The 72,065-nt window shown below is 43.2% G+C and overlaps 2 protein-coding genes across 2 annotated transcripts in view; one reads left to right on the top strand and one right to left on the bottom strand.

The window, feature by feature from the left end:
- Positions 1-11,802: 11,802 nt before the first annotated feature.
- Positions 11,803-53,986, top strand: LOC139199929 (leucine-rich repeat and fibronectin type III domain-containing protein 1-like protein). Its single transcript, XM_070829132.1, has 9 exons — positions 11,803-12,066; positions 14,216-14,416; positions 17,374-17,540; positions 21,978-22,218; positions 28,254-28,466; positions 30,063-30,373; positions 51,902-52,085; positions 53,539-53,767; positions 53,862-53,986. The coding sequence occupies exons 1-9, from the start codon at positions 11,803-11,805 to the stop codon at positions 53,984-53,986; spliced, it is 1,935 nt and encodes a 644-aa protein (XP_070685233.1).
- Positions 53,987-68,384: 14,398 nt separating this feature from the next.
- The window catches only part of LOC139200080 (scavenger receptor cysteine-rich type 1 protein M130-like), a 6,419-nt gene continuing 2,738 nt past the window's right edge, over positions 68,385-72,065 (bottom strand). The window contains exons 6-10 of the mRNA XM_070829311.1: positions 71,258-71,563; positions 70,877-71,179; positions 70,412-70,741; positions 69,212-69,303; positions 68,385-68,744 (exon numbers count right to left, since the gene is read on the bottom strand). Coding sequence (XP_070685412.1) covers positions 68,661-68,744; positions 69,212-69,303; positions 70,412-70,741; positions 70,877-71,179; positions 71,258-71,563 — 1,115 coding nt within the window. The 3' untranslated portion in view covers positions 68,385-68,660. The remainder of the gene's footprint in view (positions 68,745-69,211; positions 69,304-70,411; positions 70,742-70,876; positions 71,180-71,257; positions 71,564-72,065) is intronic.

The raw sequence follows: 72,065 nt of genomic DNA, 5'->3' as shown, positions 1-72,065 counted from the left end.
TTTTGAAAAGTTGACGTCAAAACATTAAAGAATTTGTAACACTAAAAGGGAAAATGGTGAAGTTGCCTCCAGTATCATCTAAAACTGTTGATGCTCTTGCTGCTGCAAGATTGTTAGACTGTTAGGTGCAGTTCAGATGTTTAATATGAGAGAGAGAGAGACACTAGAAAGCAGAGTGGACCACAAAGCTCTTAAAGAAAGGGAACAAATATGATGGATGATCATCATTACATTTCATATGTTCTAATGGTTTTGAATGTCATTCACAGTTTAGAGCCACGGCTGTTTGCACACTCGGCCTTTGCCGTGTTACTAAATACCATTTGGCTACCTCTGATTATTAGCACAATAAATCTCCTCTGGTTCCAGCGGGGCTCTGAGAATTTGCCCGAATACGTGTGATTGTGAGGGCGTTAGTCAGGTGGTGCTACAGATCTATATGGAGCAGGAGCAGAGCTGCGGAGGCTTTTTACAGCCAAGCCCAACAGTAAACTGCCATCACATTATTTGCTGCTTGCTCCCAACAAGGCACACACCAAATCACTGATTGCCTACAATCCCGTGATCAAACAGGAGCAAACACATTGAGTTTTCCTGACAAAAAAAAACAAACATCACCAGTTTGGAGAAGAGCGCCGTTGTGCGATCAAAGACTTATTAAATTGAATTTTTATGAAAAGTGAACCAGATTTTTGTTTGGCTTTGATCTCTGGAGCCTTTGAGGCCGATTCCACGGTGCTGGTGGGGCGAGCGGAGCTGCTGGACAGCGATTGATGCTGGATGCAGTGGCATTAATATGAATGGCGATGTTCAAGACATCCATCAGCGCTGAGAGCAGAGAGGCAGCGACGACGGGTACAGTGAGGTCTTTGTGCATGTGTATCTTCGGTGCATGCTGAAGGGTGTCCTCACTCAGAGGGATGTCCACACGTGTTGATAATGATGTTTCAAATGGTTGGAAGAACAAACAGGCCTTCGTCAGGCCTCTCTCATGTGGTAATGCTAGATTAATATACCGTACTGCAGTCAGGGAAGGGTAGCAATAAGAGTAGCCCCTTTTCCACCGCAGGAACTTTTACATTTTGAAAAACCTCTGTGTGTTTCCACCAAAATTAAAAAACGTTCCCTCAACACCCGCACTGCCGTGTTTAAGCCGGCATGGCTGCAAACTTGTTTATCTCACTTCAACAAGCTTCACTTTGTTTGTGTTTTGATCGTTTGGAAAATGGAGCAAAAGAAGAGAAGCTGACGGACGACGAGGTCCAGGCTCTTTTCAGCGGGACGACCGAGTCTGTGGAAGAACAGCCGACAATGTAGGACACACAGAGAAACAGACTCAGGAAAAGCTGAAGAAACTTAAGTAAGATAATAAGAAGCTGAAGGACCCCCACTCCCCTTTGGAAACACAAACCACACAGATTAGCAGGAAGTCTTTTACCAGGTAAATAAATTCCTGGTAATAAAAGTTCCTGGAAAAGGGGCTGCTGGTTAACGTCCTGCCTGTATGAACGGTGTGTGAATGGATGAATGTGGATGTTAAGTTAAAGCCTTTTGAGTGATCAAATAGACACAAGTACAAGTGTACAAGCACAGTCTATCTACCGTTTACATGTAACCGGGATTACATGACCAGATTATAAAGCAATAGGTAACTTTAATCTGCCCAGAGTACATTTGAAAAGACATGCAATTGATTTAAAAACGCTGAAACTTGCATCTGACACACAGATAGAAACAGAAAAGTTTAGTGTTTAGTCAACTTGCTCACTTGATCCACATGAACTGATCTTAATCAGGCTTCTGCAGAGCTCGACGATGAGCCGGTCACTGGAATCAGGTGTGCTGGAGCAGGACGCTGAAGCGGTCTGACGCTGTAGAGGACACTCAGTGCACCTGTAGCTTGTGCCAGCACTGTTTTCATGAGGGTCGTTTGATTTGACCGGCTGGAGATTCTTGATTTGACAGAAAAGCATTTTATTTGTGCTTAAAATGTGTTGAGATGTTGAAGAGAAAGAAGAATATTTGTTGGACTTATTTTGTGGCTGCATGCAATTTTTTAGTATAAGTGATGATACTTTCAGTGTTTAATTTGGAAGTAACCCAAGAACAATCCAAAAGAATTCATACTACATCAATTTAATTGTAATTCAATGGATTTCATTACTCATGACACATTTTTTAAACATTTTTCCTCAGAAAGTGACAAAATACGCCTAATCCCACCAATTTGCTGACTTTGAAATGCTGTTATACACAAATATAGTTGTTTTTTTTTCCTTTTTTCATTTAGCAGAATTACTTTGCAGTTCGCTGAGAGTGATTAGCACCATATCTAACTATCTAACTTGTCCTTAGGGATGAAATCTTGTTGATTCATGGTCACAGGTTAAAATACCAAAGCTTATTTAAAAGATGAGTAAGTGAATATAAAGTTTAAAGTTTTTAATTGTATAATATGTAATTGTAATATGTAATGTAATTGTGTATTTGCTCCATGTATTTAGTACCTTACCTTTAACATTATGTGCAGTGCAGCCGTCAGAGTCGGTACCAAATGAATTGATGCTTTACATTTCACTGGATGACTCAGTTCTGCTTTATTCCCACCGTTTCAGTTGTTGAGAGATGATTGAGGGAGATTTCACAGTAGTCTGACTCCATTAAACCACCGGAGGGATTTCTGAAGGTTGAACCTGCTGATGTACGATATCTGAGCACGTCTATGGCAAAACAAGGCCTGAGTGAAAACACCAGAATTTAGACTTCTGTCCGAACTGTCAGACAACCTGAAGAAATTCAGGCCTTGTGGGCAAAAACTGCTGATGATGATGACGAGACAACTTTTGTTTTGTTTCATTTAGTTTTTTTAGGTTTTTTTATTTTGTTTTTATTGAAGGATGAGACATTAACAGAAAAAATTTTCTTTTACAAACTGTACAAATCTGAAAAATCAAAATTTTTCATGCATATTGCTTATAATTTTGCAAGATGGTGAATTTTTCAGAGTTCTCAATTTTTTTCATGTATTTTTTGTGTATTTTAGACCATAAAATGATGCGCATCATGACAAAAACATGGCAATTTAAGGGTTAATTTTTTTAAAAACTAATTAAAATTTGATATGTATGATTAGGGCTGATGCTGGTTTAAAAAACTATTTAAAAAAAATTTTAAAAAAAGAAAGATTTTTAACATTTTTATGGCTTGTTTTTATGCATACACATTTATGTGTGTAAGGATCTTTAACGTGATTATTTCTGAGGACCTTCAAGGGGTTAAGTTCAGTCTGGAAAGTGTTGTATGTGGGGCGTTCTCTTATGGGAAGGGGTCTGCTGTTCCAAATATTACCGCCCCTGACTGAAAGAACAGATTGTCCACAGGTGGTCCGTCTGTAGGGCACGTCACAGTCTCCTCTGACCATCGACCGAGTGGCTCTGCCAGCAGCACGTTTTGGTTTAATAAAATCCATTAATGTTGGTGGGGCAAGTCCGTATAGTATTTTGTATACAGCACAAGCAGGTTGCTTGTGACGCCACTCTGGACTGACTGATCTGATCAGAAACGACTGGTGGCTTTTGGGTCTTGATAGCGTTTCTAATCACATATTGTCCTGCCGCTTCATTAAATATTACAATAATTGCAGCAGCAACAATAATAAGCATGACCAGCAGTGATGGCTGAGAATGTGACAGACTAGCAGGATGTGTTTTTAAACGTGTGAGCTCCTCCCTTCGGCTTCAGTGGCACTGAGTGATATTGATTACAGCTCACAGTTAAAGCATGAAGCTGTCAGCTCGCCCCAGTGCGGCTTGTAATGAGCACAACAGTGATGACTGTAGAACTGACATTTTACATTCAAATGACAATTTCCATGACACACAATCCACCAGTGTGTTGTGTGTGTGCAGAAATCCATTAACATGTCAATGGTATAAATGACATTGATTGATGTTAATTGAAACAGCAGTTTTTTTTTCCCTTCTGCTGCGTTCACACACACACACAAAGATACAAAAATCAAATGAAGCTGAGCAGCAGTAATGTGTTTCTCCTCCTGTCAGGTGTGTAGTTTGTAGTTTTATCGTTGATGTGGTGCCACCTGTCAAACTGCAGCAGTGCTTCGGCTGCTGAGGTCTCAATCACGGCGTCGCCAGTTTACGTTCTTGCAGCATGAAGTTTTGTTGATGACCCAGATCTAAGAAACAGGACGTCATCTAAAACTACGCCCTTCTGTGTTTCTGCTCTCAGCTTTACTTCATCAGAAAAATCAAATCATGATGCTTTTTTAACGGCTGCAGCTGGAAACCGTTGGAGAAGCGTTGGAGCTTTACCGAGTGCTTTCTAGTCACCGGTGGAAGTGATTGCTTTGCTGGACTATAGCTCCACATGTATCACTGGTTCTCGGCCTATTATTAAACCCAGAGTATTCCTGAGGAGCTGCCCGGTGGTTGACGGTGGATGATGGTGGATGGTGTGGCGGCTCTGTGCGATACGAGCAGGGTGCTGTTGAATAAGGACACGTACTCGGTCAACAGCCCTCAGATTCGAGGGCTTTGCTGTTTAAAGAGCATGTGAAGCAGATGTGTGGTCACCAAGTATCTCATGTGCTGTTATTGCTGTCCAGTTTGCTGATACTTGCACCACCTGACTGTTATTATCCCACTGATAACAGCACTTTTTTCTACTCCTGGAAACTCTAAAAAAGGTTTTTGAACAAGTTGATTTGAATTCTGCTCCAGAGATGACCGTCTAATGAGTAAACACAGTGGAGATGAAGCTCTTTAACACACATTTGGTGTCATGTTGTCAGCTCAGCCCTCCCAGGAAACCAAAAGTTGCATTGCGACCATCACCTGAAAGGTCTCTCTGGAAGCTTTACTGTGTTATTTATCATTATTAGCTTGGCTGCAGACTGGAAACTGTACTTTTGATGCTTAGGCCTAACCACGTACAACAAAATCGTAGATATGACGTGCAAAATGTCCTCACAAGCCATGTTATTTCGACGCCGTCTCATGAGATCAGTTTGATAAATAACAGCAGATTATACACATCATTACATACATTCAGCGTAGAGTTACTGCAGGGTCTGTATTAATATGAATGAATCCCACCCAGACAGTCTCCACCAGGCAGCAGCAGCATCAGTACTTGGTCCTGTGGATGTCTCTTATTATTGATTTTAATCCCATTTGAAAAGCATCACTCAAAGCGGCAACAACAGCAAGCTGGCTGTGGCAGAGCGGCACTGTGAGCCAGACAGGCAGACAGACAGACAGACAGACAGACAGACAGGCAGGCAGACAGACAGACAGGCACGACGTGGCAGAGCTGTTTAGCTCTGTTTCATAGCTCCTGCTGTGAGAGGCATCACCATCGGTGTGTATAAGGGAGGCTGATGTATGGGGGATTCAGCACTTTGGGAAACCGCATCCTTTGTTTTAGTCAAGTCACACCGAGTTCAGACAATTCTGTTAAAAACAAAAGACCAGCGGACGTGACATTACAGAGCTTCAGGTGGTGACAGGACGGGACGGGACATGAGTAAAGCAGCCACCGCTCTTTCACTTCATGTCGCATGCATCATCACATGTGTCGTGACTCCTCAGGTACCGATGATGATGTGCAGATGATGGAAGGAAAACGTCCGCTGACAACGACTTGTTGCATAAAAATAGGTTTATTCCAAACAGACCAGTTGTCTAACAGGCGCCATGGTTTCCTGGGAAGACGTGAAGCCACTTCTATGTCTGGTACAGACAGAGTGACCCCCGGACGAATGTGTGTCTTCATCTTCGTCTTCCCCGAGCTGTTCTTCTGACCACCTTTTTATACCTTTAAGGAAGCTTATCTCACCCTATGGTTTCCATCAGTTCAAGACCCCCTGTTTGTCCAAATACAGAGGAAATGCAGAGGTAATGTCTCTCTTGGGAGTTCATCCTACACCTCCATGTCCATGTCGTACATAAACATCCACACAGAGGACACACACACACACACATATATATACCATATAAGACAGCCGTCCCCAACCTTTTTTGTGCCACGGACCAGTTTCATGTAAGACAATATTTTCACGGAGCGGCCTTCAAGGTGTGGGGGGATAAATACGACGAAGTGCCTAAAAAGACAGCTCACCATCAGGCTGAATTAGTGGGAGCCCTGAGCTTGTTTCTCCCCAACGAGCCGGTCCCACCTGGGGGGTGAAGGGAGACAATGACCCCCGCAGTGTTCCTCATGTCCAGTCTATTCTGTAGTTTAGTTTTGGTCGCTGTCACTGCAGAAAACCCTGCTTCTCAAAGACAGGATGTTGGAAAGGGAAGCAGGTTTTCAGTGTTTTGTGGTGATCTCAGGATTTTCTGCCTTGATTTAGATTTTTGATCTTGACTTTTAGCGGGAGAATCACCTGTGGAGATAAATCTGTATTTTAATCAGGACTCCTGATGTTGTCTTTTAAGGACAGCTTTCTTTTTCTTGGAAGTCGTAGGCTCTTCTTCTTCTTCTGTCTCCTCATTGGGCCTTTTTCCAAAGAAGCTTCCTAAAGACGTTTGTTTTTACTCATTCTTGCTTGAGGAGGACTTCATCTATGCGAGATAAGATCTGCTCGGCTGACTGTCGGTCGCTTTAATCGTGCAAAGTTAACGCTTATTGCTTTTAATTCACGTCCATGTGATTTGAATTTGACTAGAATGAGATGAATTCAGCTGATTCGGCGCAGCGACACAACACCAAGTGATGTTTCGGCATAAACTGCTTCGAGTGGTAATCTGGGAGATCTCCATTTCACTCTCCTGAGCAGCACCTGTGGTGATAGTGAATTATAAAGCGTAATTGCTGAAATTACAGTTTATAATTCCCTCTAACAGCGTCCACTCTGTTTGGACTGTTTGTTTTCAACTGAGCTTAGTTTCTTTTCTTTGGTTTTAAAAGTTTCATCGTCTGCATCATCAGTCTTTTCTTTTGTTTGTTTGTTCGGTCACAGCAGCCGCTTACTCACAACTCCTCTGAGAAAACAAAAGGCTGCCCCCCCCCCCCCCCCCCCTCCCCCGCTCCCCTCTCTTCTCTAGCAGATCAACCACTGCCTGTTATTTTGTTTTCCTGAGGATGTCGACTCGACGCCGAGCTCATGACACCACGGCAGCTTCCCTCAGTGGCTCACAGGCCGAGTCATGAAGGCGATAGATAGTGACTATTATTTAGCTTATGTGACTGACTGGTGACCAGGTCATGGTCGACCCGCCTCTCGCCCAATGTCAGCTGGGATTGGCTCCAGCCCCCCCGCCCCTCCTGCGACCCTGGAGGATAAGCGCTAGCTTTGCCATTTTGCACATAATGGTGCATTTGCACTACCTGTGGACACTTTGTACATTTCTTTCACATTGAATATTGCACTATATTGTTTTTTGCACATTTGCATTGTATTTTGTTTATTTGTATTTTCATCTCATCTCATCTCATCTCATCTCATCTCATCTCATCTCATCTCATCTCATCTCATCTCATCTCATCTCATCTCATCTCATCTCATCTCATCTCATCTCATCTCATCTCATCTCATCTCATCTCATCTCATCTCATCTCATCTCATCTCATCTCATCTCATCTTATCTTAGACAATGGAAGGATGGCATTAAATCTCTGACTTTAATCTGAGAAGGGAAAGATGGTTCATCACACATTCATGTGGCAGATAAAACAAATGAAAAGTATTTTCAGGGAACACAATACATTTTGTGACCCGGCTTTATATCCCCCCCCCCCAGAATATATTTGCACGTTAGTCGTAAATGAATGAAACATCACAGTTGGTGTAAGAACACAGAAAGGTGTGTTGTTCCTCGCTGAATATTGTGACACAGCAGCATCTGATGCAGAAGGTAACACGGGGGGAGAACAGTTCGGCTTCCTGTAGCGAGAGCACGATACACAACGATAAAGACAACCAAGTGATTTCAGAACATTTCCAGAGTGATTAATTTGAAGTGGTCCTTCGTGCTTTGTCTTCCTCAGCCCTGATAGGTCGCTCCTTCTACCCCCGCCTCTGTCGTTCTCTGTTTCTGTTGCAGCAGCACAGTGGCCTCCCTGTTCCCTCAGCCTTGATAGTGTGTGTGTGTGTGTGTGTCTCTGAAGATGTAGCACAACATCCCCACCAACTGGATGGAAAATGCAACATTTATTTCATCGATTATCCGTCTTTTCTTCTTTCTACGTTTGTTTCCTCTTCCTCCCCTTCTCACCCCTCCACCCTGCTCAGCCTCCTCTTCCTCCTCCTGTCATCTGCAAAAACCCTTTCTATCTCCCCTTTCCTCCATTTCCTCCTCTCCTCTCCTCTCCTCTCCTCTCCTCTCCTCTCTCCTTGCTCTTGTTGTTGCTGCTCATTACACTGAGTCATTTGGTTCTTCCTTGTGTCCGACTGAAGTTATGTGTGTGTGTTAAAAGGGTGTGTTGTCTCCGTCTGTAAGCAGTAAACATCCTCTTGCTGGATGACCGACTCTAACCCTGAATATGTAGCTGAACTTGTTGCACTGTCGGCTTCATGTGAATGTTTAAAGTCTGCTTGGTCAGCTCATGACTGGAGCTGCAGTTGCTAGAAACTCTTTTCATGTCGGCCCAAACAAGCTGTCAGTGTAGGAATAGTCATTAATGTAGGTGGACTTACACGAGCAGTGTGCAATTTCCACACATGCATGGTTTCACCCCACTGACTCTAGCGATGTATGAATTTTCATTGTGCGCCATCTTTAATTTGAAATATTATGCTTCAGAGTGAAAAGCCTCAAACCTTCAGATGGGTTGACATTTGGTTCACATCCCCGTTAACCATAATTATTTGTCATATTGTGCCATCAGGTCAAATTTAGCTAATGACAATTACATCAGCCTCAGCTGTAGGCCGACTTTGTGTTTAATTTAATTAGCAAATGTTAGCATGTCGGCATGTTAGATCAAGATGGTGAACCTTTTAAGCATTACCTGATGTTGGTGCTGTCATCAGGGGCATGTTAGCATGCAGGCGTTAGCGTTTAGCTAACACAGAGCTGCTAGCACAGCTGTAGTGCTACTTTATTTAGTTTTATGGCACAGAGTAAAGATAATATCTGAGAGGAACACACTGTGAGGGACATATCGTTTGGCTCAACCCCCTGCAACCCTGCAAGAGATCCCAGGGTGACGTGATCATCTGTGTGGCCATGTTCACGGCACAAACGTGGATGAAGGATGACGCTGTCAGGCAGAACAGTGGAGTAAAATGCTCTGTGTTATTCTAATAGGCAGTGAAACTCAATCAGCATGTAAATTAACATGTCAACATTCAATCATACATTTCATTATTATCTCATACATGAAATGAGGACATTCGGTTCGTGTCGTTCAACACGTCCCACGTGGATGTGGCTGTGTGTACATACATGCATTATTAAACATGTGGTTTTTAAATGTGAATGAATTTATAAATGAAGAACTTAACTTGGGGCGAGGCAAAGATAGATGAGACGGGGAGATGAGATGGGAGAGAGAGAAGAATGGGAGAGGTGGAGGACCAGATACAGAGGGATGGATGGATGGATCCAGTGGTTCAGACGGAGGACAAGAATGATTAGAGGATGGTTGGAAAGAGAAATGAGAGATGTCTTGTGAGTCGGAAGAGGGAGATATGACAGGAAACAGCTGAAAAGAATTTGAGAGAAGATGGGCCGATAGCGAGAGAGGAATGATGGGAGGATTCGGGCGGAAAGATAAGTTGAGAGAGAGAAGTGCTTTTAGACAAGAAAGGAGTGATAAAAGGATGGAGGAGAGGACGACGGAGATGAAGAAGTGTGTGGAGTCTGAAAAAGAGCTGCTTTGCATTTTTCTCACGCTGAGCTGGCCTGACTAAACAAATTAGATCTGTTCTCAGATCAGCAGTTCTCCTCAGAGACCCGGCGTCACATTGCACCTACATCCTACTGCGAAATGATGTAAAGATATTATAGTAATAAACGTTTTTAGAGAATCAGTTTTAGATCATTTTATGATTATAGAGATGATTGATCAGCCAGCAGACACTCATCACACTTCTTGTGAATGCCAAGACACACACACACACACACACACACACACTAAATCAGACGTCAAAGTGGATAATAGAAAATGAATAATAGTACATTTGTGTGCATTTCCTGACCTTTACTTTGAGGCTGCAGAGACGTGCTGGTCCAAGGCAAAGGTCAACCCCAAAAAACTAGAAAAATGGTAACAAAAAAAAAGACCTCATCATGTAAACAGTGAAAAATTAGCATGTTATCATGTAGTGGTGGAGAAAAGAGAGCTCTTACCAAGTCTTAGTTTTGTGTCACTGGCTGCTTATGATAATTCAATTACTGAATTATCTTTCAACAGTTTGTTTGTAGTGACAAAAGACTTACTGCAAAACATGAAATCGTCATGTCCTGCATGTCGTCCACGGTGAAAGTGAACTTCTCATGACTCGTGGATGTCCACCTCACAACTTTTTAATCCGTCTTGAGCCTGACTGAACGTCTGAGAGGTTCAAAATATTCTCATCCAGGTGACAAATGTGTGGATTCCTTATTGCCTGCAAGTCTTCTGCACTCACATTCCCATCATGGGCAGACTCTTCAATTACCCATTGACATTTGAGTGTAGTCTCAGTGGGGTTTTGAATTCTCCTGATCATTTCCACTAAATTTATCCCGTTCCATTACATCTCTCCCATTACTTCCTCACATTTAGCTCGTATCCTGCACTCCACCCCGTGACGAGGACATGTGCACACTTCCTCTTCTGTATTCTGCGCTGCAGTCGAGGCACAGTTTGAATATTTCAGCACCGTAAATAAAAGAGCGCGTCTATTTCCGCTGTTATTTGCAATCGACCTTCCTCCAGTCGCTCAGCATCTAACTCAGAGGAACTTTGTAGAGACTGTGCACATGAAGACTGTGCACGCATGCATGAAAGACTGTACGTGTTGGCATGCCTTCGTCTCGCATATGTCGCTCCTGCTTGCTTGTACTTAATTTTTCTCCCTGTTTGAATTTATTCAGGGCTCCACGGAGCTGAGCGTACAAAGAGAATGAAGAGAAATCAATATCAATGTAAATGTATTCCTTTACTGCCTTGGCTGGAAAACTTGGTTTGGTCTCATTTTTATGCACAAGAACATCTATGAAATTTATGAAGTGAGACAGACAACCAGGCTGCGGATAATCTGTGTTCTTTAATGTTCTCTGTAGTTTGTAATCATGAGAGTGCAGTGAGCATAATGGATGATATAAGTACTGTTTACTCTCACAGAAAAAACACTGGCTGCACCCTGGGAACCCTCCATCCACTCGTTATCCATCCACCTCTTTGTCATAAAACATTGATAATTTATAATATTTTCTTGAGTAATCTCCACAGTCCAAGAAATCGTTCATAAAGGGAGGGTTTCTATGTTGGTACAAGCTGCAAAACTGTTTGTGAAAGCCCAGAAAATGTCCAAATGTATCTCACATCTGTGATGGAACTTCACATTTGCAGCAGCGCTCTCACACGCTGTGTCACAGTGAGGAATAATCGTCACATATAGAGGCATGCAGCAGCGTTAGTGGGGGAAAGATGACTATCTTTGTCCCAATAACAAAGTCTTTAAATCAAATCTGGGAGTGATGATTCTGGGAAAACATGACATTTTAAGATCTAAGCACAGCAGGAACCCTGGGGGTCGTTTTCAGCCCCCTGCAGGATCATCAGCACCCAGTTTAAGAGGCTTGTGTATGAGCTGACGTCCGCTGTGGTTTCTCTGTCTGTGTTGCAGCCATGGACGTCGCCTCCTCGCTGGTCTGCCCTCTCTTCCTTCTCCTCTTCATCCTCCAGTCTTCCCTCCCGCCCTGCTCCTCCTCCATGCTGTGTCCGAAGCGGTGCACCTGCCAGAACCTGCTGCCGTCCTACACGGTGCTGTGTGCCAAGACGGGCCTCCTCTTCGTCCCGCCCAACATCGACCGCCAGACGGCCGAGCTCAGGCTGATGGACAACTTCATCACAACGCTGAGGCACCGCGACTTCGCCAACATGTCCAGCCTGGTTAGAGCTCAGCTCTCAGTCAACGATTTCTGTCATTCCATTTGGAACAAAGTATTGTTAAGTTATATAAAAGCTCGATGGGGTTATTGAGGACAAGTGAAATAAGATTTGGCTCTCCAGAAGAAAGCATTTGTTTTTTCTTTTTAATTTAGCTTCAATTCAAAGGCCTTTACTGGCCTTAAAGCTTCAAGTGCAGCGTCGCCAAAGCATCGAAATCCATTTTTCCAAATATTTGGAAAGAACATCGTAACAGTGCTATGAACTTAAACTCAAGATTGATGGATCAATGCATAGATGATGACCTGATAGTAGTGGTAGTGATAGTGGTAGTGCCTACACCCAACCAAGCACTGACACAACATTCACAGTGATTCACACCGTCGATCACATGTTTCTGTGCCATGGCGACATGCTGTAGGTCCGTTAACGCCTGGTAGGTGCCGGTCCCATCTGAAGCTTTCTTACGGTAGTGATAGCATCTGATAACGGGCCGATTGATTAATGGGCTGAAAAACAGTCGCAACCATTTATTTGTGTGACTTTTGGACAGAAACATCTACAGCATCAGTGGCTCTGCTGTCAGTCTGATATAATACCAGCTGTGTCTCTAAGAAGTCATCGAACGCTCTACATATATTTATTTCTATAGTTTTCTTGCAGTCAATCAGCTGTTATTTAGCAGCAAATTCTAACCCGCATTTGTAAGCCGGAGGCGGCATTCTCAGGAATGTAGGACATCACTATTTGAAGACTGTGAACACCAACAGAGTAAATTGCATCACTTCAGTTCAGAGGAACTTCTGGGTGATGATTGATGGTGTAATAATATCCAATGGAGATTTTTCATGCGTTCAGCTCTCTGATTAAAGAGAAGAGCTCAGCTCTGGGTGCTGGGTGCACTTTCCAGTGAAAATAAGAAAGAAAATAAGAAACTGAAGCCAACACGTGGAGGAGAGTTTGGTGTTTTTTCCACGCTGAACGCAGAAAACATTGGGAACATCTGCTCCTTCCACTACAACATATTGATGGAGGTGAAATCTTTGATATTTTTACGGATTCCACCAATTAATTCCACTAATAATCATGTAGCAGTGGCAGCGAGGCTTCACTGCGCACAGCGCGAAAAGAAAAATGCCAACAACGTGATATTTAAACGGCAAATAGAGGCGCTCATCACAGCTGGAGACTTCCTTAGTGTTTGAAAAATAAGTTTCCTCTCCAGTGTGATCACAACAGCACAGATGATGTTTGCTCACACACAAGGCAGCGTGGGAAATGAGGTTTTAATCATTTGGCGGTGAGCGTGACAGAGCGCCACAGATGTCTCCGGTGATCACGGCGCTTCTCCAAAACAGGATTATAAACGTGTGGGTAATGACCGACCTTTTCTCAGGTGTTAATAGAGTGTGTTTCCTCCTCTTCACACCTACGGTATCCCATATTACTGACCTCAGTAGTAGTACGGCTGCCTGCTAATGAAGCCCAGACTTATTATCAGCCATTTTATCTATAATTCCTTAACTGAGCCAACTGTGTGCTAGTATTAATTACTAATATTATCATTAATGAAAGGCGACTTGCTGCCTGCTGGTTTAAAGTGTTTGAGTGTCCGACCTGCTGAACTATTCTCAAGTAAAACATCTCATCTCTATTATTTCCAGAAATTATGGCTCAGGAGATAATTTAAAAAAATCAAATCATCTTATAGAGCTTTGAAAAAAGTCCTGTAGTTTCCAAACAATTGTATTTATGTATTCATCTGTTTGTTTATTTGAACTTTATTTAAACAGGGAAAACCCAGTAAGGTATTCACAGAAAAATAATCATAAATAAACTATTATATCATATATTATATCATAACCAATGTAAAAAACATCACACATCAATGCAAGTGATAACATTATCATATTATTCTATTATATTAAGGCACCCATTTTGAAAGACTCTTTAAACTCCAGTCTCAAGGAGCACAACAGCTGAATGGGTTTATGCTCTAGACCTTGTGTGGTAATTACCAGAACGCCACGTAATGAGGGATGTCAGCTAATTAGCTGATGGAAGATTGCTTTATAAACATACAGAAGGCGGTGCTGCGTAATGAGAGATAATAATCTCACCTTTCTCTGTGTGTGTGTGTGTGTGTGCACAGATCCACCTGACCCTGAGCAGGAACACCATCAGCCAGATCCGGCCGTACGCCTTTGCCGACCTCCAGGATCTCCACGCTCTCCACCTGGACGCCAACCGCCTCACCACCCTGGACGACTCCCACTTCCAGGGCCTGGTGAACCTGCGGCACCTCATCCTGGCCAACAACCAGCTGCACAGCATATCGGAGGGAGCCTTTCAGGTCCGAACACCACACCTGCACCCTTCTCACCACTACACCTGTGGTCTCTGGTCTTTACTTTTAATTCACAATCAGACCACAAACTAGTTAGTTAAATAAATGTAGATTGACATAATTACCCAGTTGCCCTCGGGGCCTAATCAGCTGTGAATTATCATTTCAATTTAAAGCTAATCTTTGTGCAACAAATTGAGTTTTGGTTTGCCAGTATGCAACATAGAATTAGTCTTTCACAGTTTTAGTATACAGTATAGTGTGTGTTTGTGTGATGTCCTCCAGGAAAACCAGCTCTGCACCAACTAAAGTCAATGTTAAATCCAACAAATTTGGACCAGTGCTGCCAACAGACCTCACGATTCATCATCCAAGCACTCCGAGTAAATAAAAACGCCATTTGCCAAGATTCTCAGTTCGAAAAAGTTATTGCAAAGTCATTTAAAGTTCTTCAGACTAGCTGTGTGGCGCTGAGGGTCAAGTGCTGTGTGAAAACGACGGCACATTTCTGGCTCCGACTCAGAGGTCCAACAGAACCGGCCAGCTCTGCCTGCACTGCTCAGCTGGACGCCCTTTTAATAGCCCAACCCTAAAATAAACTGTTTTCATTAAATGACGCCGTCCTTTCTCGGCTCATTAAAAGCCCAGTGCTTAAGCACCAAAGTGTCCCCTCAGGACCGGCTCTCAGACCTCTGCAGGACTTTCATGAAGGGAAAGCAGAGTGACGTGAACTCTGCACTCGCTAATGGACCGGACCTTCTGAACCTCAGCCTGAAAGCTCTCTTCATCTCTCACCTACTATGTCGTGATCTCTCTCTCCCTTTTCTCTCTTTATTTCCTGCCTTTATCCCTCCGCCCTTTAACTCAGCTAAGATTTTGCACAGATTTTTAAATACCATATTTCTCTAACTGGACCGTGAATATAACGAAGATTAAACACAAAATGGAACCTCTAAACGTCAGGAGCTTCCTTTGGTAGCAATAATCCTCCTCATTATGACAAATAGGTGAGAATACAAAATTAAAAAAAAGGATCAAACAGAGAATCACACTGGCTGTTTGAAGGAGCCCTACGTACCATTAGGGCCCAGTAGTAGTTAGTAGAAAGTTTTACTTTACTTTGTGGTGCAGAAAGTTTCTGAATTGGTCCATTACATCACCGCAGCCTCTTTGGGAACAACGTTTGGCCCCCAACAGACTCACTTCAGATACAAACTAACACCAAAGTCACACAAAGTCCTTGTTCTATGAGGTTAAATGACTGTTTTTGTCAATGGAGTCTGGTGTGTTTGAAGATAGCGATGTAATAAAAAGGATCTAACAGGTCTACACTCTGTCGGGATCTTTTCCATAACGCTGTCAAACACTCAGAATAACACAAAAACAAGACACTTTTAGTCACTTTGCTTTGACCGGGTGCAGTTCCCTCAATGGATTACTCTGCAGTGTCATTTAAACTAGATGTTCTCCTTTAGGGATGAATTAAGTTTAGGTGGCGATGTTACAGCCACAGCTTGTTTCACATGTTCGTTATGGTCATATTTGATGGTTCAGCATCACAAACTTTGCATCCAGTTCCATCTTTGGTTCCAATACTAGAAGTACTGTGCTCTTTGCAAGGTGGAAGGTAGGGACGTGAAGGGGGCACCCTGGTGAGGACAGGCAAACACCTCTTTCTTAACTGTACAGTTATAACCATGCCTAAACCTAAAAAAGTTCTATTTGCCAAACCTTAGTCATGGTCTAGCTCCTTTCACTGACCCTAAACACAACATAGTCGCCGTATGAGATGTTGTAAAACGTCAAAACGTTTGAACTCATTGTTTAAAGAAAGAAAACTATCAATGAGTGTTTGTTTCTTCATTTACCAGGAACTCCAATTCTGACCGTTATTCTCCTCCAGTCTCTTCTTTTCCTTCATGAAACATGAACGCAGCGTCGCTACATTTGCATCTATGAGTCTGAATGCAATAGCACCATCTCTAAAATATTGCTTCAAATCATTTTATTTGCTTAAACTTAACCAGACATCAGCCCTCAGCCACGGGGACGTCAGATCAGAAAACACTCATGTGAGTCATTTTTAAAGCCACTGACTAATCTATCTTGTCATTTGGGTACGAGGACTGTTGGCAGGAGAAAACCAGTCCCCAAGTGTCAACGCCAGATGCTTCATACACCATCCATCCACCCTGAAACGCAACGTAAACATGAGTCATTTTTCAGCGATTTGGACCCAAACCGGCAGGGGGGAGGACACCCATGAATTTCAGGCCGTTTATGACTGATTTTCTGCTCACGGGGGCACTTTGAAACCCTCCTCACAACTCTTTAGATTTCCTTTCATTAAGTAATGAGGGCCCTTTTGTTCAGAAAGCAATAAAGCGCAGATTATTGTGATGGGAATTGAAGCATTGTGACATTCAAACAGTGTCTGGATTGTGTGAATAATGAGAGCAATTGCAGCAATGACAACAACACTTTGGCTGATCAACAGGCTGTTATCTCTGTCCTTCAACCCCCTCCCCCCTTTCTCTTACCCCCCACATCTCCCTCTTTGTATTCTTGGTCATTGTTAATGTACGCTGACTCGGGCATTTCAATAGTATACTGATTATAATTGTATGCAGGCAATTACAGAAAACAGCAACCTTTGAATGTAAAGCATTGACTTCTTTAATTGATCTCCATTTCTTTCTTTCTCTGTCTTGTCTCTACTTTATCCCACTCCACTTATTCTTCTCACCCTGCTCTCCTTCCCTCTTGTCCTCTGCCCCCCTCTCCACATTTCCATCCTTTGTATTTTTCATTTCTTACCTCCTTTCATCCTTCCTCCTGTCCCCCATTCTCGACAGGAAGACATGAAGCCATTAAAGCCCAGAATGTTTTTTCTGTGGATTTTGCTTTGTGTGCATCTTTGATTATTCTCACCGCCTCTGCTTCCACCCGCCTCCTCTCCTCAGGACTTCCTGGAAACTCTGGAGGACTTGGATTTGAGCTACAACAACCTGGTGGACATCCCCTGGGAGACCATCGCCCTGCTTGTCAGCGTCAACACCCTCAGCCTCGACCACAACCTCATAGAGAGCGTCCCCGAGGGAATCTTCTCCAACCTGCACAAACTGGCCAGGTCAGGATCGTGTCGCCCATCAAACGTTTGCGGCATCAGAGAGGCCATTTCGCCAAACGCTAACTTTTGGCTTCACCTCCCAATTAAACTATTTCCATGACTCCCTCCACATCTTCACGTTCCACTTGGATGCACCTTCAGCACATTTTGGCCTCTCAGTAAAAAAAAAAAAAAGTCTGTATCCACGGCCAGGCAGACTGTCTCACCAGGGTGAGTGCAGTAAACATTCAGCGCTGCAGAGGGGAGTAGTATAACGTTCAGCTGCAGCCATGTTTACGGCTTGATGGATGTTTTTGGCCTCCTTAAACTCATCATTTTAGTTTTACCACACACACACACTGCATGTTGCAGTCTCAGCCATTTTCACCAAACCCCACAGGCAGTTTTTCCATCCAACAAGCCTTCATAAACCCACAGTGCCCACTACTAGTATCCACTGCCTGCTCAGCACCCGGCAGGTTAGAGATGGTGAAGACAGTTGAACATTCAGCTTCTAAGTGTTTTTCTCAGGAGTTGGTGATGGTCAACACACGTTACTGATGTAGGTATGCAGTACGTACATAAATAGGGAACGGTTCTCGTTATGTATGTCAAAAACAGTCAATGCAGCTTTAACTGGGTCCATAATTATATTGAAGATCTGATAACACCGTGTGAGCCTGGACACCCTCTCAGATCAGCTGATAGTGGCCCTTCAGGTTTTTGTAGTCCGGCCCCCTAAACTCTGCTCACCTGCTGGGATCAGGTTTGTTAAATCTGTCACTGCTTTTAAATCTGCTCTCTAAACTCACAACAAAAATAGTTCATAATTATATTTCTGTATTTTATATTTTCTAACATTGTTAAGAGACGCAGTATGCAAAAAAGCTATTATTACTACTACTACTACTACTACTACTAGTACCAATAACAATAATAACGATAATAATGTAATTAATTAATAGAATAGAGTTTAAAATTATAGCAACTCTTCACTAAAGCCCTGGTCCCTTACAGCCTGTGCATTTTATGAAAACGTTTTTTTTTTGGTTGGTTTTTTACTTGTATTTTTATTATTTTCCGTTAAAAAGTTACAGTTTTGTATAAACAATCAATTATACAGCTGGCAATTACCAACAGCAACCAACCCACCACAACCAGAGGGAGACCATTAACTCAGTCCGTATGGCTTTGCTACCAAAACTAAAATAAACAAATAAACAAATAATAACAGTAAAAATGGAAAAGACCTCCCACAATTCTCATGTACTCATAGTGGAGATGTATCTGCCCCACTTCTGTATATATTTATGTGCCTTGTTAGTCATCCTGTAAGACTTTGAAAACTGTTTTTAGCGTAATGTGTTTGAGGAAGACGCCAAAACCACGAGCGCTGTGCATGAGCCTCGTGGAGACAAATTCTCACTTGCAGTGTTGCATAATAAATGAGTATAATTATTACTGGAAGAATATGTAAAAAGCTGCAACTGATTCTGCACATGAGCTCCACATCTTCCAGAGACAAGAGATATTTGAATGGATCCAAAATAAAAGACTCTTCAAAGAGCTTCAGTGCTCGTGTCTTCTGGGAGCACATCTCCTTAAAGGGAATTTTTATTTTGACTGAAGCATCAGAATTAAAATAAAACCATCTCGAATCATGTTTTGTTCAGCTGTGCCAGTCTCCCAGACGAACAGCTTTTTCCACAGAGTTGATTTTCAAACCAATTAGACATAAAACTAAAGCTTTAGACGGGATACAAGTGAAATCACACAGCAAATCCTCGATGTAAGACCTCGCATTAAGAGAGGTTGAGCTTTCGAGGCTCGGTTCACTTTGGAGGGAAGCTCCTGTTCAGCTGCAGTGTGCTCCACAGTCTGATATGTGGGAGCTGCCCAGTACGACCGGGCCGGTCCACTGGAGCAGCTGAGGCTCGGCTTCTGGCCCGAGGGCACGTCGATAGGAGATGATGGCAAATGTTACAGGCCTTACTGATTTGAAGACAGAATGGGGATTTGAAGCAGTGACATCAGACTGCTGCTCTGCTCTAAACTTGATATTGCCCACATTACACCAGGACGCTTTATTTTTCTCTAGAATTAAACCATTCTTCATAAAAATCTAAGAAATAAATCATGAAAAAGTTGCTTTTATGTTTTTATTACATCATGTTTAAAGCAGTAACTCACTGTGCACTAGTTTAAACATTAATCTGAGACTTCAGGCATTAGTACAGGAGAGCAGGACCAGAAACACTGAATTCTTATTCCTGCTTTCTGCTCATACATTTCATTTACACTGGATGTCCTAGCTGTCCGACTCTGCAGATAAATCACAGGGCCTTTAACTCACCATGAGTCCAGTCATTACCTGCAAAACTGAGCCATTACCTCTTGGAGAAAATCAAGTTTTCTCTCAGTCAAGATGACTGCCAGCACACTGAAGACTCCTATTGTGTTTTGGTTATGGTTCAGGGTGTATGGAACACGACATTATAGATCAGGGGTAGAACATTATCGTCCCTCAGGATGCTGTTGAATGACACTCAAAAATCAAGAGTTGTGAAGAGACTGAAGTTCTCAACACACGGTCAAACTGCCTTGTGTTTACACCACGCCTCCAGAAGCAGAACACCTTCAAGGGATATTCAGTAACACCATTCAGCACTACATAGTCCCTGCTGGTGCACCCTAAGGATGCAACCTGTTAGAGCACTGACTGGGAAAGGGGTCAAAGCTTCAAGTACGAAGCTGAAGACCATCTTTGAACCACGACAGTGATGACGATCTCAGCCCTGCAGTATTAATAACCACCTGACTGACTGTGGAAGGCCATGAGATGTGACTAAAAGCTTAAGACAAGTCAGTCAACGTTGTGCTTAAAGCTTTTACCAAGAGCTTATTGCTAAATGTGCAAACAGCAGTGGAATAAAAAGGTAAAACATTGGAGTAGTACGCTGAGATGTGCACATTCTGTTTAACTGTTTAACCTACAACACCTCCCTATTTAAAGGACCCTGTTTGTTTCCTATTTGTATGCATTTATTGTTGCTGCTGCATGTGTGTGCCGAGTATTTTTACTCTGCTGGCACAAAATAACATTTTGAACCCCATTATCAGTAATCAATTTCAATTTATGTCCCGATGAACAACAGTCATTGATTTGAAAGCGGGAAAACCCAAGCAGGTTCCACATAAACAGTCATGCATTTATTAAAAAGGCTATAATAGATTATTTTTGCCCTGGAGACAAAAAACTTATGGAGCAGCTGGTGTAACTGTGTCCGTGTGCACAGGTGCATTTACACACACACACTCACAAATTATTACACCACAAGGCGGCTGCCCATGAAGTAACATAATTGAAAGTTGTAAAGTGCGGCATGCTTGCTGCTCTCAACAGCTATTACCTTCTTGTTAAGTCATCGCTGTTGCCCAGTGTTCCTGGAGGGACTTCGGGGGAGAATGGGCTCTCCTGTTTTTGGTTGCTGACAACAGCGAAATGCTTGAATCACCACCATTATTATTAGCAGCCATCCGGTCCAGTGTTTGGGCGACCAAATGAGTGTTTACTTCCCAGAGACGGTGAATGACACAAAACACACTCTGGAATATTTGTCCACAGTTGGATCTCATTAGTCTGCTGGTGATTTGTGATTTACTTTTAGTGTCCGTCGACCTGCTCCATCTTCTCCTGCTTTAATTAGATATTTTCAGCACATCAGTCAGTGGATTTATTCAGCTTTAGTTAATGTTTACGACTCTTTCAGCTCCAGTCTAATAGAGACAGATGGGGAAAAGTCTAAATCCTGTCTCTCACCTCACCTTTTCCCTCCTCGTATCTCACCTGTAGACATTTTCTGCCTACCACAAATTCCCGCTAATCAGTCAAGCTGCTTTCATAGCCTCCACCACAAAGCCGCAAATATACTTGCGGTGGAGGAATTTTAAATCCATCTATTGTTGTCTGGTTTAAGAAATGAGTTAATCATTTTCCCCCCTAAAGCAGTCAGATTTGACAGTATAATTTAGAATCTGCATTCATAATTCACCACGTGTAATTAATGTGTAATTGTAGAATATAATCTACTTTTGAGGAACTTGACTCCGACATCCAAGGAAACGCTGAAGACATGGCCCTGTGAACATTATTGATTTGCTCATTTTGCTGGCTTCATGTGTATCTTTGGGTTCTTATATCAATAGAATAAATGATATATCAGATACAGATAGATGTGGTCATTTAGCTATAAATCATCATCTATCTGTCAGTTCTGGAGTTTTTATTGGATCTTTGGTTGACTGTCCTTTGTGCTAAGTTCCTTATAACTTGTGTAACTTAAAACAATTGAAAGAATGCATTAAATGTATTGATTGCATTTAAAACGGATTCAAAAGGACAACGAGCTCTGCCCTTTGCTCTCCCCTGTAAGAGTGCGTCTCTGTCTCCACCACCAGGCTCGACATGACGTCCAACAAGCTGAAGAAGATTCCCCCGGACCCGTTGTTCCTGCGGATCCCGGTGTACGCCAAGATGAAGGGTTCTCCTCTCACAGCGCTGGTGTTGAGCTTCGGTGGGAACCCTCTGCACTGTAACTGTGAGCTGGTCTGGCTTCGGAGGCTCACCAGAGAGGACGACCTGGAGACCTGCGCATCACCCAAAGACCTGGCTGGCAAATACTTCTGGACCATAAGAGAGGTTTGTTGACGTCACTACAGAGATGCATTAATGCTACTGTCGCGTTTTTTTCGATGAAGGACAGGCAACTTCTCTCATTTAAGGTGTTTTATTTTCTGTGTGAATTATAAGTATTGAGCTTGATCAAGGACTCAGTCTGAGCTCTGAAAATCAGTCAGCAAGCTGTTAGTCTGCAGCCAACAGGTCCCAGAGTGAGCCCCGGAAAACATATGTAGTAACAGTATATACATTCCAGCAAGAATACAATTATTTTTGATTGGTTGTCTAGTTGGGGAGTAACCGCGGTTTAGACTTGGCCCTCCCTTCGTTGGTGCACAGGCTGGTCCCAGCCTCTTGGCATCACGACCTTCCATCCAGCAGCCGCACCTGTAAACAAAGTATCCTCCCTGGTGACCTTTTCCTATCATGTGCGTGCTTCTTACAATAGAGTCATTCTGAGAGCATCCCTCCCCTGCAGCTATCTCATCCTGCCGTTACAATGACAGCCTTCCACCAGCCCAATATCTTAAAAATAGAATAGAATAGAATAGAAAAAGAATTAGTTTAGATAGTTTTAGGTGAACTCTGACCTCTTCCAGTTCAAAGGTCAAAGCCTTGTCCTTGGAGCTCCCAGTATATGGTGTGAAATGTAGTTTATGAGGTGTGTAATGTAGTGCATGTAAGCGCACTTGTGCTTTCTTGCCATAAACGTCCCACCTGATCGTCATGTGTCTGACCCTTCAGAACCTGGGGCCAGTGCTTGTTCCCCTCTTTAGCAACTATGGGGTATGGCTCTTCCCTGTAGTGGTGCATTGCATTAAAGCTACGGGCAGAAACAGCCCGTGAGCTGAAGGCAGCTTTGGGTAAGCAGCAGTCTGTTTTCACCAGGCCGGAGGAAAAATCCCAACAAGCAGCCGAAGCCTCGTTTAGAGCTCCACATTTTCAAACAGATACCAGATGTTGTCAGGGGCAACATGGCGGTGTCATGGCAACGGTAAATAAAAATATTGATTTTTAATTGTGTTCAATTCAAAAGTGTGTTCATGAAATGTAAACAGAGATCATTTTGTTAAAAATGCCGCAGATTTGTTCATTAGTTTAAAATGTGGTAAGATTTATTTAAAAATATGAAAGGTGATTTTTCTTAAACAGTAAATAATTGATAACTTTTCCAAACATAGTTGATGATGTGTTTAAAGGCTCTTTGTCAGTGGGCAGTGAAAATGGAACATTTGTTCTATGAAATGTTGTAGAAGTGATCATCTGAAAATTTAAACAGTTGCTGAGATTAATAGAAATTAAATGTGTAATTGATTTTATCTGTTTCCCCCCTTGTTAAGTCATTGTTGATAATTATTGTGAGAAATCACTAACGTGATCAGTGTCTTCACATAGATGAGTATCATTAATCAATAATAATAATATATAACTAAAGGCAAACTGAGCTCATTTGTTATTTCAGAGGAGTGTGACAAACTGGTAGCCCTTCGTCTGACTCAGTACCATGAAGTAGCTCTCAGTTTCAAAAAGGTTGGTGACCCCTGATTTATATAGATTTGAAAATGACAATATCTTAAAAATAAAAGAATTAGTTTAGATCAGGGGTCACCAACACGGTGCCCGCGGGCACCAGGTCGCCCCCAAGGACCACATGAGTCGCCCCCCGCAGGCCTGTTCTAAAAACAGCACAACTCAACAGTGAGCTGCATCTAAAATTTAATTTTTTTTCTGTTGCTATTCTTTTTTAATCACACTTGTATTTATATAGATTTGAAAATGAAAATAAAAGAATTAGTTTAGATAGTTTTAGGTGAACTCTGACCTCTTCCAGGTCAAAGGTCAGTGTTGTGCGCATGACAAAACTGGCGCTCGTGCAGAGTAAGCTAGCGGGAGCAGCGGAGATGATGGAGCTGAATGCGGTTTCTAACCCAAAAAACATGGCAGAAAAAAAGAAAGAAAGCTCATCATTTTCACAGTGAGTGGGAGGAAGAGTTCTTTGTTATTACTGTGAAAGAAAACTGCGTGTGTCTCATTTGCGGGGCGACGACAAAGCGGCACAATGTGGAGAGACACTTCACTACGGGTCACAGAGCTAACTAGCATGCTAACTGCCATGCTAACTAGCATGCTAACTGCCCACCGGGAAGCTACGGGCAGAAACAGCCCGTGAGCTGAAGGCAGCTTTGGGTAAGCAGCAGTCTGTTTTCACCAGGCCGGAGGAAAAATCCCAACAAGCAGCCGAAGCCTCGTTTAGAGCTCCACATTTTCAAACAGACACCAGATGTTGTCAGGGGCAACATGGCGGTGTCATGGCAACGGTAAATAAAAATATTGATTTTTAATTGTGTTCAATTCAAAAGTGTGTTCATGAAATGTAAACAGATATAATTTTGTTAAAAGTGCTGCAGATTTGTTCATTAGTTTAAAATGTGGTAAGATTTATTTAAAAATATGAAAGTTGATTTTTCTTAAACATTACTTAATGATAACTTTTTCAAACATGCTGCAGCATAGTTGATGTGTTTAAAGGCTCTTTGTCAGTGGGAAGTGAAAATGGAACATTTGTTCTATGAAATGTTGTAGAAGTGATCATCTGAAAATTGAAATAATTGCTGAGATTAATAGAAATTAAATGTGTAATTGATTTTATCTGTTTCCCCCCTTAAGTCATTGTTGATAATTATTGTGAGAAATCACTAACGTGATCAGTGTCTTCACATAGATGAGTATCATTAATAATAATAATAATAATATATAACTAAAGGCAAACTGAGCTAATTTGTTATTTCAGAGGAGTGTGACAAACTGGTAGCCCTTCGTCTGACTCAGTACCATGAAGTAGCTCTCAGTTTCTGAAAGGTTGGTGACCCCTGATTTAGAGGATACCGTGTCAGGCTCGTTATTTGCCTCACCTAAGCATGCAAAGAACACGCATGTATGACGACACAGTACCAGCAGAGGACGGTTATAACAGCAGAGGACAAACATAGCGACAAGTAGTGATAAAGTTCGTCCAGGGAGGAGGGTGGACGGGTCAAAGACAGGACTGTTACACAGGAGACAGAGAGGGTTTGTGTATGAAACAAAAAGTCAGTGTTGAGTTATTTGAAGTTCACGCCTGTAACTAACAACCTCTAACCAAACCATGCAGTTTTGCTGATGTACTTATTTTAGCCAAAGCAGCTGTTGTTTCCTAAACCTTTGTTGGCCTTTATTTTGAAAGTATAACCAGATGTTGCATATTTATAGTTGATGCCACAGTTTTGAGGCTGAGCCTGTACTTGATACTGGGTTGGTACAGCAGAGTTATTGTTAGCTGTAATATAAAGATAAAGTGATATCCAAATACAGGAGAAATTGTGTATTATCAAACTTATTGCCTGTTTGTCTGTCTATATGGTTAAATGACGCAGACAAAGATCATTTTAAATCACAGAAATGATTCAGGCGTCACAAAGAATATGATATTTATAGAGGAAGATTCATGACTACAGTGATTTAAGGTCCAGTGGGTGTTTCCTGTGCCGCTCTTTGTCTGGATCATCCTGTCACCAGGATCCATTCAGGTCTGGGCCTGCTTTGACTCTGTGTGTGTAATCTAAAGTTTTTATGATGACATCTAGTGGCTGCTGGCTGAGCTTGTTTCATAATAACAGAAATATGGTGCCTCTTTATAACAGGAGTCCTCCTACGTCCTCCTGACGCAAATCTGCCATCAAAATGTTCCATATTGGTCACAGAAATTCGATTCTGTGTGTTTATGGTGTCAAAATCCACTAAACCCTGTAGCAGGACGTGTTTTTCCTCGGGTGTCCTCTGTGGATGCATGGCCGCTTTCTTTCTTTCTCAAGGACACTTGAGCGGGACAGATGGTTGGCGTCACCGAGGAGTGAACCTTTGGGTGAAAGTGTGAAGAGTCCTGGAGTCACGATATGCAAAAATGCACCAGAACCGTGACATTTTATTCTGTATGTCTGCCTTAAATCATACTGCAGAGTTATGAAAGGTTCCAGTTTGTGTTGCAGCAAATAACCAGGATCTGTTTTAAGCTAATTGAGTACGGGGTAAAATGAAGCCATGAGGGACAAAGAAAGAAGCAGATGTGGTCCCTCGTGGCCTTTACACAAACACACACATTTATTTATTTATTGGTCTATTCACGTTGGACAGTGCACATTAATAAACATTACTGCAAATGTGGCAGCAAAGCTGTTTTTCATCAGAAGTCCCAGCGGACACGTTACAAAGGCAACCTAGAATAGGACGTAAAAACAGTTTAAATAAAATATGAGCAATGAAAGAAATTAACCCCAGCAGTCCCAGTGTTCTGCCAGTGGGAGGTCTGCACACGACCCAGCTGATCCAGCTCGCTGTCAATCAACCTATCAATAGCTTTGGCCCTGAGCGAAATGAGTTGTCGTGCTCCATGCATGTTGCTATGGTGATCCAAGCGACATGTGCGCATCACAGTCTGGTTGTTCCTGCCTCTGCTTAATGGCAGAAGGTGCAGTAAATGGCTCCCTGTGTTATTTATGGGTCATGGTGAGAAAAAGGCTGCATACAAGTTAGTTTGAGTAGTTTTTTGTCATGTTATTTATTGTTTATGAGAGAACCGGTACGTGTTGTGTTACTGTTCTGTGATCCATATAATAAAAACAATAATTACAGAGCAGCTCATGAGTGAAGAACCACTGCAGATGTGTTGTTGCTGCGTCCTGCAGTTAGATGGGATGGGACTAAAGGTTTAGGAGCCACTGACAGATCTGCTCTTCATCTAAACACCTGCTGGGAAAATACTCCCATGCTCTAGCAGAGCTATGCTGATCCTTGTAGGGATAACAGCTGAATTAAGTGGTGTGGTCCAAGACGTTACCCTGAAGAGGATGATATAGAGGGTTTTCCTCACCTGGAGATCTTCAGCGGCCGACCCCTCTGGGCTGTTTGAGAGCTACAATGATAAGTGAAGGTGCACCTTGAGATAAAGATGGGATTAATTGGTATCATCTTAGAGAGGATGATGTACAGACCTTTGCCTCACCTCGAGTAATAGTTGTGGACCTCCTTCAGAGAGGTGCTGTAGGATCACTATAAGAGGATTATCCTTGTAAAGAGGTCGATCCGGAGACCTCTGTGTCACCAAAGTGTCCGGGCATATTAATGCTCGGTGAGTTAATAGCCTCTTTCCCACTGCAAGGACAAGCGAGCCTCCGCTGCATCCATCGGAGGTGAGACGGTAGCCATCAGCCGCCAAGGGAATTCCTGCTCTGACATCGATGAAAGCTGCTCAGCTTATTGCATCTGCACTGCGTCCTGTCCAACCAAAAAACACATCATCATGAAATGGAAGCAAAAGTTGGCGCCGGCTCACACTTGAGGGAGATCTGAACACACCAGATATACATTAAGACCAAATGAGTATTCATAGGCTTTTCCCTTTGGTGACAAAATTCCCACTCTCACACTTCAAGTCGCTCTCACCGGGGAGCAGCCCGGTTCAATCACAGCCTTTTACCCCGAGCTTCACAGGAGAAATTGATGGTTAGAGTGTAATACAAGACTGAAAGGCACTACTGCTTTATTGGAGGCTACATCCCAGCGGTCATCAGGTCAGCAATCATCTCTGCTGGTAACAAGACCCAGAACCCAGAAAAGTGGTTGGAATGATGAGTAAGCTCTGGTAAGCCTGGGCTGGCCCTGCTTGGCCCAGAAATAATACTCCACCAGGGTTTTGGCCGGCTTTACAGCGGCTTACATGCCAGTGGTTGGGTTTTAAATATTGCAAGGGCTAAAAAACTCTAGGATCACTTAATCTTTGTGTGCAAACAACTGAAAGTCTGCTGCTAGAAGAGCACACCGCTCGAAGCCAGTCAGAGAAACTGTACATGCAAATGTGGGTTTTTGTTTCTTCTGAAGTGAATCCCTGAGATATTTTATCTCACTTGTACACTTGTTTTTGATCCTTCCATAATTGACCTCTCTCCTTTTGATAGCACTGTACTTTCACTCTCTTCTGTGGGAACTTGATGTGTGCTGATGCATATTCTTTCCTCTCACAGGAGGAGTTTGTTTGCGAGCCACCGATGATAACTCGCCACACCTCCAAGATGTTTGTGATGGAGGGCCAGGAGGTCAGCCTGCGCTGCAAGTCCATCGGGGATCCTGAGCCTTCGACGCATTGGGTCAGTCCTGATGGGAAGCTGATCGGCAACACGTCCAGGACCATCTGCTATGAGAACGGCTCACTGGACATCCTCAAGGCCTCCGTCAAGGTACAGGAAGGATTTCACTGTCATGGAGTATGTTTGTTTCACGCTCTGTTTGAAGCTCTTAAAGCAGCAGTTGGTCATTTTTATGAAAAATATATTTTTGTCATATTTGCAGAAACTGTCAGTGTATCCCAACAGTCGTACATGAGACAGGTAATCTGTAAAAATAAATAAATAAGTAATAATCAGCTTCCTCTGGCTCCCCATAGTGCTCCTAATGGCATTTGCAAAATCCACCGTGTCTGAATGAAAGCAGCCAATTAAAGCAGGAGCATTCGCTAGTTCAGTATCTTCAGCTGCAGCTTCAGGAGGAACTTTGTAAACACTGTGGCCAAGAAAAAACCCACTGGTAATGAAAAAGCATGTTATTTCAGCTCCGTGGAGCATAATTCATATCTACTTTTTTACTCCGGGGACACACTGGAGGTGGAAGCGCCATGAAGCGCAGTATAATGTCGATTCTCGGCGAGCGGCAGCCTGGCTATTCACACCAAGAGGCATATTCGTCTGCAGCAGTCAACAAGCGATTGTGCTCCTTTGCAGTCACACATAGAGCTGATCTTTATCAATAACCTCATGGATGTAGTGCCCAAGATGGCTTTTGTGTATCACTGCAACTGCTGGAGGTCTTTCAGTGTATAAGCAGATACACTGCCTGTCCAAAAAAAACCACATGACCTTCCTCCGTTGCTCCAGAGTCCAATCTTTATGCTCCCTAGCAATTAGAAGCCTTTTTTTCCAATTAGCCTCACTGATCAGTGGTTTTCTCAGGGCTACACAGCTGTTTAGTCCCAATCCCTTGAGTTCCCTTCGCATTGTGCGTGTGGAAATGCTCTTACTTTCACTATTAAACACAGCCATGAGTTCTACTGTTGATTTCCTACGATATGATTTCACCAAACGTTTAAGTGATCTCCCATCACCATCATCCAAGAGTTTCTTCCAACCACATTTCTTCCTCAAAGATGATGGTTCTCCACCGTCCCTCCAGGTTTTAATAATGCGTTGGATGGTTCTTAACCCGATTTTAGTAGTTTCAGCAGTCTCCTTAGCTTGATGCAGGCCAATAATTTGACCCTTCTGAAACAGATTAACACCCTTTCCATGACCACAGGATCTGTCTTCTGACATGGTTGTTTAAGAAAAGAGAAGCTACTCACCGCATCAGCTGGGGTTAGATAAGTTGTTGCCAGCTGAAACATATTCATCACTGCAGTAATTATCCAGTGGAAGGCTCTTACCTATTTGCTTAGTTAAATCCAGGTGGCGACTTCTTTTTTTGGACAGGCAGTGTATATATGCACAGAAAACATCAGTGCAATCTGTCCAATCAAGACCAAACACACGATCCCCTCCAGTCTGGCTAAATATTCGCCAAGATAAGATTTGAAATATTATGTTCTGTTTCTGCCAGTAGATCCTCATAAATCTTACACGCTGCACCTTCAAGCTCCGTTTGTTTTACTACATTTTGGTACATAACAGTAAGATTTGTAATGCTTTATTACTTCTACATAAAGAGTTCATAATAATTGGTTTCGTGGAGAATGACTCGTATAAAAGCGAGGATAAACGTTGAGTCTTCTCATTTCTTTCTAGGATTCTGGAAAGTTCACGTGCATTGCATCTAATGCAGCCGGGGAGGCCACCGCTCCTGTTGAGCTGGTCGTGAACCCTTCGCCGCACTTTGACCCTAAACTGGACCCCGATCCGGGGCCCTCGGACATCCCCACGTCGATCAAGTCCAACGTCAGTGGAGGTCAAGCCCGGTCCGACCAGCAGAGGGTCAGCGTGTCGGATCTAACGTCGAGTTCTGCCACCATCAGATGGCCCCCGCAGAACCACATACCGGGGGTCCGCATGTACCAGATCCAGTACAACAGCTCCACAGATGATATCCTCATATACAGGTAAGGGAGTGTGTGTGTGTGTGTGCGAGGCAGATGTGTGTTTGATGGTCAAGAGAGTGTCCGTAGAAGAAGAGAAATCTGGTCTGCACACAAAGACTTTCTTTTGAATCTTCAAACCAATGTGAATTATGAGTGTTATCCTAAATACAAGTCAACCGAGAAGAGAACGATCCTGACGTGCACAAAACACCGAACCCACCAAATCACGAGTGAACTTTTGAGAAACAAAGCCGTGCTCTGCATAACGTGTCCTCCCTGCTGTGCCTCTGCTCTGAATGTAATCAGGACGTGCTTGTAATGGGGTTACTGAAACACAGGAAAAAATGTGATGCTTCTGATTATACACACGTAGTAATTGTAGTTACTGCCTGGTGGCTAATCAAGCTAAATAGAGATTATTTTTAATTTACATCCTATGAATTTAAATCACTATAACTGCTGCATTGTCTTCAGCCCCAAGAAAATAGAATCCTCCTGCTCCAGTGTGTCTGACGGTGACACATGCAGTTTGCTCTCCATCATCTTGTTCCAGTTTGTTGAAGCTTCATGACATTCAGACCCAAGAATCCACGTTTTTATAGATGCACTTCTACATCAGATGCATTCATCATTTTAGACAGATTCCCCAAAAGCTCAGACTGATATATTTGATATTTTTGACTATAATGTGATCTAACGCCCCCGGGGGTTCGTCTGTGCAGCATTGGTTTGTAATGGCTGGCAGGACGACACCGATGAGGTTAAACTGATAAAGGTGACAGTGAACTCTCTCATCTTATTGGGAGATTACTTGATTCTGACAAGAGCAAAACAATAATTCAATCAAAGGCAAATTCTGTGTGTTTGTGTGTGTGTGTGTATTTCTTTTTGTTTTGATTTGACTCACAAATGAGTGTTTGGTTTGTGTCTGAATCTGTATGTTTGTCCTCCGGGCCGTCGGTTATGTTTATGTACTTATGTGTTTGTGCTGGCAGAGAGATTTCTGTCTGTCACATATCATCCCTGTGTGGGTAGTTACCGCCAAGGTCTTCCTCGTGTCGCAGGCTGTCTCAAGGCTTTGTAAGGAAGTCTTTTTGGAAGTTAAGATGGTGAAACTGATTTACATCAGCTTGCTTCTTCAGCTCCAAAAACATATATTTTCACAAACATGGAGATTACGGTGTTATCGTCATGGGTGGTGCTCAACTAGAGCTGAATCACACACAAAAAAATCCACCTCTGAACACAACAATGCTTTAATTCTTTGTGACTCTTAGCAATTATCAGCTTGCAGAGGAGGTAAATATCCTCCCTAGAACACAACAAACAACTGTTAATGAAAACTATAAATCCTCCTGAACTTACTGGTCTCGTCAGAGCTGGGAGCCGTGCACGGAAAAGGACCCTCAGGACCCTCAGCGGGGGTCAGGGGTCACACAGAAATAGATATGTGGTAACAGAAGATAAGGTAAAGTGATGGTGGGAGCCTGCTGTTGGAAAACTATAAAAATAAGTAATGATTAAAGCAAGACAGAACATTGAGATGAATGTAAAGCAATAATTTACCACTATTTTAAAACAAAGACTCCACAGAAAAGTGTCCAAAAGGAACAGAATCAATGCAGCAAATGGACCTTGAACTTGGCAGCACCCCATAAATTATGCAGTGAAAACAAATACAGGAGACAGAAAATACACAGATGAGCCAGAAGTTACTTAATGCAAAAAATATCTAATGTATAATCAATAGCTTGTTTGTGAGACGGTAAATGAGCAGTGAAACTCTGAAGGAAACCTTTGGTGTGTCTCCAAACCTGAGTCCTCCGGTGCAGCAGCTTGTTAACTTGATTTGCACATCTTAATCACCAGATGTGGATTTCAGAGCGTGTTTTACACTCGAGTGTGGACTCCACGGCGCCGAGTGACCACTGGACGGTCCCATCAGCCACTTAGCCAGCTCTGTCACCTAGCAACGTCATTCAAGATGTATAATTGAGTGTTATTACGAAGCATTTGGAGGGCCGACAGATGACAGGTTGAAGCGTGTCCACGACCTCAGCGCTGATTCTGATTTTAGCTAAAAACTGGGGGCCGTTTTCTAGCCTCCACTTTGGGGAGAGCACGCGGTGGAGTGCAGTGGGTCCAGATTGATCATTTCAGATTCGTGGGGGTGACCTAATGGTTTTCCCACAGCTGGATGGGCGCTGCACTCACAGCAGAATTCGTCAAGCAGACTCTCTGGTGTCAGCAGGTTAAGCAACATGACCTCCCTCCACTTCAGTGCAAAAGCTTTATTTGCTTTCATCTCCACCCATGAGTGTGTCATTACTGCTCCATCATTCAGACTCAGATATCAGTTACTTCTGACAGCTGCCCTTTCAGAGCCTGTCCTCCCGGAGCAATGTCAGCGTCTGTCATCTCCTCAGATGCCCCAACACTGATGTATTAACCACAATATTTTTCCACTTTAGTCACAAAGACCCCTTGCAGTACTTATTCCTGCCCACCTTCAGCAACGGAGGAAACAGTTTGATGATGTTTTGGAGCCACAGCATTTCCTCCGAGATGATCGCTGGCTTCTTTTTAAGCATGAAAATGGCGACTCGCCACCCTGAAGCAAGCAGTTACTGCAACCATGACAACAATAGTTTAAAATGTTTTGTGGAAGCGATGCAAGTGGGTTCAACGTTGTGTTTGCTTTGTTGTCCCCCCGTGTCTGTGCCGGTGCAGTGCAAACAGAAGAGGGGGAGCCATACAGTTGTTTAGCTGAGCATCTACAGTATTTACTACAGACACTGCCGGGCCTCCCTCCTCCTTTAATATTCACTCCACTGTGGCCGCCTGAGGGCACACAGCCGCAGACTTTCCTGTGTTTCAAAGGTCAACTGTTTGATTCTCTAAGCTCGGCTGGGAAGTGAAACAAAATCGCTCTCTGTCCCGCTTTTATACCAGCTGTTGTTGTTCCCTTGAGCTCGGCATTTACACCCCAAAGTTGCTTCCAGTGGAGCCGCCAGCAGATTTAGCTTGAAGAGGGACTGAGGAGCTCTCAGTTTCCTGCTAATCAGCCTCATTTGGATAAAAAGGATGCTGGAAAGCAAACAGGTTACCATTGGAAAGAACAACCCCTGTGTTGTTAAAGCATCTCTTTGGTGAATAAGAGCAGCACTGACTGGTAGCATAACATCTCAGTGCTGCAGTTCTAATAATAATAATGTTTTCATCACTAATACTTATTACAATAGAGCAAAAATGTCCAAAGTACATTAGAAAACATAAAAACTGAAGGTCAGCACTGCTAATGATGTTGCATTCTTCTGTAATTTAATCCAAACCGAACTTAAATGAAACATTATCTCACTTTTTCATGACTGCAGTATCTGATAAAGGTCTTCAGACCCCGGTTGCATCCGGCCTGAGTGCAGGAGCTGCGTCCCTGCCGGCCATGAGCTCTCTGAGCGAACACATTTCATCGTGAACTGGCAGCCACAGCTTTTGCCGCTTTGGCTTTTCCTGCCTCCTTTACTGTATAATCCATGACTCAAGTAAAAAGCACCCATTTTAGCTCTCAGTGGCAGTACTTATACTTTTGACTTTAAGTGCAAAACATTTTACAACACAAGTGGAGCTCTCTGACAGAGTTATTGGCCTCTCCACTGTACACTGTAATAGAAGAGACTCATGACGCCCACTTTGCCTTCTCCGCCCCGCCTCTGCAGTCTGGTCCCGGGGCTTCGCACAGACTCCGAGCAGCTCCAGCACCGAGCTGTTCATCATCGCGTACCGAGGCACGCTCTGCACTCGGCAACACTTCACATCCATTGTTGTAATTACTGTCACTTTGTGGCCCTCGCTTGCTGAGCACCACATAGTTGTTTTTCACCTCAGGTGTCCTTAAAGTCCCCATGAAATGGCATGTTTGCTTCCGTAATGTGATGTAATACCTTTTAAGAAGACGGTGAGGTGGCACCTAACACACCGAGGGATCGCCGGCTACTAGCACGCTATGCAGGTATCGAGTGCAACTACAGCAACGCGCTTCATTATCCTCTAGAAATATGAAGCTGTATGCTACGTAGAGCTGATAACTCCATAAAGTCAGTATGTATTGTTGATTAACTTACTGTGATAACTGTGCTGATGCTAGTTGTGTATTTCTGACAGTAAATAAGAATCTACAAACTTGTTTGTACAGTATTATATTGCCTCATGACAGTAACAATAGCAGGAAATAGAAATGGCCTGCAGATGATTAAGGTATTTAAATCAAAATGCAAAACAGTCACAGGCAGTAACAGTTATCTACCTGCAGTATAAACTAAGCTGCAGCAGAGTCCTGACAGGCTGCAGACTGCCTGCTTTATAAAATATCTACACTCTGACTCTGGTACATGAACAAATCTGGTGACCCCGAAGCCGTGGAGCCGCCGGCTGTTCTTCCCCGAGCAGTTTGCAGTCCAGCGTGCCCAGGAAGTGTCGAGGGCAGTGAGTGTGTATGAATTTTACAGGTTTGCACCCCTGAACAGACTCAGCAGCGAGCGGCTACATCTCCAGCGGGAGGAAAAAACACCCGCACGGCTTGTAGCAATCAAAACTACTCATGTCACATGAACAGGAAGTTAAAGCTGGCAAATGTTAAAGTCATTTGGTTTAACATGTTACATGTTTAACCACTTAAACTTCATGTTCATGTTTGTTTGTGTGTGTGTTTTGGACACAAGTTGTTCATTCTGCATTCATGCAAACCAGCACTATGCTGTTATCTGACTGGATATTAGCTGAGATGTGGAGGCTGTTGGACGTGATACCTCGGCTGTCAGCTGATGTCCATTTAAAGTGGGAGCTTTTCTGCCTTGTTGTCTTTAACAGCTGCACAGAAAACCCAGAAAATTGGCGTCATATCTAAAAGTACTAATGTTTTATTCTTAAAAACATTTTGTCCCGCCTTCGTTGACCTGACATCCCACCGCCCGCATGGCAGAGTCATCGTAGACTCTTGGCTTCACAAACACGGTGACGTAAAGGGCGAAGCACGTCTCAAACTGTCTGTCTTCACAACATTTTTGTAGTACTGCACCTCTTATGAGTGTGTGGGAGTGAGTCTGGTGCTCACCTCTGAAATGAAGGGCTCTCTGCCTGAACTGAGCAGGAACGGAGGGACAAGCTGACGGCTATCAACAGAAGTTTTCTTCATTTTAACACACAGACAATGAAGTTTGAATCAGCAATGCTATTAAAACCTGTGCACACGTGCTAAAACCACCTGCTCTGGTGAGTTTTACCTATTTTCCTGACTCAAAGTCTAATAATCCAGAGACAGGACTGTCTTTTCTGAGCCCTCATTAAAATCAGCTCTCCCACTAGTCTAAAAGTCTGGATGCAGTCATCCTCCCCACAAATGACTCGGCCTAACTGTGCACAGCCTTTTTCTAACCTTTATCTTTCCAGGGAAAGTCGAGCAAGCATGCCTGCTGTTATTCACTAGCCTGCTTCACATTCACATTTGGGAGCTGTCCAATACTGCTGAACTGCATTAACTGTGCGAACTGAGCGGCTGCAGTCAGCCGGTCGTGCAGCAGCAGTTCTGGGGTTCATCATGCAGGTTGTCGGGGGGATGGCGGGAGGAAGGAAGGAGGGGGTCACCCATTCATTTTCCTGGCCGCTGATCTTCCAGTCCGCAGCCGCCGGCTGTTCCCTGCAGGCCACTGCTGCCCTCTCATAATGGTGTGACAAATGGGGCAGTGAAATTTTTAGAAGTTCAGTGAGTGACCATCATCACGGTTATCACTGCTGTCCACACTGCAGTGGAGCACAGTTCACCCGAGGAAATGATGAATTATTGATGATGCAGATGTTAAAAACTTTCCTGTCAACTGGTTTCTCCTCTTCTTTACTAGCACTGCCTGTTTTTTCTGTGAGCTATTAGCTGTAACAACACAAGGAGAAGGAACACAGCAACTTACATCACTTCAGACGGACTCAAATGTAGCTGCACAAAAAAGGATGAAGGCTAAATGTTGGCGATTGTATATATGCAGAGGAAAAGTCTATAGAATAAAGTGCAGCTCTCGTGATAACAAGCCAACACTCAGTGCAGTAGTACAATAGACATATTATCAAGTGAGAGGAGAGAGAACCCTCTCAGCTGGTCCTTGTATCTGTACCATGAAAGAAAGAAAGAGTGAGAGAGATGGAGATGTTGCAGTTGGACCTTTGCCCTCTGGAGAGATGCAAATATAACATCTGCTGTTGGCTCTCTGGTGTTAAATCTGCAAGTATATTGGACCACTGAAGGCAAAGCAAGGCCAGTTTATTTGTTCAGAAGCAGAAGCAGCTTTCTTCACCAAGTATGCAAACATATTCACTCCGTTATCCAGGTCACATGACTGTCCTGAAGCAGCTAAACAGTATGTTGTTGTAGTTATTGTCAGAAAAACAGCAATTTAAATGTGACTATTATCTTAATATGCTATGAAATGTTGGAACAGTGTTCGTGTTGTTACTCAGCAGCTTGTGACATGTATGTTTCCCCTGAAATGCAGACAGAAAGCTGGCCAGTGAGTAGTATTTAGATTCTTAGTTACAGTAGAACCATATATTTACAGATATAATAGATCTGTTTCCCTGCAGGGCATCACGGTTGGCTCCTTTCACAGAGAGGAGTGGTGTGAGGTGAAAGCTGTTCAGACTCAGACTCATTGATTTTGGCGTCTCGGGATTCTGCAGAGTTTGACAACAAGCTGCTCATTTCAGAATCAGGTGTGTTGGAGCAGGGAAACATCTAAAACATGCAGGAGAACGTGTCACTTTCCCTCATCAAATAAAACATTAAGATATCTACCATGTTGCATCCTGGGAAATACAGCTCATAAAGTCCACAATGAGCAAATGTTGAGTTTTAATGTTTTAATTAGATGCAGATAAGATAAGAAGTAATACTGAATTATTTTTAACAACTGATTTTCCGTTCTCGCTGTGTTCTGAACCACAAGTCAGTGTTTTTGCTTCAACATTTACCCGAAACCACAAAGCTGAGGTGGAAGCTGTGGTCTAAAGCCTCACAGTGAGCACAAACTTAGGAATTACACAAAATCTGTGTTCCTTTAAGGACACAGAGTTGTAAAACTTTGCTCTGGCTGTGACTTTGAAGAAGACCACGATGATAGTTCTCCAGAAAAAGGAGTAAAAGCTGAGAGGGAGAGCACAAAGGGGAGGCGACAGAGGGGGGAAAGGAGGATGGGAGAAGGAAAGAGAGGGAGAGAGATGAAAGCCGGTGTCGTGGTGCGGTCAGACCAGTGTTGGTTTCCATCTCAGCCCCTCCTCCTCTGTGCTGTTATTTATTTTTTTTTACTCGGCCTCCTCGCACACTCAGGTTTTCAGTTCAACGTGCTGCGCTGGCAGAAAAGTCGAGAGCCGAGGCGTCGAGATAACAGATCGACACTTCCTCACCCTCCCTCCCCCCTCCCTCTGTGTCTACTGGACTCTCAGTAGAGGTGTGGGGGGGGGGGGGTCAGCGAGGAGCGGATGTGTGTTTTTATAATATTCCCTCCTTCTTCTCCGATCTGCCCCGGGGCAAGAATAACCTGGCCAGCTTTATCCTTCACCTGTGTGTGTGTGTGTGTGTGTGTGTGTCTCGTACTGCTTACTCACACACACACACACGCACACACACACACACACACGCACACACACTCTAAGGATTATGGGTCCAGGGAGAGAGCAACCTCTGTCAGCACCAGGAAATGAATCTATTGATTCTCCCTCCTTTAATATTCTCTTGTGCTCTTCTTTCTCTTTCTGTCCCAGACTGGGAGAGTGTGTGTGTGTGTGTGTGTGTGTGTGTGTGTGTGTGTGTGTGTGTGCATGTGTGTGTGCATGTGTGTGTGTGTGTGTGCATGAAAGGCTTTATAAAGCAGAGTGTCAGAATGTGTGTGTGCATTTGAATTGGTGTGTGCGCTGGCTTTCTAATTACCATCCTGCCTGGCTCTCGAAGGAGAGATTAAAGAAGAGAGAGGCAGCGGCAGAATGGAAAACGAGTGAGGGAGGGAGTGAGGGATAGACTGATGCAGTGCTGTGAATAAGAGATGTTTCTTTGACTCAGCTGATAGAGAGATAGGTGGGTGGAAGTGAGGAGGGAAGACAGGAAGGAGGGAAGGAAGAAGGGGAGTGAGAATCCAGGAAATGACAGCTGATCATATTCTGCTGAGATGATGAGGCATCAGCTTTCCTCTCTTACTACACTCCTCTTTTTTCTCATCATCCCGCCTCCTCCTCCCATTTTTCAGTGCACAGACCTTTAGAGAGTCACTGTAATGTCATCTTCCTTCCCTTTCTCTTCCCTCACTCCGTTATAACACCTCTGTGTACGCCTCACCCCACCCGCCGCTCGTCTTTCCTCTCCTCTCTCTGCCCTCCCTCCATCAGCCAAATGTCACCGTGTCCCATCGGGGTCTCCAGTTAGAAAACGCCCAGCGCAGAAGATGACAGCCAGGCTTTTAGGCTGAGATCCAATCAAAAGGTTTTCTGTCCTGCTCAGAGTCAGAGCTCAGCTGCTGCAGACAGCAGGAGGTCAGAGCTCCCATCACCCTCATCCTGTCATCGAACACTACCGGGAACGACCTTCACTTCCTCTAAGAACGACAGAGTCGCTCTGTCCGGTGAAATATCTCAGACCCAAACAGCTCGACACACACTTTAGTTCATGACGTCTCCCTCTACAAGCAATGACCAGATTCCCCAGAGCTGGAGTTTAAGAATAATGATTATGTGACATATAATGTTTCAGGAGTTCAGCAGAAGTCAACTGGACTTGTTGAAGGCACCTGAAGACGTTTCTCCTCCCATCCAGGAGGCTTCTTCAGCTCTTCAGCTCTTGGATGGGAGGCGAAACATCTTCAAGTACCTTCAACAAGTCCAGCTGACTTTTGCTGAACTCCTGACTCCGGTGCCGATGATGTTTAGATGATGAAAGGAAAACGACTTGTTTCATAGAATAAATTTATTACAAAAAGATCAGTTGTCTAACAGGCGCCATGGTTGCCTGGAGAGATGTAAAGCCAATCTGCATTTCTCTCGAGTGGTCTTCTGACCACCTCTTTATACCTCAAGAAAGGTTGTCTCATCATATATTTCCCATCAATAACAAAGAAAGCTTATTTCATCATATGGTTTTCATCAGTAACATCCAAATACAAAGAAATGGTCACTCATTAGAAGTCACTCTACAACACCATGACCCTGTAGGTTAACACATACCATACCTCCTCTCTGGCTCTGACCTAAACATTCACAGAGAGGCCCCACACACATCACATATCAGAGACACATACCATATCAGATACCACACTATCCATCCATCCATCCATCTATTATCTAGACCGCTTATCCGTCAGGGTCGCAGGGGGAGCTGGAGTCAGTCCCAGCTGACTTCGGGCGAGAGGCAGGGTTCAGGGTGGCCAGCCAATCACAGGGCCACATACAGAGACAGACAAACACTCACTCTCACACCTACGGGAAATTTAGAGTCACCAATTAACCCAGCTTGCATGTCAAACTCCACACAGAAAGATTCCAGGTTCAAACCAGGATTCGAACCTGGAACCTTCTTTGCATGCCGCCTCCAGACATAGCTATGACTAAATAAATTATTATCTTGTTAATGTATGTGTCCACATAGCACTGGGGGTTACAAATGACCACAGTGTGCGTATATGCATTTCATACATTTGAATAAATAAATAGGTAATAAGCTGTGGAGGCACATGTTGTTTAAACTGTAGGCTTTTTATTTTATTTTATTTTATTTTTACCAGGTTTTCAGAACTAGTTTGTCACACTGACGCCTGAGAGTGTGCCGATGAAAGTAACTGAATAATAAACTAATCAGAGCAAACATCACGTTCTCTCGACAGTTTCTACCAACTGAGCCTTGATAATAATGAGAGGCACAATTAGCATCTCGCTTTGTCGTCTCACATCTGGACTTTTCTCTACCATTCACACAACCACACACCGTGGAGCAGTCTCTCTCTGTGTCTGTCAGCATTATCTCTTGACCTCTCCCTCCTTCCTCGGTCACCCGTTCACCGACCCGTTCCCAAACACAGCAGCAGGCCTGCCGTGAAGCTCTCCGTGCTTCCTCCAGACGCCCACACGCCTGCATGTGTGCAATAAGTTCCTACAGTAAACCCAAGCTGAGGCCGCGCTGACCTTTTCCCACTAATGATGCCCACTCTCTTCTCCGCCAGCTGTCTCTCTTTTTAACTCTCTCTCCGTCTTTGTCTGACTCACTTTTTTCTCTGCAGTGTCTGACTGCAGATCTCTCCCTCTGCCTCTGTTTCTATGCAAATCTCAAGTCCTATTTAAACTTTTAGAAATGTGGCTAAAATAGAATCTGAAGAAAGGTGGCCTACTTTTTCATTCAGCTGAGTTTGAAGTGAACAAATTGACTTGGTAGACGCCAAAAAAAGAGAGAGAAATATCAGGACGTTGTGAAGACGCATGTCCACCATTAATTAGAGGCCTTTTGTTTACAGGTCAGTTTGTCATTTTGTGGTTAAACGTAGTGATTAGATCAATTGTGGCTCATGTAAACACAGAAAATACTTTCTTTTTTAACCCAAACCAAATAGTTTTGGTGCCTAAATCTAAGCAACCGTTTTGCACATTAACTTTCATCACATGCATCATTGTGCAGAGGTTATTTGCTTGTGGCTGGTCCCACCCATCCTATAGAGGACACTGAAAACGTGTGTGTTGTTTTGTGCTGCCCTTCAGGTGAAAGCATTAACCCGAACCCTTTTTTATAGCCGTGCATTAAAGATTTAAGTTAGAGGGTTTTTAATGGCTGAAAAAAGTTTTTACAGACACTTTTTATTTAGTAGAAAGTAGTTGGAGGGAAAACTGATGACAGTAACATCTGTGGATTACCCAGTAACAATGTTGTTTGTGGGAAAAAGCTCTGTTGTTGACTTCTTTACAATGAGCATGACAGTCACAGATTAATGCTCCTCCATTTTATTGGATTATTATGAGCGATGTAGAACTTCTTCAGCAAAAACTCAGCAAATAAAAACTGCACCAACCAGAAAGTTAATTAAACCACCAAAACTTTGTAGTTAGGTTGATAAAGTGGATCCTCTTCCATGGTGGTCAACCAGAGCACATTTCTAGCAGCGTGAATGTGATGGTGGTGTTTGCACCGGTTGGAGGATGAAAAAGAAGAAAGAAGATCAATACTATTTTGAACCCAAATTACAGGATCATATTTATTAATGAGCGTGAGTCCTTGTCGGCCATCAGAGGTTCTCCGACACGCTTTGTAAAGGGATGGACGAGGAGAGGAGCGATCTGCATCCTCACCATTAGATACACAGACTGTACCTTTAGATGCCCCAAACACCCCCTGCTGCACACATGGTGGACTGATTATTGACTTATTCGTTGCAGAAATGTGGAATAGACTTCTTTCTACACACGTTGTTTATCTGCTAAAAAGGCCAAACATTAGTTTTTGTGCAACTTATTTCCAGAAGTGAACTCATGAAGGTTAAATCATGAGTCTGAACATCAGTCTTCACTCAAACAGAGCAGTGAGAGTGTTTCTTCTCTTCTTAGTGTTGCAGACATTAGTTATCACTTTCCTTCCTTCACACACACATTTTAGTGTACTGAGCTGTGAATAAGCAGTGCTATTAAACATGCCTGGACAGGTGTGTGTGTTTTCTCTTTCTGTCCTCCTCTTCATCTACACAAGGATGCTTCTTCTCATCCTTCTTGTCTCCACTCATTTTCCTCCCCCTCTTCTCCTCCACTCCATATACTCTCAATGTCTCTGTTTTTCCTCTCCTCTGCTCTCTTTCTTTCCTTATTGATATTCAGAGGATGAGAGGTGATGAAACTGAGGATATGCAGAGAATCTCTCCCCCTGACCTTGTGTCTGGGGTGTGAAGGGAATTATCCATGTATATTTTATGTCTAAGTCACCTTTTCAGCAGTTGAAACTCTCTGTCGATGTTGTAGTTCAGATGTTGATTCATGTCATAATAAATGAGTGAGAAGAGTTGAGTTGAGCCACTAAACTCACGTCTAATGACCACACAAGGCCGGATATTTTTTGTGATGTGGGTTTGTTGGATTCTCGGTGAGCTTTTCTTTCCGCTTCCCTCGGCTCAGTGTCTTCAGGTAGCTGACAGCCTGCCAGGCGCCTCCCTCAGGTTCAGGACTAATTGTATAGCTCTGACACGCCGCTGTCAATTACACCCCCGGCTGGTTGGCCCACTCTCACCCCCTGTAGGGTTTTGTGTTGGTACACCTTTATTCAAAGAGCTGCTCTTTGCATTGCTCCCATCATGCCTCTGTGTTGGAGTGACACGTGGGAAAGTACTGGACATTGTTTGTGTCTTTTCAGAGACGATGTGAGAGTCACATGTTGCCAATCCCACGACAGAGTAAAAAAAAACACAATGCAGCTCCGTCCTTCTGTCCCATTTCTCTTCGGAGGGGCAGACAGCAGAACAACTGGCATTAAGTTTAAGATAAACAATAGTTTTTCCTGTTGCGGTTCAGTGGAGGAAGGATTTTGTTGTACCTGGGTGGAGTGTGAGTGCCACAGTGCTCCAACGGCATCAGAAAATATGAAATAAAATGACAGTAACAGTAACGTTACCTAACATTAGCCAGGATCTTATTTCACGATTCACTATTAATACTAATAATAATTAGTTGGTCATGAACCTCAATAGTGAACAAACTGTAAAAACCATCTGACGTAATGTGATCCTGCTGCTCTCTCTGCCTGAGGAGAAAAACGCTATAAGTTTCTCGAGCTTGTTGTTTATTTTGTTGTCACTGCTTTCGTTCTGTCACACCAGTGTCGGCGTTTGTTTGAGTTCAGCTGAGCGAACGGGAACCCCAAAGAAATGTCAGCCTCTACTCTGCATCTCTGCATCTCTGCAGCTTTGCAGATGCCACGTAAAGTTCAGTTTCAGTTTTTTTTTTTTAATTTATCTTGTATAGCCCAATATCACAACAGAGTTGTCTCACAGTGCTTTACAAAGTTCACTGAAATAACACCTTTATTTTGGTGCTTTTTAAGTCGCACAGTGTGTCTGAAACTGGTTTCACCTCTGTTGCTGCTGATCTTGATCAAAGTGAGATGGTCCATCCGGTGCTTTTTCATGTTTAGGCCGTCACACTCAGCAGTAAGTAAGTTTACATTCCCTTGAAAATCCTTCAACAATTGAACAGATGTGCAGTGCAGCTAATACAGGAACGAAACCTGCAGCCTTTACTCCAGAGAAAGTAAAAGATATATGCTGCTGCTTCCACAGGCAGGATGAGCTACAGTTCTCTCAGGTGAGTCTTTTAATAATGTAGCCTAAAATAAATGGCAGCTTATGGCTATTTCATGCATAGAGAATGTGAACATGGAGTGGTTGAAATGAAATGTAGCCTGAGTGATGGTTTGAATTTAGTGTCGTGCCTTGTATGAAATCCTGAGTGGCTCTATTTCTTACGGTTGTGGCCACTGCATTATTCACACAGCTGTCATGAGCAGACCACATCCCTCTGAGTCCTGTATTTAGGATCATTATGAGCACTGCATTATTCAAAACCTTAAATGATGCACACTGACACATTTAAACTGTAATTATCTTGGATCTTTACTGAGTTTCATTGCACAGGATCCTAACTTGTTCTTTGCCTTCGGCAAGGATAATATAGAATATAAAGCTTTGTTATAAATAATAACCTTCACTCACTGTACCATCTAACTGCAGCTATTCATTTCATTTCAGTGCATCATGACTCAGCCTGCTTATACACTAAGAAGCTGGATTTACACAAGGACATGAGGTTTTTGTTTACCCATAATTGAGCTGATGTCCTGTAAATGGTTTGCGGGCCTTATTATCCTTTTTCAGAGGATGAAAATGTACATTTATGGATATGTATAGTAATGTGCTGCAGGAAAGTATATATAGTAGTCTTATTCTACAGATAATCCCAACAGGCAAAGGTACTGAATCACTTTTTTTCCTCTATATATCCTCTAAATTTGATGCATATTTGAGTAAAATGTTGTGCAGCACAGTGAAGGTCGGTGACTGAAAACTAACCTTCATAACCCTCCTATTAAGTCCAGGGACTTGCGAGAGATTTGAGAAAAAAGAGGCCGAGATATCCTGATTTTTAGTCCAAAAGCAATGGATCCTACATTTCCCATAATGCAGCTTGATTGTCTGTTTACTTAGACCGTGCCTGTGTGGTAGATGTCCACATGTTTAAACCTTAACACCTCTAGATAACTCAGTATTTCTGCACGTTCAGTCCACAAGCTGCAGCTGAGATAACCCTGACAATTAGTAAATAGACTTTGACATGTAAAATCTGTGTTGTGACCCTTTAATAAATGAATACCGCGCAGATGGCGGTCTGCATATGCTCGTCCTGGAAGTCTTAATGCAGCGGTGAAGCGCTTTGCAGAAAACTGAAAATGAGAAACGTGCGTGAGTGAAGAAGAGCTAAATGGAACGCTGCTTGTTTAACCGAGGAGTCCAGCCGCTATGCACGGCCCGGGAATAACTGCATGAGCACAAATGCTCAAAGTGTTTCATAAATAGCTCCACAGTGTGATCGTTCACAGCAAATCTGTGAAGTCATTTGTGAGATATTCTGCTAACAAACAGCCGAAATAATCAGGACGTGCAGGAGAGTTTAGATGGACCAGAGGAGATGTTACGGCTTCCGGCGCACAAGTTCAGACTAATATTATAGTAAAGTGCTCCTTTATGGATATTTCTTTCTGTTTGTCTCTCTCTTTCCTACTTTGTGCTGCTGTAATTATGATTACATTTTAACCTCAGCTACACATAGTTCCTTCATCAGTTTGAAATGGGATTATGTTATTTGAAGTCACCTGATGGAGGGTTGAATCTGTCCTGCCTGTCTCTGCTAGCTTCTGCCAAGTAAAGCATACAACACTTCCTGATTCCTCTCTTTTTGTCTTTAACTTGTCTTGTGCAGACGTGGCCTCCCTCGGCCCTTTGAGCCTCACAGGGAATCACACGGCCGACGTCCACAGTGTTGTTGTGTTCGCTCCGTAGTTCTGTATCGAAGCCGCAGGCTGAAACATGACTTACCGTAAGCAACAACCAGGCCACAGGCAACAATATCAGCTGTACAGTCACTCTGGGTGTGTGTGTGTGTGTGTGTGTGTGTGTGTGTGTGTGTGTGTGTGTGTGTGTGGGTGTGGGTGGGTGTGTGGGTGTGGGTGTGTATCTGTGTATCTGTGTGTGTGAGTGTGTGTGTGTGTATGGGTGTGTGTGTATCTGTGTGTGTGTGTGTGGGTGCATGTATCTGTGGGTGTGTGTGAGTGTGGGTTTGTGGGGGGGGGGGGGGTGAGTGTGAGTGTGTGTGTGAGAGAGAGAGAGAGAGAGAGAGAGAGAGAGCCTTAGGCGTCCATTCAACCATTAGTCTGACTGAGAACGCTGCAGCACTTATAGACCAGACCTCTATAATAGAGTGGCTGTGTCTCTCTAGTACACACACACACACACACACACACACACACACACACACACACACACACACACACATATGCTCGTATAGCCACACACACATCTTCACTCTGAGGCACTTTTCTTTAGAAACACTATCTATCTTTTTCTCTTTCCCTTTCACTGTGTTTCCCCCTGAAACCCACACTTAAATGCACACACACAAACACACACACACACACACACTCAAATGCCCAACAGGTCAGGCTAGGCTTTATAATTCCATTCCTTGTCTCGTCACCTCTGCTCCAGTGCTGATAAATAGGCACTGCCCTGAACCACCTGAATAATATATAGGACACACACACACACACACACACACAGAGGACAGACAGACCCACAGATGCACAAATACACAGACAAAGGACATGTGCATCTGCAGGAACACACACACACACACACACTCTCAGTCAGCACATCTGTAGTCAAGCGCAGTCCTGCCACAGCGAATCGAACACGGCCGACACAGGAAAGCATAATTGATTCTGAATGTTTAAAGTTGACTTGGCAACAGAAGCAAACGCTCGTCTATTCACACATCCAGCAGACACGGAGCAGCGCGATCAGTCACTGGGACTGCAGCGCCGGCGTCCATGTCCAATATTCACTCTCTTTGAGCCGAGGTGAGCTTCACCCCGGTGATCACATCCATGTTAGATGACCTCACAACTGATGCCCAAGGTTACAGCCCATTAAAGGAAGTCCTGGTGCCCACATAATCATACAGTCCTGTAGTTGGCCAGATGTTCCCCTTTCTTCACCAACCAGTCTGTCTCTCTGCTGTTCAGTGCTGCTGCTGCTGCTGCTGCTGCTGCTGCTGCTGGAAAACACTGAGACTAAACCAAACTATAAAAAAGAAAAGCAGAACTAGGAGTTAAATGAGGCCGAAGCAGGTGCTCAGAAGAGTTGATGATCTTACTCTGTGGATTTGATCCTTTTAAGGTCCTTTAATATGCAAAATTTTAATGTCTCTACAATATGAATATGTGTCGTGATGCTTTTCTGTGGTTTGTAGTAATGAAGAGAGGATTCCAAGATTCTTTCAAGAAGTTTATGTAGGTTTACGAGCTCGGATTCTCACGGAGAATCACATATATATGATATATATATATATATGTGATTCTACAAGCAATATCTGGTTTCAGGTATGTGAAGATGATGGACTTGACCTTTACATGAACTGACCATCGTCCTGCAGCATGTTACATGAAAAAGACATTCTAACAACATGTGTCCCCAGATGTGCCACCGAGCGATAAGAGAACGCCGCCCTCTCTCTTTAGATCAGTTTAGATCCCCTTATGACGAGACCTCCTCACTGAAACAGAACGTCAAACCGTTGTAAACCTGCTGAGCGACAAATACTTGAGAGTGAGGAGAACACTGGACAACATATCACTACAGAGCACACTATGATGAAGGAAGAACTAATGTTCCTGCACACCGAACACAGAGTGTGTGTGTGTGTGTGTGTGTCTGAGTCGGCCCAGCGCTGGCAGTAATCTTGGCGTTTCAGAGGGTGGCCTATTTCACAGCTCCCATGGTTCTCCACTCAATTATCATTCCATCGATAAAATCTCCTTCTCTCTGTCTTTGTTCTTCTCACTTCTTCTTCTTCTTACAAGCCGCCGCTCTCTCTCTCTCTCTCTCTCTCTCTCTCTCTCTCTCTCTCTCTCTCTCTCTCTCTCTCTCTCTCTCTCTCTCTCTCTCTCTTCTTTCCTCCATCACTGTCTGCACTCAAATTAGTGTAAGGATTCTCATTTCATCTAAATTCTTTAACAGTTTTCTGCCACCCAGCAGCAGTTTAAGAGGTAAAACCTGACGTCCTGTCGTGGCGAGCGGACGCTGCGTGATCATTTCCCACTCTGACAGTGGAGGAAGAGAAAGTGCCTCTTAAGTGAATTCCTGCAGGGAGCCACATCTTGTCCGTCCACCTCTGGGAGTAAAGGAGCATGTTGTGTTTTTTACTAGTGTGGGACAACAGTGGAGCTCTGTGGCGTATGAGGAGAAGAGAAATCAGGCTCTGACACACATAATTCTTGTTAGGAGGTTTGGTTTTGGTTTTGGTCTTTTTATGGAGCTTGTTGACAATAAGGACAATTAAATCTCAGTGACTGTACATCTCTGATGTCTCTGAAAGAAACTTTAAATGATGCACAGATCATTATTTTACATCTGTTAGAGGTGTAACATCACACGGTTTTGTCCTGAACAAGGACGTTCAGATCCGTGTGTGAAACAATGATGTCAGAAGAGTTTAATAATCCATTTACTCTTCTTGCAGAACAAGAATTTCAAAGCTCAAGTATGTTTGGACAGCGCATCACTCAGCTGTAGCATGAATACGAAAGCAGTCGGCTTAAGGTTAACCTGGTAAAAGTAGTGGTTTGGTCCCTGTGACTTTTATATATATATTATATATTATCATATATGCCACTGTTAGATTCTAAATGTTGGAGCATTCAGTTAATGTGACAGAGCAGCATGTTGGAGCTGGATTTGTCCAGAAAGAGAGAGGTCGTTTTCCTTTTCCACGACAGCAAAGCTAAACTCTCCAGTAATACTTCATTTTGGATGTTAACATTTTTCAAAATAAAAGCCCAAAATGTTATATTTCGACCCCTCGTCTGTATCTGCTCTCTGCCGTCACTGTCACATACTCTCTTCCCTGCGTATTTAATCTCACGTCTCTGATGTTTCTGTCATTCCTCCTTGTGTTGTGTCTCACCTTCCCCTTGTTTATCTGCATCTTCCATTGTGACATTTCTTTATTGTCTTTACTTTCACCTTCTCTCTCTCTGGTCTCCCTTTATCTCGTCTCTCTCATCATTCCCCCTCAGTGTCTTCTTTGTCTATTTTCTCTTTCCCTATATTCTTCTTTCCTCTTTTCTCCGCCATCATCTTCGCCTCCCCTCTGTCTTTAATCTCACTCTACCTTGTACCCTTTGATTTTCAAGTTGAAAATTGAAAGTGCTACATCCCTCTCCTCTCCCGTCTGTCTTTCGTCTGTCTGTATATTCTCGCCACTTCAATTTTCTACTTCAACTTCAATCTTGTGTATTGTTGAAAAACAGAACAGAATTCCTGTTTTCTCTCTCTCTTCTCCGGCACCACGACTGCGACGCAAGTCATTACACCCAGCGAAGCCGCGATATCAATGCAAGCAGGAGGAAAGATGAGGCACAGGTTCTTGGCTTTGCTTCACCACGTTTGGTTTAAAGGTTAATATTTGAGAATGAGAAAAGAAAAGCAAAGATTCTAGTAGCAGATAGAAATTAATCTTGAGTGGCATCCCAACAAAATCAAATATAACTCCACTGGATAACAGATGAGGCAGATGGACTGAAGCGGTAATAAAAAACACTGTGTAAAGATCATTAACGCCACAGTGTGCATGCAAAATGAACGGTTTCTCCAATCGCACGTCCCCCCACTAGTCTATGCACCGTGAAGGCTCCTGTCACTGTTCTGCTCCTCATGTGGGACTCTCTGGACTAACAGAGCCGCTCCTGTTGTTGGATGATCTGTCAGAGCGTCAGCAGTCTTAACATGAGCATCGTGCTAGCTGGCTAGCTGACGGCTGCTAACGGGATGCTGTCAGTACAGAGGAAGCGTCCTCGCTGCCCTCTCACTGACGCCTGCTCCTCTCATGTCTGGATGTTGTTGTCAACCAGCCCAGATTAGTGGGATTAGAGCAGGGGTGTCAAACTCATTTTAGTTCGGGGGCCCAGTTTGATCTCCAGCGGGCCGAACCAGTAAAATCACAGCACTCTCTTTTTACAAAACATTATGAACGACCTGAAACTTGTCTTCTCTGTCATTTTTACACTTTGCAAAGTCGTCCCACGGGCCGCACTGGACCCTCTGGCAGGCCGGTTTTGGCCCGCGGGCCTTATGTTTGACACCCCTTGGTTAGAGAGTCACTAAATGTCCCTAATTTTAGTGTGTGTTAATGTGTCGGAGAGGGATGGGTGCTGTTTTTGTCTTTATTTTCATATTAGTTTGCTTTTTTTATTATTGTTCTTGGTTGTACACTCATCTCAACGGGCATTTGATCAGAAAAATCAACTTATTGATTAAGTTATTGTTGATGGAGTAAACAGAGGACACGTGTCCAACAGTCAGTGATGGTTTATTACTGCTGCAGGACTGGATCCTGGAGCAGCTGTTGGGTTTCCTTGTGTCTTTTCTCTCTTCCTGCCATGATGAACAAAGCTCACGTCAGTACTCGGTCTTCTCTAATGTGAAGAAACTCAACTGTCTGACTGTCAGACGGTGAAAGTTTTATGAAATAACCAGGACGACCGTCTGAAATGTGTCTCGTTAGAGAGATTCGGACACATAAAGGGACACAAGACTGATGTAGAGGGTCTGTAAAAGTAGCGTCCAGTAAAAAAAGTGTTCTCTGGTTTAAATGTTTCTGTCACTGTTGTGATGACACACCGCTGATACTTGGAAAGTTACAGAAAAGCTGCTTACTGCCCTGAAAAGTGCAGTAACTCAACTATAACGGCAGACGATGGATGTCTTGGTGTCGTGGAAATTATTCTAATCATAATTTACCAGGACTGCAGACTTTGAGACTCGGACTTGTGTTGGACTGAACACTTGTGAATCACTTGACACGTGTTTATATCTGTTAAACTGTGTATCCAGATAAACTCCTTGAGACACGGCATCATTTCTTTAGTGCTTCCAGTCACAGACTTGAAAAACTGGGACTCCCAAAAGACTTGTAAATGGAATTTATATACAAGACACGTTGGGGGGGGGGGAAAACAAACCCTAATTGTGTTTGCGGTTGCCAGGACTGTAGGTTTAACCGACAGCATAGCTGAATTGTGAGAGCAATGCTGTGAGATTGCACGCCGGGAGATTCAATTCCCTACAACAACAAGTAACAGCGGAAGCTGGAGGTGTTTCCTGACAGTTTAGATAACAACAGACCCATCCAGCACCACAATAACATGACAAATGGTTTTGTAAAATAAGTTTCTCCATAATTTAGTATTCTAAAAGTTGGTATGCATGTGGTAGGAAATGTTTGGGCGTCTTGCAGCAGCAGAAAATGGTGGTTTTGTGTCAGAATTCATTTCCTTCGTTCCGTCTGGTTCCTTACACAACGGCACACCTTGTTACCGGTTAGGCCCCCCCCCCCACCCGGCTGAAATTAAACAGACTTTTACTCCTGTGTAGACAAGTGGTTCAGATCTGTCACTGTCTGTCAAGTCCAAGTTTATCTAGCCTGTATGATCCAAAACCACAAATCACAGACTGTCCTCACACGTTGGATCCAGAGCAGGAAAAACACCCCTAAAAAAATAAAAAATAAGAGCACCAGAGGAGGGATCCCTCCCCCAGGACGGACAGACAGATGCTGAAGGAAAGGAAAGAAAGAGTTTGGGGGTTTGTGGGAAGAGAAACCAAAACAGAAGTTGAGACTGAGGCACATGAACTAACCACAGAATGAGCAGTAATTAACAGTCAAGGTGCAGAAATGAGTTTAAAGTTTGGTCCTGAAGGCCTCAGCAGTCACTCTGTCTGGTGTCAGCAGGGATCTTATTCCAGTGTTTGTCCAGAGAACCACAAAATGATGAGACAAATCATCCAATAGTCAGTCTAACCTGTGCTGTGTTCAGTGCGCCTGTTCAAATCAGAGTTGGGGGTTAAATGATGAATGATTGATGACTTGACGTCCAAAAAGGCACCAAGATGTCTGAAAACTTCTCCCTGTGTTCTACAAAACACCTCAGATGTGTGCAAACAAACTCATCTGAGCTACAAGGTCCAGCCACATCTCATGGTCACATGGAGTTGGTCTCTCACATCCAGTCTCTTAATGCACCTCGAGCTGATATTAACACCAAAAAAGACTCAAGACTAAAAGAAAAGCATCTGAAAATCTGGAAGAAACTAATTATTTGTTCTGTCTGAGTTGTTCTAAACTTCCAGTCGGGTCAGAATTAAAATAAAATGTCTCCCTGTCGTTCAGGATGATCCCGGCCAACCACAAGTACTTCCTGCTGAGCGACCTGGCGTCATCGCGGGACTACGAGCTGTGTGTTTTGGCCGTCTACGACGACGGCATCACCGCGCTGACGGGCACCAAGCTGGTGGGCTGCGTGTCCTTCAGCACGGAAACAGAGTACGGACGCTGTCACTCCATCCGGGACCAGGTCGGTGTGTTTAAGGGCAAAGTTAAACAGCAGGAATTTGGATAAATGCAGAATTCCTTGACTCCTTGAAAGAAGTAATCTGTCTCTAATTATTGGGAAAATGAAGCCAGTGTTTAAATAACTAATTCCAGTAATTGTAGGGAAGCTTAAAGAGTCTTTTAATAATAAGCTAAGTATGCAAAGGTAAAAACTGGTGTATTTCAGTGTGGTTGTGAAGGAAAGGGAAGAAAACAGTTTTGCATATGTGGAAAAAGACTTTTGAGTAACAATTCAACACAGTTTCTTTGTGTTTCATTTAGATACCACACAGCTCTTTTAATCTCTTTATTTATTCCTTGTGATCATCTTTTATTGGAATTTAGAGCAAGGATACAGTTGCATGGTTAGTTCACAGGGGAGAGGAGTCTAAGCTTACATACGTTCCATATTTGATTACGAGGATCCCAAGAGATAAAACAGAACAAACAGCAACAATCAGTCAAACAACAAGACTGTGTAAAAAAACAAAGACTAAGCTTCCATTTTCCCCCGAGTCAGCACAGACGAATAGATAAAAAATAATATGTAAAGACGGGGGTTGGATGTTAGTTCTGATCCAACACAATATTAGTCTCACATATATTAACACCAAAAAACTAGCTGATTTAAGCAGCAGTAGAACAACAACTATTAATTTTTTGTGAGGTAAAATCCCTGTTTTAGTGAATGTAGTCTGGTGTGTGTGCTGTTTGTGGTTAAACCAAAAGGATCTTCCAGATCTCTCTCTGTAGGGATCCTTTCCATGATGCTGTCACACACAATCTGAGCTACATCACTCCACCAGACTCCATTGACAAAAGCAGTAATTTTACCTTTGCAGAACACAGGAGTTGCAGGTCAGCTGCTGCCTCAGTTGGCTGCTTGTTTGATTGTGTGATTTGGTGTTTTTAATGGTTGGTTCAGATCCAACACAATATTTGTGGAACAAACACTGACATTGATTGACCAATTGAGTCAGAAATAGACCACTACTACTGTATTCTGTGGAGCTAAAATCCCTGTTTTAGTGAATGTAGTCTGGTGTGTGTGCTGTTTGTGGTTAAACCAAAAGGATCTTCCAGGTCTCTCTCTGTAGGGATCCTTTCCATGATGCTGTCACACACTTAGAATAACACTCTGAGCCTGTCAGTGGATCAAACAAGCTCTTTTAGTGGACCTACTGTGATCAGGTGCAGTTGTCCCAAAGGATCACGTTGCAGCCATTGCAGCCCGTTTGGTGTCTGCTGGCTGAGGTGATCTACTGGACCAGTTCCAACACTTTTACTACCCACCACTCATATTAAACTTTGATAACAAACATTTTTTGATGTTATTGTGTATTATCTAAATTAAAGGGGAAGTCAGACCCAATGAATATAAGCACTTATACATCGTAGGCACTGACTGTCTGCATGTTTTTGATCTACTTGTCCAGTTCCTGGGAGGTACCATGATCATCATTATCGGGGGAATCATCGTGGCTTCTGTCCTCGTCTTCATCTTCATCCTCCTGATGAAGTACAAGCTGCACAGTAACCACTACAAACAGAAAGCTGCAGCGCGTCACGCCAACGTCTGCTCCCAGACCAACGGGGGAGGAGGAGGAGGAGGAGGGGGAGCCAACATCCTCGCTCTGCCTCCATCCTCCTCCTCTGCGGGGCAAGGTAACTACGAGTGGACGCGGACGAGGAGAAGAAAAGCTTGACTCCTCTTCCTCATCCGCTCCTAATATTCCGTCTCCGTCCTCTTGTCTTCCAGGTGGAGGCGCTAATAAAAACTCCCAACCGTCGTCATCAACAGAGGGGATGGGCGGAGCTTGTCTTCGAGGGACGACCGTAGTGGACTTGAATCCCACCCATGACGATGACGCCATCTCCCAATAACACACAACAAACTGTCACTCAAACCCACAGCCCACCGATCTCTAAGCCCAAACCAATACTCCACCACCCTCCCCCTTTTTTTTTTTTTTGATTTGTTGCTGGTGCCTGGAGCCAAACTCCACTTTCCGTCGAGGAGCAGCTCCTGTCATTGGTGAGTAGCTGCTGTCAGACAAGTAAAGGGCGACGGGGGGGAGGGGAGGACGGCGATGTGCTGCAAGACTGGAAATGACAAATATCTCAATTAACCTGTGATGGTGCGCTCAGATCTCAGGATTTCACCTTCCATTTACTCCCATGAGGCAGCAGGCGAGACACATTCACTTTGTAGATGTCTTTTGCGACGCACAATGAATCATAAAGCAGCTTTTACTGAATTTCTGGGAAAAACTGCAAAAGAAAATTGATTATTAGGAGTTGGTTGATCAAGGTGAGCAGTGGGAGGCTCCAGTTCTTCAGTTAGAAAACCATCGAAAGGGGCAACAAGATGGTGCATTCAAGAGATCGAGCCTCAAATAGTGAAAAATCAGACATTTCTGTTAGTTTCATGTGTTAAAGGGACGAATCGTAACAACTATTTCGCTTTATTTCAATATTTTTCGGAGTTTGCACAGAAGAGCACGTATAGAGTAAAAGTACTCCCACCAGCTAAACTCCACCTAATCTGTTGAGTTAGCCGCCATTTCATCACAGGATGGAAGTCACACTCAGCTTATTCTCTCCAGCTCCTTCAAAGTGTGCAGTTTTCTTCCAGTCGCGTAGGTCCAAACACCTACACCTGCAGAGGGAGAGAGCGACGGGCTTTCATCTGAAGCTCGTGTGAAATTGAAATGTGAAGCAGAAAGGCGCCGAGAGAGAGAGAGAGAGAGAGAGAGAGAGAGAGGGGAAAGAGGGAGGACACGTTAGCGAGCTGCTCTAGTAAACCATGCAGACAAAGTTCATTCGGCCCGCGTGGCTGAGCAGCAGCAGAACGCTCCTCCATTAAAATCACACTTTAATGAACAGTCACTCACCTGGATAAGGTGCACACACACACACACACACACACACGAGTACTCACACAGCTGGGTGTTGTAGGTTCACAGTGCTGCTATCTCAGGTTGAGTGGAAAAGGTGCTCGGCATTAAATCGCACTTTGCAAAGAGACACACACACACACACACACACACACACACACGGGACTTCATTTTTCGGCGCCTTTCAAGTAGTTACTTCTTTTCTTTCCAAGGGTGCTCATATAAAACCACAGTGTGTTATTTACCTGCTAAATATTTAACTTTCCTGGTGGTGTGTTTCCTGATCCTCGGTGCAGAGCTACAGGAGGCTCACGCATGTTTTTCTACTTGTTTTTACACGTTTTCTTGTTTTAATACATGCGACCTCACTTGTCTTTCTCAAGAGAAATGTGCTTCTGCTTGGAGTCTGACGAACGCACCTCCCTCCCTCTCCTCTCTCCCCTCTCCCTCCCTCCCTCCCTCCATACAGTCATTTGTCTGATTTTAATGAGTTGTTTTGTTTTGATGCCTTCTTCCTCTTCTTCCCTCCTCAGTTCTGAGTTCATGGTCGTTTTGTTTGCCTGTTATCCCCCGCCACAGCCTTTCTCTTTATCTAGTCATATTTCTGCTTCCAATTTCACTCTCAAATTGAGACGTATACCCTATCGTGAGGTATCTAACAAAGCTCTGGAGGATTTTTTTTTCCTCCTCTTCACACAATTTATGAGCTGTTTCTTCTCTTTTTTTTTTTTATCGCTGTCGTGCGTTTGAAATATTGGTTGTGTGTGCGTCAGTGAATGGAGCGTGACACTGACGCTGTCGGGGTAGCAGCTCCTTTCACTGTTCACCTGAACAGGCTGAACAAGTCACCCTCTTTTTTTTTTTTATTCCTGTGAACATCATGTGAGATGTATTTCTGTATCGTGAGCTTCGGCGTTGACCTGGTTCACATCCTTTTCAAATTTCATTTACGCAGATATTTTTCTCTTTTGGATTGACCCCCCGGATCTTTCACCCCATTTCCTCGTGGTGTTAGCGTTTATCCATTCGATCTGTTAATGTCAGGGCTCAAAACACATTGCAGTCAGAGGTTTGTACACAAAACCATGTGTTCAGTATAGATACAGTGGTTAACAAATGTCTCAGACCAGCTGTCATAAAAAGGAGAAAACACAAATATTTTAGAAATCTGTCAAAAACTTGTTTCAAATTAAACATTGTATTATTATTTATTAGGCAAATAACAAAGTGGAACAACTAAATAGTCCTTATTCACATATTTGAACCAGAAATCTTAATATCTAGTTTGACCTCCCTGATTGTTTTCATGGACTTTTCCACCGTCTCTTTTGTTATTGAGCTCCAAATAGTTCCCAGCTGTTCCCTCAGACTTGCTTTGAATTAAATTAGTGTGTGATCTATTTTTTAATCCAATAAATCCCAGATCTGTTCGATAGGATTCAAGTCTGGACTTTGACTCGTCGAGTCCATCAGTTCCTCTACTCCAGATTCCTTTTCCATCATTTCAGATCCATCATTGTGATTAAAGAGCTGCACATACTGGAGGGTTAACCATCACAGGAACTAAAGAAATAATCTGGTGATCAGCAATACTGTTAATTTAGGGCAGGAGAGGGAAACACCTTCCACTGGGTGGAGGTCTAATACATTTGTTAAGCTCTGTATATATGGATCAAAGTATCTAAAGAAGTATTTCACCTTTGGAAAAGCAGCTTCTTCATAAAACTGGCATGTAGAAAAGTGCAAATGTTCTTTAATTTGTTTTTTTTTTTTGTACTGCACAGCTATCCAGTGGCGGCCTCTTTGTCGTTCCTCCGCACCGTATACCGGCTCATACAAGTAGCCCAGAGTTCTGCACAGTCTGTAGTTCAGACAACAGCCCTGAGCTCTGGGTGCAGGCCACATGGAGGACTTACACTTCTACATTACCCACACTGTGATGATACAGCCTTTGGGTATATACACTCAGCGCCGTATTGTTCCAAACATTCGACGACCACTATTATAAGATGACGAGCCCCTTTTTCCGAGATCTAGATTGCGAAAAGGCCCCGAGCTGTCAGAAACTTTAAATTAATAAGCTTAAATTGGGCCGAAGCACATGTGGGGCTGACTCACTCCAGAAACATCTGAGTGCTTCATCTACCTCACCGGACTTTCCTCCGTCTTCCTCTTTACCTCCTTCTTATTTCACTCCTGAGCTCTTCTCCCCCACATTAATGTTTTATCCCCTATCCTTGATCCTCCATTAAATATTAAGATTTAAGAGTTTACTCCTCCTCTATGTGCCGTTTCTCTCTAATCTCCTCTCTCCCGTCCTCCTTAACTTTTTTTTAGTGTTTCTCCATCTCGTCCTTTCTTTTCTTCTTCATCCCTCTTTCTTCCTGTTTGCTTTCAGGTAGTTCCTTCCTCCATCCCTCCATCATCCATGTTTATGTACTAATCATATTGTCCCTCCTCTCCCTCCTGCAATAATACAGCTCCCATCTAAAAACACAGTTTGTCATGCACACACACACACACACACACACACATACATACACACACACAAAACACACACGCAAGCAGGAGCATGGTTTTTTTTTTTGTTTTGTCTCATGGAAGCAATCTCAGCAGCCCCCACTGACCCTTAAGGCCGTTTGTTGTGAGTTTAATATCTACCACACACTCTAGGTTTAAAACACACACACACACACACACACACTCTGACACACACACACACACACACACACACACACACACACACACAAAGGCAATCTCAGCACGCCCGCTTTCTCTCTAGTCCATATGAAGTGAGCCGGTGTTTGTTGGCCAGCCTGACTCACCGCTCCCCGAAATGCCATCAGTACCTTCTCCCACACACACACACACACACACACACACACACACACACACACACACACACACACACACACACAGCCACAGGAGCACAACATGTCTTGTCTGTATATGCAAACATTTTCCAACCTTAAAAAAAAAATGTTTGGCTGAGAATAAAACAATATGAAATACTTTATCATTCCTGCAGGGGGGAAACTGAAAAACCAAATATAGCACAGACAACAGGCAGGAAAAGTGAGAGAGCACAGAACTGTAACATATAGTGTTTAGTTTATGTTAGTGGCTATATAATAATCACCAACAGTGACAGTGTTCATCTTTTTACTGAAAACACTGTTTTACTTCACATAATGTTTAAGCATAATCTAAGATTTAGTTGTACTGTAACCACAGAAGTGCCATGATCATTCATTCATCATCCCCAGAGGATGAAGCAGCAGCTTTTCCTGCAGTGCCTTTTTTCCCTTTAATCTAGTGAAATATATCGATGTCTACCAGACGACGGGTTGGCACATTTTTTCGGTGCAAACCTTTATTAGCATTACCCAGAAGATGAGTCTTAGTGACCTTTGTGATCACTTTTCATTTTCCTCCACAAGAATCATGATGTCAGTTTTCTCCAGTACATCACAAAGAAAACTGTGTAAAAGACTATTTAAGTGTCACAGAGAAGCTCGTGCAGCTTTTTATGGTTACATGAAGGTAACTTAAAGAGTCTGGTTAAGATTATGGATTGATTGTTGTCTTGGTTACATATTTAATAAGTCAATGTTGTCTTCTTAAATAGCTGATAGTAGCTCGTAGCTCGTGGTGGTGGACTTTTGTGTGAGACAGATAGATTCTGTCCTTCACTGCAATAAAAGTTGCCTTTTTATTAATAGTAACAACAATCTTCCTCCAACATCAGAGGAGATCTGTGGTATTTTTAAACCTACATGTGCAAAAATTGGCCCCCATTTGCACAAATTTGGTGTCTAAATAGACGACTGCACCTGATCACAGTAGGTCCACTAAAAGAGCTTGTTTGATCCACTGACAGGCTCAGAGTGTTATTCTAAGTGTGTGACAGCATCATGGAAAGGATCCCTACAGAGAGAGACCTGGAAGATCCTTTTGGTTTAACCACAAACAGCCATTACATCGCTCTCTGCATACACACCAGACTACATTCACTAAAACAGGGATTTACTGAGAGCACAGGACTTTCTGGTCTCCTGTTGTCTTGATCGGTTAGTTTAAACTTTAAAAAAAACTGTAATTTTACGTCACAGAACACGGAGGTTTGTGTGTCTTTGGTGGTTTAAAGGTTGACTCACATCCAGATTTACCCTTTAAAACACCAAAGTCAGACAAACTTTCATGTTCTGCGAAGTAAAATTGCTGTTTTCAGCCTGGTGGCTTTGAAGCCTGTTTCTCCTGCCGGTCATTTAGACACCAAAATATGTATAAAAATGTCCCACATTCATAAATACTGGAGTTCTTCCTTAATCATACTGCTAATAGAAAGACTGTTGGCATTAGACATTTAGAATTGAAATGCAGCATTGTGTTATAGAACAAGATGGTGGGTTAGTATTAAAGCACGGTGATGAATAGAGTTCAGAGAGTGGAGGCACTGAGAAGATATAAATTTTCCACTTAAGAGCAGCATACACACCACAGCAGACCCACGATCACGAGCTACACACCACACAGAAACGCACACATTAATTTAACACATGCCGGCTCCCTCCAATACAATCCCACCATCCAACCTCGCCGATTACCAGGGAGAGGCAGAGGGATTGTGGAGAGACATAGGCAGACAGCGGCTGATAGCATCACTGTGCGCTCTGTAAAGCCAGAAGGCATCAGGGCCTCATTCAGTGTGCTTTTATTATCCAAGGCTGGCACCGAGCAGCAGGATGGCACAGTGACTAAACTGTTAGCGACTGCCTCAGAGCCTCCAGTGGGGCCGGCAGGCGGCAGGCGGCAGGCGGCGGCCCTCCACGGAGCCGCAGTGACACCTGGTGGTCGCACCGGTCTGTGGCACCGACTCTGGGCTTTTATTTTTACCCTCATGTATCCGGGGAAAGTAGGAGGACGCCGTCATTCACGTTCATGCATTCACATGTTCACGCTGCCCGGCACAACCAACCACCAGTTTGCTGCTCGGTGCATGCTGGGAAAATAAAGATTTGTGAGTGAAACTCAGACACCACGCGGTCACAGAGAGGATCACAGAGGGGTCACAGGTTTGGGTTCAGCAAAGGACGGACATGTGCTGTGGTGTCTTTTCACACAAACCAAGAATCCTGTAATTTATTGATCTTTATCTATTCATCATCAGTAAGTGATTGAATAATTAAGTAAGTAAGGAAAGTGAGAAGGCCGTGCTCACAGCAGCTCCCTTCCTGTTAGGAAAACCTCCTCATGACGGCAAGAGAGAGACACAGAGACACATTGGATCATCATGTTGGTGTAAGATGGGTTTGTTCCATCCTGTCTGAGCGTCTGACTGCTGCCATTGTTTTACAGTTTTGGTTATTCTCCCTAAAGACTGTGTGTTTTACTAACAAACCTAAGAAAAACAGTGCACATGAGGCTCTGCTGCACACAGTACACGTCATGTCTGCAGTCATGTTGATGCAAAAAGCATAAATGAAGCTCCAGTTTAACTGTTGTTCTAATTTTACAAGTTTAATTAAATAATCTGTTTGCATAACTTCAGCAAGATACGATAGGCCCGTGTTTAACCCTGAGGGGAACCTCCAACATCTAACACATGGTCCTTGTTTTCATGTTCAAAGGTTGTTTAAACAGCATAATTGTAAAAAGAGAAGAAAATAACATGTCTTTGAGGTCTAAAGTGGTTTAATATCACTCCTTTCTGACTCTAAATGAATCTTGCGAATGCACAGAAAGCAGTGAAATCCCAATTCAGGCTCTGCTCTTTCCCAGATATCTATTTTTACAGGGAGGCCTTTGAACATAATTTGCAGCATAACATTGCCAGTGGCTTCATAAACCCTTTTGACTAAAATAAAACAAAGGCATTTTAATCTCCATCTGAAAAAAAGACCTGGGTGTATGAGGAAAGAAAGTAGAGAGACAGATAAAGAGGGACTGGCGACAGATGGACGCACTGTGGGTTTATAGTTGGTGAAGGAGGGAGACATCCAAAGAAAGACAAAGAGAGCGAGACAGAAGTGAGGATTATGGGCTTATATTTAGTTAGTGAGAGGGAGAAAGGAAAAGAAATGACAGCGAGAAACAGCCTACCAAACACAGAGAGGAGTACAGATGAGTCACTGAGCCCCGAGACACAGTTATTGACAAGAGAAGATGGAGGGATAAAGAGAGATGGAGAGAAAATGAAAACTCAGGGATGAGGGGGAGGTGGAGGAGGGACGGAGGGATGGAGGGAAGCACTGGGAGGAGATTGGACATGAAGAGGAGAAGTCTGCAAATAGAAGCCGAAGCCTGGATTTATACAGCTCAGGGAGAAAAAACAGAGCAGGAATTGTTCCTGTTGAACCTTTCACCAAACAATCTGAGCTCAAGGGACACTTACAGCCTTATTTTTGGGAGCTTTCAGTCGTATCTTATTGTCCTCATCGAGTAATGGAGTTTACTAAATGGTATATATTATAGTTACAAAAGATTCTCGTCTCTTCTCGTGTTGATATACTCACTAAAATCTGTCCGGCTGATATTCCTCTAAAAAAGGTGCTAGAATTGAACACAAATTCATTTTTACGTGCAAAAATGCAAACGAGACATTCTGCCATTATGCACCAGTGAAAGTAAATGTTATATTAAAGGAGTAGTTCACAGTGCAAAAAACCTTTAAACTTTAAAAAATGACACACTGCAGTTTTTGCGTGCCGGACTATTTCCTGGCTGACTGCAGTAACTTCCTGGAGTCTCTGAAGGAAATAAAATCACAGCATAATAAACTATAAATAACGATAATAATATAATATAATATAATAACTCTGAATGTTTCCCTTTGTTTTAGTGCCAAAAAGTAAAAGTACCTTCTGAAAATGTTCACGTTTAATCAACTCTCTTTTTACAAACCTTTTTACCACCTGAAACTCGTCTTCTCTGTAATTCTCACACTTTACAAAGTCGTCCGACAGACATTAAATTGCACGACTTAATCTTATCGATATTGCAATTAAATTCCACTACAGCATTAAGTCTATTATCATCAAGCTGTTGTTTTCTATGGAGACACATGCAGCAGAAGACACTCACGTTTAAAAGGCCGAACACAGAGGGAGAAACGCTAAGAGCAGTCAGATATCAGCTTCTCTTCTTGTAATAATGAGAACAGCACTTTATTTTGTCTCTATTTTGAGTAAGTTGTGCCATAAAACCACACTGTGTCATTCTCTTACTACTGTTTTTGTACGGAGACTTTAACAACACTACAAAATCCTTCTGACAACATTCAAAGCCATCCGTAACCTCGCCCCTCCGTACCTGTCGGACCTCATCCACGTTTCTGTTTTCTTGTTTTACTGTCTCCTTCTAAATTAAATCTATAATTATTATTATTATTATTAAAATACTTTCCATAGCCAGTTCAAAAGCACACACAGCATTTCAGCACGAACACAAACATGCTGCAAATGGAAAAAAAAACTTAGAGGGAGAAACTCTAAAAAGAGGATCTTTGGCTTCAGACTCTAAACAGCTTTGACATCGGCGAAAACAAACCTGTTCTGCTCAGCAGCGCCTCCTAGAGGCCTGGAGCACTGCTCTGTCTGCCTGCTCTGCCTGTCTGTCTGTTTTAAATCCATCTTCTTGTTATTTCTTTGTCGGTTTTGTGTGTTTTTCAGATTTACTTACATTCAGCTTCACGGCGCTGGAGGGAGAAGAAGCAGAGAGGTGAGAGATTAAACACACACACACACACACAGGTGAAAGTGTAACCGCTCGCTGTTTCGCCACAGAAGCTCGAGCAGAACACCTTGAGGGTGAGAGAGGGATGATGGAAACTTGCCAAGCATCCTTTAACAGGGAGAGACGATTTAAAAAACAAAAAGAGGAGGATGAGAGAGATGGGACGAAGAAGAGGAGACGGAAAGAGAGGGCAGGAGTCGGCAGCCATTAGCAGGCCTGCAGTGTGTCTGCCTCTAAGTGCTCTGTAAATATCGCCTTGTCTTAGTAAACAGCATTACTCCTCTGTATCGGGCCGTTATGTAAAGGCCTGATCCCCCACAGTATGCAGATTGTGTCGCTCCATTATGTAAGCTCTCTCTTCCATTATATAAGCTTTCTCCTCCACTCCTCCTCCTTCTCTTCACTTCTTCACCACTTCCTCATCACTTTCGGTCCTTTCTTCTCCCTCCTCATCTCTCCCGCATCTCCTTTTTCCTCTCCTTTTTCTTTCTTTCTTCACCTCACCTTCTTTTTCCTGCCCTCTCTCCTCCTGACCTCCCTTTTCTCCCCCCAATGTGGTTTGATCTGTGATCTCTTCTCTTGCTCCTTTCCTCTTTCCTCACCTTCATTCTCAACTCACCTGCTTCCATCCTCCTTCTCTCGTCTCCCTTTCTCTCATTTTCGTTTCCCGTCCTCGTCGTCTCTTCTCTTCCTCTCCATCATCTCGGAGGTGTCGTCTCCGTCCCGGCGGCTCGGCAGTCGCAAAGCTCGTTTCCTAACAGCAGCACAAACAAGATCGAACCTGCTGCCGAACAAAAGACACCCGAACTGCTGACCTTTACAGCATTTGTTTTTAATGAAATATCTGATCCACTGTGTGAAGAGCAGTCGAGAAACTCAGTTTATATTCAAATGATGAATTCATAAAGTCAAACCAAAGTAATGGCATTTGAATTATTGTTAAATTTGCAGATTAAAGCAACAATCTCTTCAGTTTCCTTTTCTTTGACGGCTCCTGAGGCGTCCTCGCAGACTTTTTTGACGGTCCGTCTTCATCTGAGCGTCATCTACTGTCTTCGATCTTTTCTTTGATGGTTCATTCGTAGTAGCCGTTCACTCGTAGGTCAGCAGAGATCAGAGAAAACTGAACGCCTCTTCCACCTTCGCCCTCCGACGGACGCCACTTCAGTTTCTCCCAGTTTGTGATCCAAGAGAATACTGCACATGCACAGGCTGTCATCAGAGGGCCACGAGCTCAGTCACCATCTTTTTATCTTCCAGATAAATCATTTCCTGCTTAAATGCTTTCAATTCATGTGTTAGTGTCTGAAAAACATTCACAGGGCAGCCGATCGCTCGTGCAGTGTATCATGATATGAATTAAATATGGTTAATTATTTAAAAAGACTTCACTTATTCTGGTGGCTCCATAAAGGACAATCCTGTGACTGTATAGAATTGCCCCCCCCAGCTGGTAAAATTAGACTTGAACCACTTTACTTTACTTTTTCAGTAGTGCGTCACAGCTTTACCATCGGCTTTGTTTACCACTTACCATTTACTGTGAGTGTGAAGATGACATTTTCCAAAGCAAAGTATGGACAGGAAATGGGTTTGTCCAAGTGAGCCATCAGTGCTGCAGCACAACAATATAGACCCAAAAAATAAGTGATGAAACGGAAATAAAACGGAAAAACAAACTGAATTGTCATGAAGAGGACATCATTTGTTTAGTTAATATAAAAACCAAGAGCAGGAAACAGTGGATAAATGTATCTTAACTGTTTAGACTTCTACTTTCTTCTTCTTCTTCTCTACGACATTTCATGATTTCAGTTTAATAATGTTGCAACCCAACAGTATGTAAAATAGTCCAAATAAAAACTCTGCTCAACCAGATGTTACACTGAAATGCAGCTGCAGTCATAATGAAGGTAGTCCTCACTGACAAAAATCAGATTTAATGCACCTTCAATCAATCGGTCTCTACCTGTGTCCATCTCTTGTCTCCTGCAGATGCCCCAGTGGGTTGCATGGTCACATCCTTCTCGTGAACCCCCACTGATCAGATATCCGACCCGGAGACACACCCCCTACCTTCTGATGCCACCTCATACCAGAGCCGGACTGGACGGGACGTGACCGCGATGGACCGGCCTACCATGCGGACGTCTCCACGCCGCTGGGATCGGACATGTTGGATGCAGGTCAGGATCTCTGAGCTTTGAATCCGGCTCGTGTTTGGTGCTTAACTGGGTCTTGAAATCCTCGGATGAGAAGAATCGGAGTAAACATGGTCTGGAATCTCTTCTTCTTTTCTGAAGGAAGTATTCGATGATCTGATGGGGCTTTAAAGGGTGTCGGGCGGATTTAGTCTCTGCATTTGACAGTTGGAATCCATGCGGACACTCGATACTGCTGTGGGAATATACTTAATGGATTACTGTGGATTTGGGAAAACCCATTTTATGACATTTTCCCAGGATGTTTCTCGATTGTGGTTTGTCTGTGGCACCGCTCTTCTCTTCCGCCAGCATACAGTCATATGCCAAAGGATTACTACAGTATTATGACAGCATTATTACACTATCGGGGGGGAATATGCAGACTTTCAGAAGCACACCTCCCTGTTATCTCTTAGAAGTCAAAGAGAAAATACATACTGGGCCTTGGATTGAAAGTACAAGCACACTGTCAACGTTTTGTCTCAAAGCATCAGTAATAACAAACTGTCAAACTAAACGGTCAACTTCTCCTGCACTTTAATCGTATGTTTTCATCTCATCGCTCTTCCCCTCCTTCCCACTCTCTCTCTCTCTCTCGCTCTCTCTCTCTCTCTCTCTCTCTCTCATTTTCATGAACAACTGAATAGTATACTCTCCAGTATTACCAATCTAACTCTTCTGGCTCCGAATGACTTAGATAATGTTGAAATAATCAGTGTGTTTGCGTCCATGGTGGATTGGTTCTCTCGATGTCGGAGTAATATAAGAAAAAAAAAAAAAAAAAGAAAACCTTGGTGTCCCGAGAATGGAGCCCTGAGGAACGCCAGCGAGGATTTATTCAAAGCCAAACTTAAAGCACAGACGCCTGGCTCTACATTTGATGGTGAAAATGGTGGTTTCTGATGTTCTGTTTGACAACGGGAAGCAACTGTACTCGTACTAAACAATGGTGAACTCGACCATAAGTGTTCCTATTACTAAAAGCTGGCGCTCAAGATCGTTAATTGCATTAAGCGATTTCAAACAGTGGCCGGCAGAACTTGCGCTGTCCCGTCCCCGCCCTCCCCCACGCTCCCCCTTTGCCGTTTGACAGTGTCTGTGTTTGTATGTGACATACACCTTACAGTCTTCGATGGTTTGATACCCATGATTTACTTTGATTATAACAAAACAAATGACCACAATAAGAAGGAAAAAAAAAAAACTCAACATGCGAAATGGGGATTTTATGCTTTCATAGATACAATTATGTGGATTTATAATGAAATAAAAAGGTATTTTTCTTGGAAAAAAAAAAGTGTACGTGTTCTTATTCGCCTTCAATCTTCCTCTTCCTTTGACAGAAGCATGTTATTAACTGATTAACTGTTTGATTGACTCGCAGCAGGGGGGGAAATAATGTTTTGTTTTGTTTTTTTATTTGCTTTTTATACAAATGCATTGTTTGATGACACCTTATTTTTTTAAATGATGAAGATTTTATCTGTAAGCTTCATTCATGACAGTATTTCTGATAACATGCTAAAAGTTTTATTTTCTTATTTTACAGTTCTGTGCAGCTGCTCCATTTGTTCCAGCAAAGTCTGTTGCCTCCTTCTTTACGTAACAAAACCATTACACACCTGAATCTTATCACACAGGTGTATCTTCGACGTACAGACATGGCAGTGCTGATCTCCTAAGAAAGCAAAGAAGTGTATTTTCCAAAATGTTGAACTATTTCACAGCAGCATACTTTTCTGATGACCTTGTGAAAGTCAGACATGCACCACAAAAGGTTTTAAAAGTTAGCAATCATTGGGACTCATTGACGGAAGCGATCCTGCCGATCTCTTTTGCACAATCTTGTCTCAACAAAAAGACTTTTCTCTCTGATTCAATTCGTTTCCATTTGTATTGTGTGTCGTCTTGTTGACAGGTCGTTCGCGGTGCCATGTTTCAGTGCTCCGTTTGTGTTTCTGTGTCGTGCTTTAAACAAGACAACTGATTGTGATTGTCAGTTTTAAATGCAAGGAGCAGAATTTCCTCGTCACGGTGACACAGTGATAAATATTTTCAGATTGCCTGAATCTGCAGCTTGCAGAGGACTTTTAACGATGACAGGCGGTGCTGAATATCACCGTCACTCCTCACAAACGTCTCCAAACATGTCAGCCTGTCAGGAACAAGAAAAGCTCATCTTCCTCTTTGCGACATACATTTTTGATGTCGTACAAAGGAGCTTCAGTGTTTGACTGGGTCCCTCAGTGGTGGTAATATTGGACTTTTTGTGCCTGGGACACCTTCAGTGAGGCTTTAAATAGTTTATTTGGCACTTTTAACCTGGTTGTAGCAGAATCTTCCATCAGATCATCTCAATTTAGCAAACAGTGAAGTGACAAGAAGGCTTCTTATCATACGAAACACATTATGATATGTCTCCTGTCTCCTAAAGAGTATGTTTATTCACGTATATGTATTTGTAATAGAAGATTTTGAGGGAAAGGTAATATCTGCCTGTACTTTGTTCAGAGGCACCGTTTGTTTGAGCAAATCAAACCACACAGGCGTCGCAAGGAGTTGGTCGGGGTTAGTTTACAGTTATTTAAATGCTAATAAAATGTATGTCTGAAGTCACTGCTGACTTTTTCTGCATGAATACAAACTATGATCTTCCCCTAAACGTGCTGCCGGTGCCTAAACCATAAAAAGTAGTGGCTTGTGAAATTGGATATTTTGAATACCTCGTCAGTGAACGTGTTACTGATGTATTCAGTACTTGCCAGGTGTGTTAATTAGCATTACCTCGTTATGTTAATAGATAATATAATTCAGGCTGAAACATACATAGTTTTAGGCCGTTTTCCATCTCACAGCTGTTTTCATCTCACCATTAAACACCGGGCATTCGAGGTTAGAGACTATCTGGTGGAGGGAGTAGGACTTGGTTGGAGTTGGTGAAGGTCAAAGTAGAGCGAATATTAGATTTTCATGGCCAGAAAAACACGAATGCAAATTAATGATAATGTTGCTTTTGTATCTGCTGGATGTCTAAATGGGCTCGTAAGGTGATAATGTGCCAGATGTTGTGTTTACAGTTTGTTTTGCTGAGAAATCAACTGTGGCTGCTTTAAAGAACGTCAGATATGGTCGTGCATTTGATTACTGCTGTTCTGGGCTGTTGTGTGTTGACTTTACTCACCAAGAGGCGGCCAAAAGGAAAAGAATCAATTTAGCAGGAATTCAGAAACACTACTGGCCAGCAGTCACTGCATGCTGCATAAAGGCAGATGCTCTATAATAACAGGAGAATCAGACACACAAGCTTTATTGATTGTAATACATTTTACTGATCAGCAGAGGCATCATAATATTCTTTAATATATTCTTTATGGTTAACGTTCCCTTCAAAAACACCATCATTCAAAGAATATAGTTGTGATCAACTACAAAAACTTAAAGTTTTGTCACTCAGCAGATTAAATAGAACAACAACATGTTGCTCTTGTCATTATAATCAGCTACGATAATAATAAAACATATTTCATGCTGTTGCAGGTCTCTGCAGGCCTGTAAATTTCAATATAAAAACCAGGATTATGTCTTATGAACCACTGGAAAGCTTTTAATATGAGGCCTATAGAAGAATAAAGTAATAAAGCACAACGTTAAAGGTTTAAATGTTACTGAATCGTCTCCGTTAAACTCTTTGACACGCTGTTACTCTGTCTTGGTGGCTCCTGCCTATTCCCTCAGGCTTTCTCTGGCGTCATTAACGTAATCCAGCGTAATGTTGTCCTCTCGTCTTGGCGTCCGCCTTCTGCTGCTCTACGGAAACATCACAGGGAATTTTCTTAAACTCACACAATAGAAATACCGTCTCTAAATCTATATATGTTAAGTACTCAGCATAAGTTCTGCAGAGGTCCCAGACATTTGGTTGCAGAAAAAACAAAATTTTGGTGCTGATCACTAACATTAATTCCCAAATAAATCAATTCTTGAGGCTGTAATAACCTGTACTCCATGGCTCAAATGGTCATTTCACTTTAATGCACATTTCTAGAGCTCTAATTAATCATGACAACAATATTTCATCATCTCCTACTTCATCTGCTTTTTTATTTTTGCTGTTATGTTATAATCACTCAAACACAGCGTTTTCTTTTAAATTAAAAGCCCACCACAAAAAAAAGAGAGAGAGAGAGATCCTGTCTCTGTTCGCCACTGGGAAGCTTTTCATGTGAAACATCACAAACCAGCCTGTGATTAAGAAGTACACTGGTGTGTAGTACCTTGCAGTAGAAGACAAAGAACAGCAGGGCAGCAAAGAACTTCATAATCAGCAGCAGGACAAGCACTCTGATGACCAGATCTGTTAAAGGGGCTGCGACAGATTCACAATCATTACATCAGCTTCCACACCTTGTGTTTGTAAAAGTTACAGTCTCAAAGATCTCTGTTTTGTTTGTGACACACTTGTAGATGTGTTCGGTGTGAGAGGTCCAAAGAGATCCACTTTTCTTTTTCTTTGGATTTGCACTTGTTTTTGTTGTTACATCTTCAGTCATCATCAATCTTTCCTTGTTGTTTCAGCCAAAGTAACTATCCTCCTCCTTTCGCAGTGTTTACGGCAGCTTTTCCCAGAAACTCTGACTCCATATTGATTTCGTTAAAAAAGAATGGACGGGTGTTTCATCTGTGGCGTCATCAAACGGTGACAGTGAAGTTCGATAGAGACATTTATATAACGGAAACGTTTTTAACTTAAGTGCTTGTTGTGCTTCCTGTACTTCTAAACCACTGCAGCAAAGACAAGAACAAGTTCAGAGTGTAAGTCTGCAGCCTTTTTGCAGTCAAAAATAATGTGTATGTTTTATAAATGTGTTGTTAATTATTCTGTTATGATAAAATAAGGAGTAAACACGTCCTCCTGCTGGAGCTCAGCCTGGACAGACACAGTGTTGTAAGCAGTGGCAGAGCAGATATGAACGCTGTGCTGTAGCAGAAAATTGCTGATTAATTCCAGTTGGATCTGTGTTTGCTCACTTCAGCTGGATGAATTCCTCAGCGAGCTGTTTTCTGCTGTATGCATGATGCTGACAGGCTGAACTGATCCACTGATCCACCCTGAGCTAAAACCACACCTTGTTTTAATCTCATCAACACTAAATATGTTTTCATGCAGACGAGTAATTCAATAAACTGTCTGATTCAGATTGCCAGGTGCTCAAATAAACATAATCCAATTTTATAAGCTAACAATAACTTCATTTAAAATGCAGTTCATCCTTCTGAGAATTCACTTCAGCCCAGCTTTATATGAAACTGATAATTAATTACAGTTTGCATATTCTTCATCCCTTCAGTCATTCAGAATCTGCTCTGCAGCTGGAAACAAGACTTTTTTTATCTGATTCAGACACATAACACTTCCAAGTCTGCATGCACTGTGTCACATTTCCCTGTTTAACTAAGTTTCTCTGTGAGGTTACCTGAGACGGCCACGTAGAGTGTCTGGCTCTCGAAGGAGACGTTCTGGGAGAAAGCGTAGATGCGATACACACAGCGGTACTCCCCTTGGTGGCTGTGGTCTGCTGCAGGGAACTGGAAATGGGCAGAGTGACCGACGGCAGGCAGGGTGGAGCTCTGTGACGTGGCTGAGGTGGTCAGGATCAGCTGGAAGAAGCCTCCTGGGTACTGAGGCAGGAAGGAGCAGCTGATGATGAACCTGGAGCCCAGCTCCACCTGAGGCTCCTGATGATTGGCTTCAGAAAGCTCCTCAAAGTGGGTAGAAAAGGAGATGTTTGGCTGAGCCAGAGAACCTGTGAGCACAGTGGGAGTGGGGGGGCATTAAGGTGACAGAATTTGTTGATTAGCAGGAAAATGGGGAATAGTACAGAGGTGAGCAACCTGTTATTGAGAAAGTGAAAGATGTGGCCGTCACTGTTCAGGGTTACCTGAGCAGAGCACCTCCAGATTGGTGTAGCTTGTAGCTGAAGACGGAAGCTGTAAACACTCCCGCAGCGTAGAATCAGACTGGACACAAGAGCGTCTGATCCACCACACAGTTTCACCTGAAGTGTCTTTGATTTCTGCTGAAACAGCAGAACCACAGGTGAGCTGTCTGCACACTGAAGGTGCTAACTTCTGTTCCCACTCAAAGACCCTGTCGGCCACCGGTCTCCACTCTCCGTGCTGCTTCATCTCCAGCGTGCCATCACAGCGACTGGCTCCCCCTGTCAGCCTGATGTTATCGAGCTCTACAGAGACAGGAGGGTAGTTAATACAAGAAATAATAAGTCATTTCAAATCAATCAAAGCTGACGTTCCTCTCCTACCTGAGCAGGTGAGACCGACAGCTTTGCCAGACGAGCAGGTGTCTGCAGCCGAGTCTGAGCTCCCACAGTCCAGCAGAGCAGACTCTTGGCCATCACACAGGAACTCTGTAGACCGCACCGGAGCCTCCCCCTCTCCATAGAGCGCCCCCTGGAGGGCCGAAGGAGCCCCACAGCCGAGCTCCCTGCAGACCACCTCTGCGTCCTGCAGGTCGAAGTCATCTTCACACACTGAGGACCACAGCTGGTCAGACTTCACCTCCAGTCTGCCTGAGCACAGACTGTTCCCATCAACCAGCCTGATGGAGTCTGGAGACAGAAGGAGATCTGTCTGTCAACAGGCCCTCAGTGGTACAAAGACACTGAAATACATCAGGCGAGGATTAAATAAACAGCCCACTCATCATATGTCACCGTCTCACTGCTTTATCCAGTTGACTGTCAAAAGGGAACTCTTATTTAACACAATGCTGGTTTTACAATTGATTTTAAGATATTACTGATCACTTACAAAGCCCTGAGAGGCCTCGCCCCCAAGTGATCCAGCAGATTTATGGCATCGCTTATCGCCCTGAGATGTGTGATGATGTGTGATGCGTCGTTCTTTATTGTTCCAAGGCCCGAATTGATAGACAAAGGTGACATTCAGAGCTGCCAGAGCGTGGAATGACCTGCTAGAGGAGATCAGGGCTGCAAACGGTCTCATCTTTTAAAAACCTTTCTTTTTTTTTATCGCTTCTCTGCAAATCCATGAATGTTTTGCTCTCTGTGTGATTTCATGTGTTGAGTTTGACTGCTTTTAGTTTGTTTT

Source organism: Pempheris klunzingeri, chromosome 4 (assembly GCF_042242105.1).
Source record: "Pempheris klunzingeri isolate RE-2024b chromosome 4, fPemKlu1.hap1, whole genome shotgun sequence".
Lineage (NCBI taxonomy): Eukaryota > Metazoa > Chordata > Actinopteri > Acropomatiformes > Pempheridae > Pempheris > Pempheris klunzingeri.
Note: the sequence above shows the minus strand (reverse complement) of the source record. Positions and strands in the feature narration are given on the sequence as shown.

Bases quoted from the DNA above. Each gene is read 5' to 3' on its own strand.
- LOC139199929 (XM_070829132.1), top strand. From the start codon at position 11,803: ATGGACGTCGCCTCCTCGCTGGTCTGCCCTCTCTTCCTTCTCCTCTTC. The intron at 12,067-14,215 runs GTTAGAGCTCAG...GTGTGTGCACAG, and splicing joins TCGCCAACATGTCCAGCCTG to ATCCACCTGACCCTGAGCAG. The intron at 53,768-53,861 runs GTAACTACGAGT...CTTGTCTTCCAG, and splicing joins CTCCTCCTCTGCGGGGCAAG to GTGGAGGCGCTAATAAAAAC.